The sequence below is a fragment of the Trachemys scripta genome, chromosome 22, assembly GCF_013100865.1.
Source record: "Trachemys scripta elegans isolate TJP31775 chromosome 22, CAS_Tse_1.0, whole genome shotgun sequence".
NCBI lineage: Eukaryota > Metazoa > Chordata > Testudines > Emydidae > Trachemys > Trachemys scripta.
Genome location: NC_048319.1, coordinates 1955694 through 2027782, shown reverse-complemented (window position 1 = coordinate 2027782; position 72089 = coordinate 1955694). Strand labels below are relative to the sequence as shown.

The following is a 72089-nucleotide window of genomic DNA, read 5'->3' as shown; positions in this document are numbered from 1 at the left end:
CATACAGCCTCCAGTCGCCTAATACCCCCACCTCAGGCATGTTCTAATCGCCCAGGAATGCACCTCCCCCGGTTTGCTAGTTAGTGGGCCGCTCTTGAGCGGTGAATGAAATGGAACGTTGCTCTGTGCCATTCCTTCCAAGCCACTTCTGTCCCGTCCCAGCAAGGAAACAAGCAACATTTTGTACGTTGATTGCTGCCTGCTCCCCACTAAGCCACTTTCTGGACTGAGATTTATTTCCAGGGTACTTGGTTTTAGGAGAGCGCAGTTGAGGGAGATGCTCCGTTATTTGCCAGCACAGCTAAAGAATAGAGCAGTAACTGGTTCCACATTTCTGCAGGAAAAGAGATTAGCCAGAGCCTCTGGGACCTACCGTAGAGAATCACATTCATCCACAGCAGTTGTTTTAATAAGTTGCTCATAAAACTGTCTTGAACTTTCTTCCTCTCACTTGATCTCTGTCTTCCCTGCTCATTACTCTGGTTTCCAAAGAGGTTGGGGAAAGATGGATGACTCGGCATTCCTGGGGCTATCCGTCGAGCTGTCAGGGCCTTGAACGAGAGCACTTCATAGCATCACTGCAGCTCTAATCCGTACCTTCAAGGCAGACTGGGTAACAGTCCTCCTACGGGACAACCTTGGAGCTTCAGAAATAGATGCTAATCTTAGATTCCCACCCGGGAGTCATACCAGCCCTCCCTTCTGGGGCCAGTTCGGGACCCTCTGCTACCCAGGGGAGTCTGGGTAATGGGTGTGATGGTTAGGCGTGCAGGATTGAGAAGGAGGTGGATGTCATTAATGTACCAGCTGGGGAGTCAAGATTCCAGGCTGTATTTCCCACTGAGTCTGAGAGGCCTCAGACAAGTAACTTCTTTGTGCCTCAATTTCCCCATCTGCAAAATAGGAACATGACTGTTTTCCCTCCCAGGGTAGTGAGAGATCATTCACTATTTGTAAAGCACTATGAGAAGGCACCAGGTAAGTGTAACATATGCGAGGTGCTGGCTGTGGCAGCTCTGTTCCTAACGTGTTTTCTACTCTCCAGGCATGCACCCAGGGGCAACTGGCCCAGGGATCAGCATAACACGATTTCCCAGATGTTTACCAAACCCTTGTTTCCCTGGAGTTACCTGCACAGAGACTGACTCTGGCTTTCACTGTGGACCCTGCCCCCTGGGCTTCACAGGCAACGGGACCCACTGCACAGATATCAATGAGGTCAGAGACCATCTGCAATGAGTCACTGGACATTACAAAAATCTGTGGTTAACTCCTCTCTGGAGCAGAGTAAGGGTTTCTCACATTAGCCTTGTCATCATCAATGGAGGTCACACAGTTAAATTTCCCTGCCTAATGCAACAAACCAATGCCCGCCGTAATTTAACTGGAGTGGGTGCGTGTCTCATGTATTAAAACTCCCTTCTTCTTGCTCCATCCAAGAAGTCTTTAAAGGCCTGGCGTCTCTTTCTAAAAGTGATGCAATGGCTCAATGAGGCGGCATGGGCCTGATGCAGAAATGATCAGGTGAGGCTCGCTGGCCTGTGATGTGCACGTCAGACTAGATGATCATAATGGACCCCTGAAACCTGCCCAGCGGGCTCCCTCTGAACACGGGAAACCAGTCTTTGTTTCCAATCCGTCTCTGCAGTTTAAGATCAGCTTCTACGAGGCAAATGATTTTTTCCCCCCTGATTCTTTGGCTGGTCACTTACTAAAGACCGGTTTTGCTTCCTTTGTACGGCTAGAATTTTGTTCAGTTGTGGAGGTTTGTTGGATGGCAACAGGTTTCTTTGTTTAATGACACTGGTTGCATCCGAAGAAGTGGGCTATAGCCCATGAAAGCTTATGCTCAAATAAATTTGTTAGTCTCTAAGGTGCCACAAGTACTCCTGTTCTTTTTACAGGGGATATAATGCACAAGGATTAAATTAAAATAGTCGGAAAAAGGATTAAGCAATTTATAATGAAGGAAAGTCTAATCTTTGGGGCTGGATGGGCTGTTGAATGCTAATGCTCTCCTTCTGAGATGGGCAATTACACCACAGTGCTGTGAATAAACCCTGACCCCTCAAAACCAGCATGACAAATTATATGGTACTTTGGCCTCTGAGACGCTGCCAAGAAGAAGTGTAAGTTAGGGCCCTGCCTAGGAAACAGATGGCACCTTGGAAATTAACGGGAAGGAATCTTGTCAGTTGATTTGCTTTCCTTGTCTGCGCCCTATGCAGCTTGGGAGAGCAGAGTACATGGGGAGCTGCACTTTCCACTGGCACAGAAATTCAAAGATCCCCTTCCCTCTTGCCTGCCTCTTGGGGCCTTTCCTCCCTCCTTGCCCCGTCCCGCCAGGGTCAGACTCTAGGAATGGCTGGTTTAGAATTGCAACTAGCAACTCAGCAGGGACTCTCCTTCTTGCCTACAGTGCAGCGCAAACCCCTGCTTCCCAAGAGTCAACTGCATTAACACTGCCCCTGGCTTCCATTGTGACCCCTGTCCCACCGGCTACACTGGACCAGCACCCCAAGGGGTTGGGTTAGCGTTCGCCAGAGCCAACAAACAGGTACATCCATCCCCCTCATCCCATCCCAAAAAGCCACTTTAAGTGAGGCGGCTGCTTTCTACTGAAGTGTGACTCACCCTCCCGCTTTCTCCTTCCCGGACAGGTTTGTACAGACATCAATGAATGTGAGACAGACAGCTCCAGGGCTTGCGTCCCAAACTCCATCTGCATCAACACTCGGGTAACTAGCACCAGCTGGCCTGGGCCGCTGCCCCTAGACCCCCTGCAGCGTCTCCTTTCAGTTGGGACGGAGCAGTCGCCCCCACTGGATGGGGGGTTCAAGCAACGTTTTCCCAGCACCCACGTTACTTCTTGTTGCTCCCCTGGCAGGGATCCTACAAGTGCGGGTCCTGTAAGCCTGGCTTTGTTGGGGACCAGATTGCTGGGTGCAGAAGCCAGGCGGAGAGACGCTGTCCCAACGGGGAACTCAGTCCGTGCCATGAGAGAGCTCGCTGCATCGTTGAACGGGATGGGACCATCTCGTGTGTGGTGAGAACCAAACCGCCCTTCGCTTAGACAGCAGGGCCTTCGGGGGGCCTGTTTTCCCTTCACGTCCGGTCTGCTTTTCTAAGTGCATACAGGTTCCTGTGTCTATCACTGACCCTACTGGCCAGCACGTGCCACCAGCATCAGTTCCTTCTCCCAGTGGAGCTGAGAGAGGAACTTCCCTGTTTGCACACTGCAGAGTGGCCTGTTGCTGCCTACGTGCAGTGAGCCGACGCTTCCAGGTCTCTGTGTGTCCACAGCCCCTGAGCGTTACGCTGGCGCTGAAGGGGGGGTGAGTCCTGTTCAGACTGGGAGCCAAGGTCCAGTGGAACACGCTGGGGCCAGGGGGAGCCCAGGGCTGCTGAGTCTCGCTCTATGCCTCCGTATGCAGCGGAGAGCTCAGACCTGAGCTAATACCACATCACAGCACAGCTGCCTCTTCCAGGGGATAGCCCACCTGTGAATGAGGCATCCAATCCCCCAGGAGTTCTGAGACCAAGTGCAGCCCATGGTATGCAGCCCCGCAGCCTGGATGCATGTACTCAGGAGAGCAGTTCTGCAGTAGACCTCTCCCTGCGCCCTCACTCCCCACATCTGCTGTCTCGCAGTGCATTGTCGGGTGGGCCGGGAACGGCTACGTCTGCGGGAGAGACACAGACATCGATGGATTCCCGGATGAGAAGCTGCGCTGCACAGACCGAAAATGCCGCAAGGTAAGAGATTGAGCAGGACACCAGGGCAATGCAGAGCAAGAGGCCAGCACCAAAGAACTCATAACGCAGGGCAGCTCCGCTTTCCCACCCCTATGGAACCACTGTCCTCTACGCCACGCAGGCGCGTCGCTTGCAGCAGCCCCTGGGACTGGCTCAGGAGTGACCTGCCTCCCAGGGCAGGTGGGTCCAGGCTTTTGTGGTTTGAAAAAAAGGGTGTGTGTGTGTGTGTGTGTGTGTGTGTGTGTGTGTGTGTGTGTTTTTTCCATAATACACCAGCAGCTCAAGGTACTTCACGGCTGCTCTTCTGTCAGGATAACTGCGTGACCGTCCCCAACTCCGGCCAGGAGGATGCGGACAGGGATGGCATCGGCGACGCGTGCGATGACGACGCTGATGGAGATGGGATATTAAATGCAGAGGTTTGGACTCTCTAATGCTTAGTCCCAAGCCGTGCCAGCACATACCCACCGAACCCAGGGAAAAAGAGGTCCCAGCATGCAGTGCTCCATCTCTGCCTACACGCCTGGAGACCTGTAGCCTCCACCCTGGGATGGTGACATTGAGGCTGGCTCTAATCAGGGTGTGCCTCTGCTGGGCAAAGCTTGGGCAGCCCCTAAGGTACCTGAAGCAAAGGGGGCTTTCTGGGGTGAGGGCTTCAGATGTGCCCTAAGGAGCCATTGTTCTGTCCAGTGCTGACCGGAGGCTTTGCTCCTCTCGTGAAACGATCAAGGCAGGGGCTGGTGTGGAGGAAGAGGGGGAGGCTGCGATTGGATGAAATCATGCTTCTCTGAGGGAGTGGCAGGGATGGGTGTGTCCCAGCTTTTCAGCGTTGGTCCTGGGCAAATGCTGGTACCAGCTGAACATACACCTCTCCTGGGCTTTGCGACAATGCCTGGAATGAGGGCATCAGTCCCGGTGCCAAGGCTGGGCTCAGATAGTTCCGAGTAGGTCTGCCCTGTGACCCCTTTTGGTACCTTCCCCACGGCCGGGCATAGCTTCATCGCGGCTCCCTTCCCCCCACCTCACAGGACAACTGCATCCTGGTGCGCAACACAGACCAGCGCAACACGGACAAGGATAGCTTCGGCGACGCCTGCGACAACTGCCGGCACGTGAAGAACAACGACCAGCGGGACAGCGACAGTGATGGGAAGGGAGACGCGTGTGACGATGACATAGATGGAGACAGTAAGAGCGGGGGGCGGGGACGCAGACCCCCAAGAGCTGACAATGGTATTAGTACCACACCCAAACGAGAGTGGCGGTGCCTCGAGCTGGTCCCGGCCCCTTGGCCACAGACCGAGTCACATTGGGCAGAAACCGGATACTGGAGCCAGGTGGCCTAAAGCTCGGCAGGAAAAGCGCTACTATCTGACGGGCTAAAGCACTTCTAATCACTGTCCCCTTGGGCAGAGATTCGCCCCCACCACGGACAGAGGCCACGAGCCTTCACGGCTCACAAGAGGCCACAACACACGCGATCTTCACAGTGGCCCTAGAACCCGAGTCCCCAAATCAGAGCGGCAGCAGCTTCCATGTAGAAATGAAGCCGCTGGGCAAACCAAGCGGCTCCCAGCCTAGGCCGCTCCGTGGATGAAGACCTGCTGAGGGAACACTCAGGGAGTTAAAGCAGCACATGTCAGGGCCAGGTTTGCTGGTCGATACGTCATCACCAGCTAGCTGGGCTGGGGGTAAAGGCAGTTTCTAGAGCCAGAAACCACAACTGCCTCAGGCCTGAGAGAGAGGAAATTCCTTTACAGACTATTCCCCAGAGTCGCTACAACTAAGGAATCTCTCTGGTGCGATTCAGTGGTGGAGGAGCTGATGGCATTGTGATAAGAAGGGAAGTTAGAGAGGTGGCGGAGTATGTTGTCTGGCCGGTCTCAGGCCTCCGGAAGATGCTGTCGGAGTTTTCCAAGTCTAACAGCCAATGCGTAGTAAATAAGCCAAGGCTAATCTATAAAATCTGCTTTAGAGCAGTTTGGGAAAACACTGACAACTTTGGTCTAAACCCTCTGCAGCCGGTTACTCCTGGACAGATAAGATGCTGCCTGTTTGCAGCTCTGTCACTCTGTGAGGAACGCAGGTTTGAGACCGGTTCCTCTCTCAGGCCGGCATGGTACAGACGTGTCGAGGAATAACCTGGGTGAGATTTCTTTGTAATGGGAATCCTGGACACTTGTAGAAGCAGCTGTTACAAGGAGCGCTAACACCCTGTGCCACAGTCTGGGAACTACCAGTCCCGGGGGATTTTCTCATAGTTCTCCCTCCCACTCAACACCCTTCCTTCCCCCCCCCCCTCCAATACCAGCTGGATATTTGGAGGACACTGAAAAGGTTTAGCTCTCACCCAGGTCACAGAGGGGAGATGGGCACTAGGGAGACTCCCGTGTCCTGGGGGAGGCTGCTGTAACTTTTGGATTAGTGTTCATTGCTTGGAAAACTAAAGTTTCTCACCCTTCGAGCTGCAAAGGAGGAAAAAAAATCTAGTGTAGACAAAGCCCAGTTTGGTGAATGCAGCAAACAGCTGTGGGCACCGCTTTGGCCTTTGACAGACATAGCTGCCCTCTGTAGGCAACTGGTGGTATTGCCGGCCAAAACTCAAGTCAAGTACGTTCACACCTCCAGTGCAAAAAGCTCAACAATTCAATGCTCTCCTGTGGCCGCTGGTTCCCGTCAGGCTGTGTTTACTTGACCCAAATCTTCTGTTATCTTTTTGCCTCTTTAGTTAGTAAGGTTATACCGGGCTGAACAAACGAATGTATGTTTACAGGCACGTGCTTCTGCCCCTGAACCATTAAAGGGTTCAAAATAACGTGGCCTCTGGTCTTGTGATTTCAGCCCCAGAGAAGAGCCTTTGGAGGCACTGAACATAAATACATGAACTGCACACGGGGCGGGGCGGGGAGGTGATGAAGAACAAGAAATGGCGACATGAACAACTGGGGCAGCCGCACTTCCTGCCCTCTCTAACCTCCCAAGCTTGCTGCAGATGCCTCTCCTGGCAGTGCTGGTTTAAAGGGCCCTGTGTTTGTGGCTTACAGAGATCAAAAACATGGTGGACAACTGTAAAAACACCCCCAACCCTGATCAGAAAGACAGCGATGGGGACGGCGTGGGGGACGTGTGTGACAGCTGCCCCACCATCAGTAACCCAGACCAGGCAAGTAAAGGCCACTCCTGCTTGAGCTCTCCTCCCCGGGGGTAGGGGCAGGGATGGCACCCACACTGCCCAGCCATGGGCGCCCTTGCTGGTAGTGTGACAAGACTGTCACTTGCAAATAGCAGCCTGTAGAGACCACCGTTCCCAGCATGCAGTGGGCCTGACGGAGCAGCGGCTGTGCAGCCTAGGGTACGACTCTCCACGACTGTTGCAGGGAGAAATCGACCCGTTCACAATGAGCACTGCAGGAGAAATTGCTTCCGCTGTGGGGCTCTCTTCACTTTGGCAGCGCTAAATAGCAATTGAGGCCCAAGCAGTCTCCGTTCTTCCTTGGGATCTAAATCTTCAGTCCCCCTGGGGCACGTTTCAGCTGATGGTTAATGTTTTGTTTTACCAGAAAGATACTGACCACGACCTCGTGGGGGATCTGTGCGACACCAACCAGGACCGGTGAGAACCAGCTGCCCCATGGCTTGTTTAGGCTACACACAATCCAGGAGTGTTGTGGGAACAAGTAACAACTGGTCTTGAGGCAATAGTCTAGACTATTGGCCTATTACAGAGGTGGGCAAACTACAGCCTGTGGGCCACATCCAGCCTGTGGGATGGTCCTGCCTGGCCCTTGAGCTCCCAGGCGGGGAGGCTAGCCCCTGGCCCCTCCCCTGCTGTCCTTCCTCCCCCGCAGCCATGCTGCTGTGCGGACGGCGCTCCTGCAGGGCAGCGCGTCTTGCTCCAGCCGGGCAGCGCGGCTGCCAGACATGCTGCTCTGAGTGGGATGGTAAGGGGGCCGGGGGGTTGGATAAGGGGGACCCGAGGAGCAGTCAGGGGGCAAGGAGCGGGGGGGGGGGGGAATGGGGCAGGGGGGGGGGGGGGGGGGGGGGGGGGGGGGGGGGGGGGGGGGGGGGGGGGGGGGCGGGGGCCAGGTTGTTTGGGGAGGCACAGCCTTCCCTACCCGGCCCTCCATTCAGTTTTGCAACCCCAAGGTGGCCCTTGGGCCAAAAAGTTTGCCCACCCCTGGTCTATTAAGACATGTCCAGCTTGAGTGAATTTAAAACTCATCATGGCTTAAGTCACAGGTTAGATTTTTATGGCTGGTGAAACCACCAGCTGCCACTTGCCTACTGTCAGGCAGGATCCAAGCTCACCTGACAGGTGGGTGCCTTTGTAAAACACACACACACACACACACACACACACACTGCAGGCTTCTTGCTGTTGCATGTGGGGCAGAGTTCATGTGCCCCTATTGTGCCCTTTAGTATCCACTGTTCTTGCCAGATGTTCTGAGCTCGGCTTGTCTGATGTTCTCTCTGCCAGGGACGGGGACGGCCACCAGGACTCCCATGATAACTGCCCCTCGGTGCCCAACAGCTCCCAGCTGGACACAGACCACGATGGGATTGGAGATGAATGTGATGACGACGATGACAATGATGGGATTCCGGATCTAAGGCCTCCCGGCCCTGACAACTGCCGGCTAGTCGCCAACCCCGGCCAAGACGATTCAGACAGTAAGGGGAACACGTGTCGCACCAGCCTGCAGGACCTGCCCCTTCTTGCTTTCAGTCACGTGCTAGCGAGTTTAAAGAACATTTAGGAGACATGACTTCCTGTTCCTGGGCCAGTATCCTGGTCAGTGGGGCCCCATGGATGGGAGCAAGTGTGCTACTGACTGGCCAAGAGGCACTCACAGTTTAGAACATTTAAATGGGGTTAAAAGGTGTGAAATTCCCCACCCCCAGCATTATCAGCATCTGTGACTGGGAGGGGGAACCAGCCCCAGGTGGGGGTTCCTACAGAACCATCTCCAGAGAAGTCCAGCTGTGCTTGGACACTCGGTCCCAGCAGGGCACCTATCTGGGAGGTGGTTGTATTAATTTAGATGGAATACACGGGCTAAAGGCGTTACCAGAACCTAGTCACTAAACAGGTCTGGGGTTTGCTAGAGAGACCTCGGGCTGCTTAGCACCATTACAAATCCTGTTACCCTTTAATAAGACACCGAAAGAGAAGTGGGACTGGTTAAAGCATTGGAAATGTAAAGTATTAAATAAGGCTTTTATGCTAACAACATCCCTTGTTCCCTTCCCTTGGCAAGAGTTTTTCAAAGGACCACCCTCCCTGTTTGACAGTTTCTTAGATCGTACTAAAAGATGGTAATAATTGTCCTTTTAGGGAAAAGAGAGGAAATTAGTTGAGTTGGGCTGGAGCTGCTGTTAGAGTCTGATCCGGTTTCCTAAAAGACAAAACAAGACGACCGCACCCAAAGGAGAGAAAAGAGCAGCAAAGAGAAAAAACAGCTGGCTCTGGGGTTGACTTTCACTTGCAGCCTCAGTGCTGGAAAAACACAGGCCCAGCCCATGGTCTGATCAGCTGCTCCGAGACCTGGCAAACTTGTGCCCGCATCGGACTGTTTAGGGCATGGCTTTTAGTTGCCCTCTGGTCACAGGCGTACAGCAGCGTTGGCCAGCTAAGCTAGACTCTTACCAGACAGAAGAAAGGAGAAGACATAAGACAGGGAAGGAGACAGTGTCACATCCCAGCTGGTGGTCAGGACTCAGCCAGAGCGGGGGCGGGAGGGGAGGTATCTGGGTCCCTCTTTGGTCTAGTCGGGTCAGGCCATGGGGCAGGATGAGGAGGAAGGTGGTCCAAGGTCCCCAGAGACAGCGGGGGTGGCAGCCAGGAGTGAAGCTTGTTCCTTCCCCTTCTTTCAGTCCGCGTAGCAGTAGCCTCCTTCTGTTCATCTGTATTTCCTCCCCCTCCCCCAAATCTTTAAGGACCCCCACCAGGGAGTGACGGCTGGACCAGCCTGTCCTCGCATTATTTTGTCCACCAATAAGGCCCAATTTTTGACACATCCATTTTGATTCATTGACTTTTTTTTTTTTTTCTCTCTCCCCCCAATCTCACACTTGTTTACCAGGAATGATTTTAAGACCATGCTTGAGTTGTATCAGGTGGTCTTTTTGTAGGGACTAATTCAGTCGGTCTCTTTTTTGCACCTTCTCCCCTCAACACTGGTGGTTCTGGGTTATTGTGACAGTTTGACCTTTCACGGGGTAAATTTGTAGGCCTAGTTATCACAGCATAGATACAACTACCCTAAAACCTATGGCGCTGAGAGCCAAGCAGGTGGAAGGAGATGGTGCTATCGGAGAACAGGAGACTTAGTGCGCTTCATCACCCCCCCACCCCCTCTGCAGGTGATGGTGTGGGAGATCTCTGTGAAGATGACTTTGACAGTGACCAGGTGATTGACAGAATCGACGTGTGCCCAGAGAATGCAGAGGTGACTCTGACAGATTTCAGGGCTTTCCAGACAGTTGTGTTGGACCCTGAGGGCGACGCACAGATTGACCCCAACTGGATTGTCCTCAATCAGGTAGGAGACGGCTTCAGATCTAGTGTGAGGGGGCGCTAGGAATTTGTGAGCGATGCAGCTAGATGGCTTAGCCGAATCCACTGACCTAGAGCCGCAAACCCCAAAGTTCTTCTGTTGGCTGGTTGAGTGGGAGGGGAATGACCCGCAAAACTTGAGCCTGGCCCCCGCCCTTTGCCCAGTTGTGTTGTCACTAGGGAGAGCCAGAAGAGGAGAGATGGCTCAGGTTACAGAGACATGGCTGGAGGCCCCTGGGGGGTGGCACCAGCCTGCCCGAGTTTCTCTGCAGTGAGTAGCCGAATCTCTTCCTTACCTCCCAGCCCTTTGGGGTGGGGATTACAGCACTTAAATCAGCACCAGATTTTCACAGATGACTGGAATGAACTCTCTTTGAGTGGCATTTTGCTATCTCCTTGGAGAGGGAAGCACGTTTGCACCTCTTCACCCCAAGTCCAGGTGACAATGATCAAAGCTTTCAACTCCAGATGGTAATGAGTTAACACTTGCATTTCACAGGGCATGGAAATTGTCCAGACCATGAACAGCGATCCTGGCCTGGCTGTGGGTAAGAATCAGCTCTCCAGCCAGATGTAATTCCTCTTCCCAGCACAATTTTCAAAGAGCATTTTGGAGATGGTTTTAGTGGTTCAGCCAAATTCTCTCCTTTGGAGGAAAGAAATTCTTGTCTTGAATGTTCTGGCTCTGTAATAAGCAATCTGGGTGCAATAAAGTAAGGGATTTTTCTTAGCAACACCTAGAACAGGGGAAGTTTCTGGCTAACATGGAAGTTGGACAAACTAGACATTTGGGCAGGAGGCTCTGTTCAACAAGACCAGGGTCTGGTTTTGATCCGCTAGTAGGACCTAACACTAGGGGAGTAGAGGGAGAGACCGGGTTTGAATGGGTCTCTGGATTAAGCCCATGAAAGGAAGGTCTGGATCCCAACAGGATGGTTGAGGCTCTAATGGGGACTGGGCTGTTTTGTTTCTTGGCTCTTGAGTGGTGATTATTTCTCCCCCCTTCCTATCGGTTGAGGTTACACTGCATTCAACGGGGTGGATTTTGAGGGCACCTTCCACGTGAACACTGCCACAGACGACGATTATGCAGGCTTTATCTTCGGTTACCAGGACAGCTCTAGTTTCTATGTGGTGATGTGGAAGCAGATGGAGCAGACATACTGGCAGGCAAACCCCTTCCGAGCAGTAGCAGAGCCCGGAATTCAGCTGAAGGTAAGACCACAAGAGGAACACCCTGGGGGCTTCAGAAATCCCTGCCCCTGTCCTCCCCTCGTCTTACCAGGCGGGTGGGAGGGGGAGCAGTTGGTTTAAGATCAAGCACCTTACCTGCGGGAAGGGGAGGACGCTCTAGCTTTGCTGTCACTCTGGCCAGAGCTGTTCTTTATGAACAGAAGGTATGGACATGTGATGAATGTAGCACTAGCTTCCTCTAGTGTTCCTGCTACACATGACCACAGCCCTTTCTCCTCCCTCAGGCAGTGAAATCCAATACAGGGCCAGGAGAATATCTCCGTAATTCCCTTTGGCACACTGGAGACACAACAGACCAGGTCAAACTGCTATGGAAAGACCCCAGGAATTCCGGCTGGAAGGACAAGACCTCGTACCGTTGGTTCCTACAGCACCGCCCTCAAGTTGGATACATCAGGTAAGGAGCAGGGCTTGCTCTGTTCCCTGTGCAAGGAGAGGGAGTCAACCTAAAAACTGCACTAAGACCATTTAAGAAAGCGGGAACCAACTGCTAAACTCAACTCCTGTTTAAAGTCAAACGCCGTGCCCCTCTCCTTACTCAGCATGTCCAGGAGTTGAAGGGGGAATACTCCCTCCTTTGGGCAAGGAAATCACTTTTAATAGGGCTAGGCCTCTTAAGATACATCATCCCCTTCCAGGGCTCGCTTCTATGAAGGCCCTGAAATGGTGGCAGACAGCGGAGTCGTCCTTGATACAACCATGCGAGGGGGTCGTCTGGGGGTCTTCTGCTTCTCCCAGGAGAATATTATCTGGTCCAACCTGCGTTACCGCTGCAATGGTGAGTTGTCCCCTGTGCTGACTAGCCTCTTGCTCCCATAAGCAGGAGTGTTGCTGCCAGCTGTCCCAGCAGTGCTACCTGCTCTGAGAGATTAAGCAACACAGCTTGCTGCTGTACTTAAGCACCTTTTAGGATAAAATGCCTTTGGGGGAGGGGGGTGGGTGGAATTTGACTCCCTGACATTCCCCCAGGCAATGTATGGCCCCGCTCCTGGTTCCCCCCAAGGGATGGATTGAGATTCAGCTCTCTCAATTAGCGTAACCGAGCTAGTGCAGCATTTATGGGATCCCATGTGAATGAAAGTGGGTTGTTTAGAGAGGGGTTGTCTTGTCCATTACTAAAATGCACCGAGCTCCGGAGAGAAATCTGTCAGCCATTCTTCTCTAGCAGCACTGGCGAAGACAGAAAGCCAAGCATTCATTTCCCATTAAATTTGCAGGGTCCTAAAGGAGACGGACAATCCCCTACACTTGGTCAAGATCTGACCTGGGGTTTCAGACAAAAGACTATTACTATTGAATGTTGATCCCTTGGAATCATGCTTGGCTTTTCTTGAGGGTCCCAGCTCCTCTTACCTGTCTCACCACTCGGGTCTCGTTGGATTCCTGTTTGCACACGAGAGGGGTGTGGGTGTGTTTATTTCATGTTATTGGTTTACTCCGCTTCTCATTTGCAATCTTGATGCTAATCTACACCAACTTCAATTTCTTCCCCTCCAGATACCATTCCTGAAGATTATGAGATATTCCGAACGCAGCTGGACCAGCCCAGGGCTTAAATGTTTGTCCATCAAAATTTGCTTTAAAAAAGTACTCAGCTATCCACTACTGCAGCTCTGATATACTGTATAAAGACCTATGTAATGTACCACTGCACTCTGTACAGCAGCGGGTGTGTCACTGCCTATCGGGCATCTTTTCTACAACAGCAAATCTCTGTAACTGCTATGAAAGTCTATTGGAATTGCAGAGATTTTAGGTGCTGGAAGGAGATTCATAAATGAAGTGTGAATAGAAGCCAAAAATGATGACTGTGCTGTTAACACTAGTCTGCCACACAGCCTGGAAACAGATGTGCTGAGACGCTACCTGCTATGGCTGGAACTATTTGAATAACTGTCCCCTACATAGTGGCTCTGAAGCCTTAAAACATTTTTACACTTCGCCTCCTGTTAGCTCATGTCCCATTACTGGTCAGGCCAGGAAATGTCAATTTGAAAAGCACACGTACATTAGAGATGGGCAGGATGTTTGAATTACTCGTGGAACGCAAAAGGCACTTTAAAAGGGCACCTTAGTTCTGGAATAATTTGGATAATAAACAACACTCTAATAGACTTAAGTACTTCTTCGTGATCATTGACCTGTTTAAATCTCCTTTACGGACTGGCTGCAGCAGGTGGGAGAAGCAGTCAGATTTGCTGTTACGTAGCATCCAAGGATTCCCCAAGAATGTGCTGGGCACTCCAGAGTAAGGCCGTACCCCAAATCTCAGGACAGATTTTTCTTCTGGGTTTAGGTAGGAGGGAAGAAGCTAAATGGAAAGAAGTGAAGAATAGGGATCCTACAGATGAGAAGAGGGTGATGGGGGTCCGGGGGGAGTGAAACTGAGGTGAGGAGACTGCAGGAAGTTCTCACTGTCCAGAGGTCCCTGCTTTGGCTGTTCCTACAGGATGGAGTCTCCGGCTGGTTCCCCGCTGCAGGTTGGCCACATGGTGGTGGTGCCCCTGCCCTGTTCTGGGTTTGTAAAAATAACTCAAGCTGTTCCTCTCTTCTCCATCCCATTTGGTATGATACGTTTACAGCAGCTCCCAGATGATAAAGGGGTTCGGGGTGGCTTCTGCTCTCCACAGGTGGAAGTCAGGCTGAATTGTACTGGAAAGTTCAGCTGAGGGGAGCCTAAAGAGGAACCACTCCAGGCTCCAAGCACTATAAGACTGTCAAAATATTAGCACAGGGCCCCTCCCACCTAGAGCTTTATCATTTAAGAGACTTCTTCCCCTCTTAGAATTTATTTACCACATTCTTCCACTCCACCTGGGGGAGTTGTGGCTATTTGCAGAGGTAGGTAAGCCTGAGCCATGAGAACACTTCCCAAACCCTTGGTTTCCTTGTCACTAGTCTCTACGCCTGAACACTGCAGGACACAACCTTTCCCTCTCAGGCAAATTCATCAGGCTGAATTTGCCAAGAGCATTCATCTTGGACTGGCTTTTCCCTTTCTGAAGGAGGGGATTAGAGCAGAGATTGAATTCTGCAGGAAAAACTATGGATGTAATGTTCGGTCCCCTATTTCTCACCCTACCTTTGGCAGTGGCCCCTACACTGCAGAGACGGCGGTTCTTCGATCAATCAATGCTTCAATACCCAGGTTTGCAGAACCGCATTCTGGGAATGCTGCAGATCGCAGGCCCAGCATTTCTGGACAGGACACATCAGAGCCTGTTTCTGACCATGCTTAATATAGCCATTCCTTGAAAAGGTACATGGGGATCATGTGCAGTTTCTGCTGCTGCTGAGTGTTACCATGTAGCCAAGCACAAGAATTTCAGAGCTGCAAGAACCAGATGCGATCTCTCCCTCAAGTTTATCAGAATGTTCTTCAGCCGTGACTCCAAAAGCTTCAAAACTCACCTAGTGGCGCCCAGGTCTGACACGTTTTTGCATTTGAATATTATACTCAAAATGGGACATCCATTTTGCAGAGCCCTGCAAGAATAATACTGCGGTCGCCAATCACACAACACTATCCTCTTCCTCCTCTCCACAGACAAAGAGCCTAAGGCCTGGTCCACACTAACCCCCCACTTCAGACTAAGGTACGCAAATTCAGCTACGTTAATAACGTAGCTGAATTCGAAGTACCTTAGTCCGAACTTACCGCGGGTCCAGACGCGGCAGGGAGGCTCCCCCGTCGATGCTGCATACTCCTCTCACCGAGCTGGAGTACCGGCGTCGACGGCAAGCACTTCCGGGATCGATTTATCGCGTCTAGACCAGACGCGATAAATCAATCCCAGAATATCGATTGCCTGCTGCCGGACCCGGAGGTAAGTGTAGACGTACCCTAAGGTGATGCTGCTAAGTCTAGTTTCACTGTTCCAGCCAAATGAACAACAGGACGGGGATTTCTCCGGTAAGTTTTCTTGACAGTGTCTCCCTCCCTTTAAGGTTACCATGAAAACACAGAGCCAACCAAGTTGTTGTTCTACCAGAGGACAAAATGCAGATGAGTAATGTTCCAAAACAAAGAATGAAAAGTTTTAAATCATTTTTAAAAATCCCTATGCAAAATGTACTGGGCAGGAAGAGGCATCATAGGACAGGAATTAAAAACACAACAAGAAATGATCCTTTGAGACCTCAGTGACGGGAAAGCCCGTCAATCCATCTGCAGGGTCCAGTGCAGGTTTGTTCAAAAAACATTCTGTGTGCCAAGATTTTGTCCCATCTGATTTCAAACAGTTCAAGACATGTGGATTCCACAACTTCCTTTGGAAAGCTAAATACATTTTCAGTATGGCTGCTGTCACAAAAGAATAAATCACTTTTCATTTACATGTGTTTATTGTACGTGGTCCTTCTGTCACACTGGGGGTAGATTCTCCCACGAGGTAATCTTCCTCTCATGCAAAACAGTCCCACCAGAACTGCATCTCATCACTAGAAGAACAGGAGTGCTGCTACTGCCTCGTCATTCAGAATTCTGGTTAGAGCTAAACCTCCATCAATTTACCTCTCACAAACAGGAATAAATCAAAATGTAACAGAAGCCGAATTCCTTCCAGAGAGGGTTCAGTAATAGCTGTCTCTCAAGAGCTAAATAGTTAGTCACCATATTCCAACTATGGATTACCTCTGTAATACAAACAGAAAACTTGCCCCGTTCATCACTGGTCATACCTGTCTCACATCTCTAACGACCAACTTATGTAGCAGGTTTCACTGCATGTATCATCTGCACCCAGTTTTCAGTATATGGGCGTATGCTTGAAGGGTCAACCAAGCAACTTGCTTGAACTTTTACATGATTTTTTTTAAAAGTCCAGTTATAGCTTAAAAATCACTCTAAAACAGTCCAGTCTTACTTTATAATGCTCTCAAATTATATAGTTTGTTAACATTTAAAAGTGCTAAGTCCCACGACTCCCCTACACATAAGGGATTAGACACACATTAGATGAAGCAGGACCTGGAGGTGAAGTGACTTGGCCAAGGTCAAACAGGAACAATGCAATACCAGGAAAAAAATCCAAGTTATCCAACTCCCACTCATGTTCTATCCACAACCCCTCCCCACCCCAACTCACTTCCTTTGAAACTCCTGCATTTAGCACTGCAGAGTTAATACAGCTGTAGGAGATGAGCTTGGGTGTAATTTTGTGCTATACCTCAGCAATAAGATGGTTTGCTAATTTGTGGCAGTAACTATTTTAGATCCCAGGTGGAGTTTGTGGCACCGCCAGTTGGGAAAACCTCCTGACTGGGCTCAAGTTTATCTACAGATTATTGAAATATAATGTATGGAGCTCACAAAGTAACGGTGTTTTTTAGTACTTTTTCAGACATCTTATAGTCTTTGCCCGGTTATCTTTTAACAGGGTGCTGAGCTGTGAAGCATATGTAGGGATCCATTCTCCCACTAGTGAAATGCATCCACCCCAATGTAACAGCAGCAGCAGCAAGTTAGGTCAGGAAGTGCAGAAGAATACCACCACGTTCCACAAAACTGCCAGGGGCAATTCAGCAAGGTCAACTAGAACTTACCTGATTCAGAATTTGGTCAGGACACCAGCATTAGACACCCGATGTTTACAAACAGCACCACAGGATAGTCAATGATCACAAGTGATCAGAACCTTGGGTTATGTCCCATTGAAAAGATGGCAGGATTGACCACTCTACCCTTACCACTGGTGCTGTGAGGATTTAAGTGTTGAGTGTTAACACAATGCTCTCTCATCTTTCTAGACCTGTTATCTAAAAGCACAAGGCACATCCTGAAACTGGGATTTCATTACTTAGATCATTGTCAGTTTGCATACCCGCAAAAGCATCATCAAGCATAATGTTAGCCAGCCACAGTGATTTGCCTCCACGGTTTCTGGTCAACATGACTAAAAGAGTCTTTTTTAACCACTTGAACATTAAAAAGCTTCAGTAAGAAACTCTTAAGGAAGAAAAGCCGGGCAGCCAGAGACGAAAAAACATTTGAACTTTATTACATTTCATTTACAAAGATACAAAGACAAAAGCCGTCACACGAAAACGGAGTGAAAAGAATATACACTTAGTTGAGCTGCTTTTTCACATCATTTCTCAGATTGCAAACACTTAAAGCCAACTTCAGTTTTCCACTTCACCTATAGAAAAGCACAATCAATTCAACTTCTATGTCGCAGGGACAATTTCTCCAGAGTTCCTGGGTCACCAAAGCTGTAGCTGAATACAGGATTTGCATATATCAGTGAAATAATCCACAAGTTATTTTGATAGAAAAGTTTAGCTTGTAAAGAACAGTATATTATACTGTCTCTGAAAAGACGTAAATCCAACACGTTTTCCCCCAAACTCGGTGAACTACATGAAGTGGTTTTTAGCTGCCAGTCTGTGAGAGAAGCTGCCAGAAGCAGCTGGATTTAACTTGACTGAAATCAAACCTTCCCCTTCGTAAGCACTTTCCTATTGCATTTGACTTGCAGTTCTTTTAAAGGAATCCAATCAAAGATGGGGACCCCACTCAGAGAAAAACAGAAATGACAACTTCCAATTCCCTCCAAAAGAAAACCAAACCCTAATATCTACTGACCTTTGACTTAGAACTGATTGAAATACAATATTTTTAATTGCTATGCTTTATAATGCTGACCAAACAGTATCTGGATGTGTATTAATATATATACACACACACACACATATACCATGTATCATCTAGGCTTGTAAAGGCTCGTGCCATAAATATTTAGGATCCAGTAAGTAAAGACAAAGATTTGTTTAAATGAGTCCTATTTCCCTCAATACTTTGTCCCATAAATACTTTATATTTTATATACACACAATACTTATATTTATCTTCTACTCTGCAAGCAAAGAAAGATTTTTCTACCTGCTTATCTTCCTTATGTTTGTTTAATTTTCTTCCCGATTCCAACAATGAGGCTGGATGACTGACTACCTTTTCCTCTCCAACGGAGACTCTTGTGGCATTATGTAAAGCATAAAGACAACTACGAGTTTTCTTTTTCTTCACTACCAAATACCCAGAACAGATTTGAATAAATAATTTCCCGCATGTCTGGTAAATTTCAAACCAGAGTTAATTTCTGTGGCCAAGTTATAAGCCCCTAAAATGTCTCCTGTGGATACTGACACGCCATTATTACAGTGGCAGGAATGAGTCCTACACTAGATTTATAAATAGAAACACCCTCCATCATTTTTTTCTAAGCCCTAATATAAAAAGATTGGATTGAATAGTCCATAGGACATGTACAAATGACCCTTACACTTCATTTACTGTATAAATACAACAGTTTAGAAGTCAGAGGAAGAGGGAGCATCTGAAAGCAGACACCTTTCTAATGAAAACCAGCAGAAGGTACAACCACCTTTCAGTAAATTGCTTGATACTTTGCTTTCCAAAGGGATCCAAGATAGATCAGACTGCCTTCAAACTGGCCAAAGAGCCTTCCCCTACTTCCCCAGATTTAGCTACGATTCATTACATATATAAAACTCCTGCCATCTGAGGAAACCCATTTCTCTGTCACTTACTCTCAACTGCGACAATTTAAGCTTTTCAGGAAACAACTTGCGTCACAAGTTTAGGAAAAAGAAATAAAGGTCACATGAATCGGCACACATCTCAGGCTAATCTTTTTAAAACGTACATTAGCAAACTTACACATGGCAAAAAATGACACTCTACCAATGGGTAGGATGGAGACTTCCCTTTCATACCACCATCTTCCCCATAAACATCTTTTTCTGTAGCTTTATATGTTGATATTGAAAAATCCTAACTGCAATTATAAAAAAAAGGCGGCTTTGTTTCAAGTTTACTCTATAATTAGGGCTTGCAGAAATGAGTTCCCTTTGACAGAATTCGGTAGCTGTGCTTTTTCTAATATATAATGTTGGGGAATGTTTTTTTAAACACTAAACAGCCACAGGAGTGAGTTTTTTAGAAGGCTCGTAGTCAAGCAGTTTGTATTTGGTTCAACTGGCATGGCCTGGTGCTTTATAGCAGCAGTCTCAAAACAAGATGACCCAAATCAGTGCTCTCCTTTTTCTTGGCTTCAAGAGAATCTCCAAATGGAAGAGGTTAGGGTTAGGGTTATTACATTGCTATGTAGGGTCCCTACATTATGCTATTGACGATCATAATGTAGGGAAGAATCCTGCACTAGCAAAGGGGACTCACTATTAAAAGTTGATAACAGGCGTAGCACCTTACAAGGCACAAAATGAGACATCGGCTGCCCCAAAGAGTTTCGGGTGGAAAACCCCCAGAGGCCTTTACCATTTCTCATCTGCATTTTCTTCAGTATAATCACCAGCTGGTTTTGTTGTCTCATCTGCACATCTGATTTTAGAAGCCCTGAGACACAGAATATCACTCTTGACTCATTAAATGCACGAAGATGAGGCTCAGATACTTTTCTTCAGTTAAAGAATGTAAACTTCCAAGGGGATGGGAGCAGCAGGGGAGAGCTTTGGTTAATATTAGTTGCAACTTAATTTTTGCAAGCCCTAAACCCAATTTAACTTATGGGCTGAGAATTTTTTTCTTACTGTGATTTAATTGGTCTGCCTTAAAATATTCAGTTAAGGATTTTCGAATGATCTGCCCTCCAAAAAAAAAAAAAAGGGGGGGGGGGGGAAGGGAGAGATCACTAGGATTTTTGAGTCACTTGACCGTTTTTAAACAGATATCAGGAACTGTGAAAACATATTTAACAGCCAAACGAAAAAATATGAGTCAGCCTTTGTCACTCACTCTGTAGCACATTAAACATCCAACTTGCTCATACTGATTCTAACACTGAAGGTTCCAACCTCATTCTGACTCATCTGCCACACAAACCTAAGGAAAATACTACAAAAGATGCCAGGCTTGATCCCAATATTAAACAAAAATGCAAACAAAGAGCTGCAAGAACTACAGTAACATGGAGAAAGCACCTCATTCAGCCGAGCTGAACTGAGCTCTATACATCAACATAGGAAAACCACTGCCACGCAGTATCCAGGAGTGGTTATACATCCACACTTCAAAGAATTGATTAATTCTTCACATCTAGCCTTATTTTAAACACACACACACACACAGAGGAGAAATGCTCCTCTCTGCACTGACAAATCTAAAATTGCTAGTTGAGAGCTAAACCATTTCAAACAGATAATTAGCTTTCTGAGTCAGCTGGATTTAGTTTAGATTTCCAAGCACTGCACGCGTTCAAAATCCAGCGCTCATTTAAAACAAAACCTGCAGAATTAGTGACTTATAAAATGCGAACTCATTCTCTCTCCAAAGCAAAGAGTGTAGAACGGGGCTTCCTGCAATTACTGGACTCCAGCTTCCTAATGTTTGAAGGGAGTGTTTTGAGAAGCTCTGACTACCCCTACCCTTGGCACATTCCCATGCACAGCTCCTGCATGTACCATGCTTTGGCCATATAATCTGGTTTGCGATTAGTTTTTGTCCTGAAGCCAGTTCATACAGCTGTCTTCCACTGATTCACACCCCTCACTGTATATTTTAACTACAAAGAAATATGCAACACCCTCAACAAATTTAAAAAGTAAAAATGTGTAAATTATAATCAGTGCGGGAAAGCAAAATTAAGTAGAAAAATAGTTAACACTGTCCTCTTCGCTTCCACCCTGCCACCAGGGTGTGGAAAAGTCGTTTGAGGTCTCCAGGAATTTACTACTGCTTGCAACATGCCTGGGCAGCTGTTGAATACATGACTATAATGGAAAAGAAAAAGAAAAAAAACTGCAGTGAAAAAATGCAGATCCTGTAGTCACCGCTTCCTGATAATTGTTGCTAGCTCCAGAAGAGGTGTTTGGTTCTTGTTCTAATTATTAAAAGTTTTGCCACTATCACATTAGCTACTGCAAGTTCTCATTAACCAGGGCAAGCCAGATCTGTTCACAGTAAAACAGCTTCAGTGTTTTGCTGCGTTCTCCAGCATTCAACTTTCCTTCCAAAAGAGGATGTAAACCGGTCAATTGCCAAGAGCTTTCATAAAATGACCAATATGCAGCTGTGTAACTGGATAAACCAGACATTGAAATAGCAGCGGCAACAGAGATGTTAATTTCCCTCAATCACATTGTTGGGTGAGAGGGACTGTTATATTTTGAAACCTCTCTTCTCTCTTAGCTACCTACCATCTAAGCGTGTCACTACTGAGTGATATAGCAGATCTGTTCAGCAAGTACCCTGGCCCTATCTGGGCATATCTCAGTGCAGATGCCCCACAGTCAGCTGCAGCCAGAACACACAAAAGCCCTTAAGACAATGACTGGGAATTGGATTGGGACTCTGACGACAAATGCAAAACACCCCCAAACAAGGCAATTATTGCCAGCTCAACACAGCTGACACTGCTAACCTGCACACTACTTAACAGGACACGTGGCTTCCCAGCAGATTGCTGGAGACTGGCTAAGAGACGTCAAGGTTTTATGTTTTTGTTTTTACAGAGAAGATCTCACCACAGATGTTTTCTCCGCTGAATCATGATGCTGCATTAATGCTAGGCCATGTACCAGATTAAAATGCATTTAACAGAAAACAGGATCTTCAGAGATACCAGTAAACACTAAGATTACATCATCTGTCTGATTCTCCGGCAGGTGGAAACTAGAAGTCAGAAATTCCAAAGACATAATTTGTCCCATTCTCCTGTAGCTATTTAATATACAATCCAGCGTTCCAGCAAAAAAAAGAGTCAAGCTAAAATTAAATCAAATCTATTTATGCACGTCTCTCTCCCTCATTTACCTGACGTACAATCTGAAAGAAGCAACAGCGTAATTAAGCTAGTATTGAGGAGATGGCCAGCATTCCCTTCAGCAGACGTTGGAACATAAGTAGTAAATGGCATGTACAGGACTGCTCTCTAGGTAAGGGATTTACATTATGAAACTTTGCTATTACACTTTACTTTAAAAACCGCTCTGGTTTTAATTACTAGCACCCAATTACTGTGTCACTATGCATCTAAGAGGAGTTTTACAAATGCAAACGGGACACTCAACTCCCACTGACTTTCAATGGCAGCTGGGTGACTAATACCCTTTTGTGCCTTTAAAAATATCCCCCATAAGAAGTTAGCAATAATATTTGGCTGTAACAGCTTGAGTGAATCAGCAGAGTTGTTACTTGTAATTCATCTCCGCCAAGCTAACTATACGTACCACCTTTCCTGTAGTGCCCGCTAGGTGCCTTTCTTGGAGCCAAAACAAGGGACACTGCTGCAGATATTGTTGTAGCAGTGGGCAGCGTGCTAATTCAATGGCACATTCCTTTCCTGATCCAACACAAGAATAAAGCCATAAACGAACCACAATTATTCCACAGTAACTGGAGTAAAGGCACCGACAGCACGCAGCTGTTCGTCACTCGTGACACATGGCCAGTGCTCACAACTAAGATACGCTCTACCGGAGCAGCACAACTATTCCAGCTCTACGAAGTCTCCTTACAGATTACACTTTGTGCAAATTGGCATTCAGCCTCACACAACGAAGAGACAAACTGTTCAATCCTGGATTTGATTGCACTGACCATATTAGGCTGCAGGACCTGCGACACATACCTCTGAGCTGGTATTACCCAGCCCATCGAGGAGAACATAGGCATCGACTAGGCAGGCTCTTCACTCTACTTGCATCTAGAAAGCATCAGTAAATGCACGTGAACTAATTTTTTGGTATTGAAAATGAGAGGGACACAAAATTAGAAGAAAAACCCACTACTCCATTGCAAAGAAATCTGAAAACATGACTGCGATTATCATAGATTACACCACAACAGTGTGGGCCCCCCAAGCCAAGGTTCTGCTCCTCCTGTTTGCTCATGAATACTCTCTCCAGAGCTTTGCACGTTCCTGCAGTGCTACTTCAAGGGGAAAAGAAACCCAATGGAGTCCAATAGATTCTAGGTGCATTTGAAAGCAGAGGACAGAACAGAGAAATTCTGTGGCTTTAAACATGCCTCCTTATATTTTAGCATAATAGGAAGACATGAATGCAGACTGAAAGGTGTGGGAGAGGTCAAACTGCCAAGTAGGAAGAACACTATTATCAGAAGTCTTGTATTAGGGACAATTTTCTGGTCCAGTTTTTAAATACACAAGCCCCTGGTTAATATGTTGCTCTGTAATCTGTGAATATAGACCACATGCAAACTGAATTACAGCCTCAAACAGGAGTTCTTCCGGTTCTCTCGCTCTTCTTTTAAAATACACCTTTTATGTTCTGTAATAATTCTTATTGCCTGATTTGTCTGCAGCCTTCAGAAACCCACAGCACAATGCACAGCTCCAATGTATCCTTGAGACTCCAAACTCAGAAAACCCAACCACCTCTGGCAAAGGCAGGTAACCGTACCGTCTGTCAAGTTCCTGCAACCAATAGGCTGCAGGAGAAGAGATTTCTTAGGGTGTGTCCAAATCAAAACTTTTACTGGATTGAGCTTCTTCAAACAACTGTAGAATGTACATTCGGTGTGCTGGAACAGGTTAGAATGGGTTTTGATAATACTCACTACAAAATGATTGGCATAATATAAAAACTTTTAATTGCTCACGGGACTTTAAGCCTCCTCGCTATTTGCAGTCAATAATACATAGCTGGATTTCCTGTCCTGTAAAGATTTATATACTATATATTTGCTTCCCATTCTCTGCTTGTACAATATACTTTTCTGCAGCTACCTCTGTGGCAGCCCCACATTGTATTACTGAATAAAACAGTAAGCATATTTACCCCTTTATGCCTTTATTTTGATAAAGTCGGTCAAGCCCACATATAAGGCAATATACACCACAGTTAAAACCACCCCCTCCCACCCACAAAAAAAATAAATAACACAAATGAATATAGTACTTAATGTAGTGTTTTGCAGTATAGAAATTCCACACAATGATTCTGTTTAAAAAGGTAAAAATGATTTATAATACACAGTTATCGTAATGTCGTCATGGTGCCCGCATAGAAAACTGACATGCAATCCATGCCTACACTGCGCAGTATAAATAGTAAGCAACTAAAAATACAAATAACAGGAACACTACAAAGTTTTTCCTTTTTTAAAAAGAGAACATATACATATAATAAATGCTAATTGCTCTTTCACATTGCCATCACAGTGACAGGGGGTCCGTTTGTCAAAGTAATAAATGCTTTCATCCTTAAAGCACAGAGTACATTTTAACCAACTGTATGATGAGGGGGGTTTCCTCTTCCATATTATACACGGAGGTGATTTCCAAATTGAGTAATATCCTAATAAGGGAAGGGCAAGTCTTAAATATAATTCCTACAGAAATAGAGCTTTTAAAAAACAACAGTTCATATCTTACTTTGAAGTGGAATTTAATAAAAAAGAATCCTGTACCAGTTATTACAAACTTCGGGTGGCTCTATTTACCTAGAAGGAAGTTTTAAGCAACCATCTTTGTTAAGAGGGTTTGCACCAGTATTCTCAGGCATAATTTTTTGTTTTAAAGGAAAGCAAAAAATGGTACATAAATTACCAATAGTTTCTTCCATAATTAAAAGTCAACATCTTTCTTTCCACTTTTTTTTTTTTTTTTTTTTTTTTAAAGCAACGGTTCTCTCTGTACAGGAAAGGTTTTTGCACAGTTAAAGAATGCTGGCGAAGTGTTCACTAACATGCAGAAGCAGTAGTGAGACAGACATGTTTGATGCTGCCTGCGGTCAACCATGCATGCAGCATACAGAACTACCATAACTTGGCCTGTGCTGATCCATTGTTAAAGAGAATGCAGAAATCAGTACTATATACAATGCAAAAGAGTTCTCCCATCCCCCCCACCACTTAAGCTGCAATAAATAGCAAAAATCCACTTTTCTTTTTAAATCACAGTACTTTATACATTGAGAGTTTATTCCTATTACTTCCCCAAAGTATTGGCAAATGCAACAGTCTGTCGTGGGAAATTCTTACAAAAACATAGCTCTACAGAAATCAATCAGCAGGTATATGTTTGGACATTAACCCTTTGAGACATGAGACTGTTTAAAAAACAATTAAATCTAATTTAATACTTAGAATTTTTTCATCTTATTTTTCCCCAAGCAATGCCCTTTCTTCCCCTCCTCCCACAAGTATCTCTGTACGCATCAGTTCCTTTATTCTAATGGCCAATGCTTTTCCACATCTACCACCCTCATAAGCGGAGTAGAAAATGCAAAAGGTACTACTTAACTTTAAAATGAAATAGAAATCTACTTACGTTCTGAAAGCATTGGGGATCCACCCTGTGTTTGAACTCGAAAACTTTAAACATTTATTGTTTAAAATAATGTAAACTCATACACAACTGTTAAAAAAAATCAGATGTAAAGGGTATGGGAAAATATTCTTCTACTAGAATAGGGCACACATGCTGCTGTCAACGGGCCACTCTCCCAGGGAGCAAAGTGCAGAAACTATTGAAATGTTACTGACACTGTACTAAAATAACCGCTCTGACTCTCAAAGGGTTAAAAATGAAAGCAGCTAGCCTGCCCCCTACAAGGGCTAGAGAGATGAATCACTTCTTTCATATACATCCATCATCTCCTTCTCCCATGACCTCCTCTTCTCTTACCCCTTCCAGAAAGGAAACACAAAGATATTTCTCCTAACTAGATGGTCCCTAATCTCCCCCCCCCACCCTCCACACACACATTTTGTTTTTGACAATTGCATCTAAATGGGTTTTATTTATTTATTTTTAAATTAAGGCCATTTTAAATGTCTACTTACAAGTCTAATAAACAAGCTCTCCTATATACACGTGTAGTTTAAAAAAAAATAGAAGGTAGCATTTAGCGATATCTCCCTGTAAAACTATCCAGTCAGGAGTCTGTGAATTCCTAACTGGACGCTTCACTCTTAAGTGACTCTGGTTTTAAAAAAATAGATCATCACAGACAAGGATTTACATGCATAAGAGACATCTGAACAAGAGGTTGATATAGACAGAGATCCAATCAATGAACTAACAGTACTGTCAAGGAGATTAAGTAAACTGCACAAAGTGTACTCAATTCACACTGTACCTTTGGCTGTTTTGAAGCAAATAACTTCATATCTGTGCCCAAATTACTCACGTTCTTTTAGGGTATCCTCCTGTTTAAAGCTACCTTTTTTTTTTTAAATTGAAAAAGCATTCACAATCTGACATAAGCAGACTTTGGGAGTAACACGTAACATCTGGCTTAAATGTTGATGAACATTATAAATGGAGATGCAGGATAGCCTTGCAATTATGTGGGGAGGAACCAAAGAAAACCATCCTTTAACAAGAAGCTTACACAAAAGCTATTAGACAGAAAAAATAAAAATCCCACATCACTTTTAGTGCAAATGGTCAACTAATGGCACAAATATGTGAGCAAACACGCACCCCCATTATATAAGATCCCAGCAATAATTCTGCTTAGCAGTGTCTCTGTGCATCTCAGGACAGCACCTCATGGATTTCTGGAAGCACACAGAAACCTAGCTATAATTCATTAGAAGTAGCCCACTTTTGCCATGGACATTTACGTTCCTTGCTAGAAAAAAGAAAGGGAAAGACTTTTGGGGAGTAGGGTGATTGGGTTGGGGGATGCTTTTTGATAAAAAATTTCAAAACAGGAAAAAAAAATAAAACCTAATTGATGCATTTTTTGACCAAATGCAAAACAGGAAAATGCAGACTCAGTCAATAGGAGAACAGGATTTGGAGAGGCTGGATAATAAATACCATTCCTGGAAGGGGAAAAACAAACAAACAAATGATGTCTTTAAATATAAGTTAAGAAGGCTTTTTTATTTGAAATTGTATTTATCAAAAATATATTTGGCTGTTCGCCCCTGCTGCAGGGAAATATTCTCTTTTTGCAGTAATTCCTTCATTAACACATTCAACATGCTATTTGGAATAAAAAAAAATTTTTAGTTAGTACAAGTCAAATAATGGAGATTTTAACTTCTGCTGAGGAGAAGGGTCGTGTATGTGGGTTCTCTTACTGGGAGGACTAGTGTAATGAGCACAACATTTTAACAGCTATCCTTCAGCCAATTACCATAAGAGCACTGGGCTCTTGGTAAACAGCAACTCATATTTCTCAGATTTGTAAAAGAGTGACCTAGTGTCAGGAATCTAGGACTCATTGTATGTCAATTTCAGCCATTACATTTACGTGAAATCACCATTTTAGACTCAATGGATGGGTTGTTTTTTGAAATTATTCACCATTCTGTTATGCTATACCAGAGAATATTAGCGGTGACTAACAGAAGTAGTCTATTATGAATGTAAGAGCCTCAGCATGCTAGGATACAGTACATTTCACTATTAGCAAGTGATTTTCCCCAGGATTACAGAAGGAATATCACAGACTCATAGAAATGTAGAGCTGGAAGAGACCTTGAGAAGTCATCAAGTCCAGCCCCCTGTGCTGAGACAGGACCAAGTAAACCTAGAACATCCCTGACAGGTGTTTGTCCAACCTGCTCCTAAAAATCTCCAATGATGGGGAGTCCACAACCTCCCTTGTAAGCCTGTTCCAGAGCTTAATTACCCTCATAGCTAGAAAGTTTTTCCTACTATCTAACCTAAATCTCCCTTGCTGAAGATTAAGCCCATTATTTCTTGTCTTACCTGCAGAGGACATGGAGAACAACTGATCAGCTTCCTCTTTATAGCAGCCCTTAACATATTTGAAGACTATCAGATCTCCCAAGTCATCTTTTCTCAAGAATGAACATGCCCAGTTTTTTTACCCTTTCCTCATAGGTCAGATTTTCTAAACCTTATAATTTTTGTCCTCCTTTGGACTCTCCATTTTAGCCACATCCTTTCTAACTGAGGCCTCACCAGTCCCAAGTAAAGTGTGACAATTACCTACCATGTCTTATTTATGACACTCCAGTTAATAAACCACAGGATATTAGCTTTTTTCCCCACACCTGCATCACACTTAACTCATACTCAATTTGTGATCCACTATAACCCTCCAGATCCTTTTCAGCAGTGCTACCGCCTAGCCAATGATTCCCCATTTTGTAGTTGTGCAATTGATTTTTTCCTTTCTAAGTGTAATATTTTGCATTTGTCTTTACTGAATTTAATCTTGTTGATTTCAGACCAATTCTCTAATTTGTCAAGGTCATTTTGAATTCTAATCCTGTCCCCCAAAGTGCTTATAACCCCTCCCAGCTTGGTGTCACCCACAAATTATATAAGCATACTTTCCACTCCATTATCCAACCCATTAATGAAATATTGAATAGTACCAGACCCAGGACTGGCTACCTCAGAACCCCACTAGATATGCCCTTCCAGCTGGACAGTGAACTGTTAATAACTATGTTTTGAGTATGGTTTTTCCACCAGTTGTGCACCCACCTTTTAGTAACTTCATCTAGGCCACATTTCACTAATTTGCTTATGAGAACATCATGTGGGAATCTGTCAAGAAACTTTAGTGAAATCAAGATCCATCATGTCTACATCTTCTTCCCACTATACAGTAGGCCAATAACCCTGCCAAAGAATATGTATGTTCCTGTTACCGTAATGTGAATATATAAAATGGCAAACACTTGACAGACTTGCCCTGGGTTTGCTTACTTCTGGTCAGCATCTGGCTTCAAATTCCAGTTAGTTAAACTATCATATATATATTATATTTCTAGAATAAAAATCACAAAAGGATGTACTGTGTAAGTATTATGCAGAGTGCTTCAATTGGCCTTATGTAGTTTGGCTACTTTTCTAATATCCAAATACTTAAATAAAAAAATGCATAAATAACAGTAACAGAATATTCAATAGGCAACAAACAAGAATAAAAAAAAAATCATAAAAATAGCCCCGACTTGGGCTAGGTATTGCTACACAACGGCCCTTCCTGTTGCCTATATGAATTTCACACAAGAAGTAGAATTTAAAAATAAAATTCTCTGCAATTTAGCCACCACTATACTTTTAGTGGTTTCAAAATGCTCCACTCACTCCTTCACACTCACCAGGTAATGAATTATAGTACTTTTTTGTGTGCTCAGAAATTTTAAACAAGAAAAAGGCTCTGGAAATAGTGTTTACAGTTGTTTTTTTGGATAACCGGCTACCGAGAGCCCACTGGGCTGCCAGGCCGCTTTCCTGCTTTGCCAAGTACACGAGTTTGCTCAGGGCATACGAACAGGCAGTGGGTGCTGGACAACAGTCAAGGAAACAAACCTGAAAACAAATATGGCATATCAATCAAGGGAGAAGCATTTTACTCTACAAAGCAACTGTCACAAAGTAGTCTGGGAGAGTCACAATTAGCAGCCTCCCCCCTTTCCCAGAGGGTGGCCATACAGGCATTTTGCTTTAGAGTTAGTGAGAGGGCAGTAGTCTGAGTTTCCCCTCTCAGTCTCGCAAGGAGATGGCTGTTGATCAATTACAGAAACAGCCAATGATCAAATACTAATGATGTGGTATTTTACAAAGAGAATCTCTTTACCCTTGACTCTGAACCTTCATCACCTGCCCAGAAACTCCCCCTTCAAGTGCAAAGGATAAATTGAGAACCTTACGCTGGGCCTTCGCTGGTGGGGGTTTGGAGGGGAGAAGGCTGATGCAAACTCCTTACTCATTTAATAGCAATGAGTAGATAAGGGATCAAATATGGCGCGACGGGGAATGGGGGTTCTGCAGCACTGCAAGCTTAGAACAACAAGCTTTACTCATTGTACACGTTGTACATGACAGAGCTACTGCTCTCGGTAACTCTTTAATCTGACCCATTGGACTCTTCAGTTCAGCTGGGCTCCAGGAACTAATTTTATTCCCAGGCTCATGGTGTCCTCAGTCTACAGCCGGTCCATCCTGAAAGTGTCCTCTGTGGCAGGATCGGTGAGGACCATATCTGGGTCATTAAGCATGTGCAGTCCATCCAAGGTTAAAGGGTCAATTTTGAGTTCATCCAGAGGGAATTGGGAATCCGAATCAAAGCTGACATCTCCGACACCTGCCAAAGAGCTGGTCAGTTCCTTTGATAAGCTGGGAGGAGATTCTCCTGTCACTAGAGTGAAGAGGAGGGGAGACAGGCCTGAGTATTGCTGCTCATTTACCAAAACACCCATTTCTTTGCACAATCTTCTGGCTAAAGATAAAGTGATGAAACAGCTTGCACACTGATCAGAGGAGTTTACTGGATTAGCAAGAATACATTTGAAAAAGAAAAACAGATCCTAACCTGCATTGCAGGTCTGTCAAAACGCATCACAAAGCCTAAATTAAAGGGCTCTACATCATCATGGGCAGCCTAATACAAAGCATAACTCAAGCGAAGCCCTGTGGGAATGGAACTGAAAGGGACAGACCACACAGTCACATGACTATCACACCAACACTTGATTATTAAAAAACAAATGTAGAAAGCTTTGCAGAGGCACCTTTAGGAGTAAAATGGTCTTGACTTCCAAATGAGGAGTGCAGTGAGACCAAAGCCACCCTCCACTCCTCCCCTCCCAAAGGTTCAAAAAGAATTAAGCTCTCTCCATAACTTAACATACATGATGCCAAGGACTAGACACCAGAAGGATCCTAAAATGAAATTTGGACTAAGCTACTGACTTGTTTAGTGACCCGGGGGGAAATCACTTCACTTTCAAGTGCTTCATACCCACCTCAATTAATACATTTGGCACTAGGGTCTCTCTTGTTGCCAAGTCTCAGCAGAGAAGCTGAAGATAAAATGGGCCATGAAGGCTGAATTCTTCTCACACCATGACAGATGGTCCTAGAAGGTCAGGGGTGAAGTAGCTAGCACTGTCACTGCAAGTACAGTTTATGTTGTGACTAAATGAAGGATGTCCGCCTGGGACCTTTCATCAGCACAAAATCCACCAACATTTGTATAGTCTAGAACACAGCCTTCACAGGCTCCAACACTCCCTCCCAGGTCCACTCACCAAGAAGAGCACACAGTGAAAATGACCCAGTACCATGAAGGAAAGTTTTACTCGTACCTGTTCAGTTAGGACAGCAAGTGCCTTACCTGTGAGGATGATGTTGGGGATGTTTCCATGGCTGGAGTAGTTCAGCTGTTGCGAGTCCTGCAAGTTGCCATGGCTCCCAGTAAGTCCCATCATGGCTGCCTGGGAGTAGTTAAGGGTGGAGCAGGGGCTGTACAGGCTGTTGGAACTAATGGCGTTTTCTATCATATTAAACTGTTCAAGCTGAAGACCAAGGCACAAAGGAATAGTTACTTCTAGCCATCAGGAAATACAGTGAAGCAATTTACAAACCACTAGTTAGGGAGATAACATTTCAGAAGGGCAGGCAAACAAATTCATCTTTAAGTTTTGTAGACCAGAATATGGTCTATTTCCACCTAGCTTTGCAAACTAGTTTACTGCCAAATTCAGCTCTTGTGCCAAATCAAATTGCTGCCTACAATATCCTACCAGGCAGTCAAACCTTTGAAATAAAGAAAACAACACTTAAAAAAAAATGAAAAAACAGCAAAAAAATTAAAGCGATATGATTGATGCTATTAAAGCCAACTATATGCCTGCCTCAAGTGCAATCCCATTCTGAAGCCATTCCACTTTCTCAACTAAACCGGCACATTTAACAGCTAAAGTAGGGACTATAGTGGGTGGCTGGTCTGACAAAGGCATGGAAGTCTGCTTGTTAAATTTTGGGATCCCACACATCTTGGTTGCAAATTATAGATATATGTATTTGTTGCCACCCACAAAGCGAGATCTTCCAAATGGGGTCACTGTCAAGGAAGGTTGTGTTTTTTTTTTTAAATCTAATAGTTTTGGCAGAGTCCTTTTAAAAGCCACCTGCTATAACGCTTATGGGGAACAGCAAATAAAATGAAATACCAGTGCAATTACAAACTAAAACAGAAGTAGTAAGATATGGACAGAAATGTGATCTTTAGAATAGCCATAAATTGAATTCTATGTGTTTATTTTAATCTCAGAATGGCCAAAATATAGTCAAAATCGGAGATGAATTTGCTCACCTGATGGGATAGGGCATTAGCCTGCCTAGCTGTCATCTGCTGATCATAATAGGAGTCACCAAATACACTCCCCAGAATGGAAGAATGCTGAAAACAAAACAGAGTCCGGATGTCGTGAAAGTCACACAAACAGTTGGGCTTAGCCAAGGTGTGTGAGTGACTGAACCCTTCCAACTGAATGGGATCAAATCTGGTCAGAAATACCATTAATTATTTATTAAGGAAAACCAATAAAGAACAGATAAAATATTGGATTTTCTCTTCAAACACAAGAGTCCTCCTGTATAGCACTTTTCATTAAAGCACAAGAAATAGAGGCTCTAGGAAACCATAAGCTTCCTCCCATACGGGACATACATAAGCTTCTGCTTTGTAACAGAAGTTATGCAAATATACTAAAACAAAAAAACCACTGCAATTTTTGCAAGAAAGAAACATTTTTCCATGAAAAGAATAAAAACCACAAATGCAGCTAAGGCAGCAAAGTGCACGATGCAACTGATAGGTAACATGATAACCGTTTTCAAGTACGTAAAAGGTTGTTAGGAGGAGGAGGGAAGTAAATTGTTCCCGATAACCTCTGAGGATAGGACAAGAAGCAATGGGCTTAAATTGCAGCAAGGGAGGTTTAGGTTGGATATTAGGAGAAACTTCCTAACTGTCAGAGTGGTTAGGCACTGGAATAAATAGCCTAGGGAGGCTGTGGAATCTCCACATTGGAGATTTTTAAGAGCAGGTTAAACAAACACCTGTCAGGAACGGTCTAGATAATACTTAATCCTACCATGAGTGCAGGGGACTGGACGACCTCTCAAGGTCCCTTTCAGTCCTATGATTCTATGATAATGCAGTAAGTACTTCTGTCATCAATATGCCTATGATGGCTGGTTACCCATCTCCCTCACCTAGTATTTACAAAATTAGCAGTTTAACTAAATCAATAAGGTGTCACAGTGAATCTCAATTTACAGTATCAAGAGTTCTGCATCAAGAGCAGATCAGAGAAGTTATTTATTAAAATGCCTGGGTATGAAATGTGCTTTCAGCAGTACCAAGAGAAGGTAAATTTGCAGAGGGAATTCTATAACCATGCTAATTTCCTTCTTTTCCTTTTACTGAAATGTCCATTTATCAGTCATTCTGAAGGTGACCAATAGCTTTGAGTTGCTGTGTTATTTTATTTTTAAACACCATCCAACTTTCAACTTCTATTTACTCAAAAGGCTACTGGCTATAATAGAAATCACAAATAGAATTTAAAGAAGGAATTATATCTAACTTTGCAGATTCTAGCTGAAAATCTATTGTCTCCAACACAACTAGTGTACTTATAGAGAACTTACTTGGAAAGTTTGTCTCATGTTTAGAGATGTATTTGTTTTTGTATTTTAAATGTCTTGCACAGTATTTTCAAGCAGTTTTAATTTAATGAAATTCAACCACAAGGCTAAGAGACAAATCATTTTCCCCACAAAGCTGAATGACATAAGAAATTTTAAGCAAAAACCTAATTGGCAACTATACAGTTACACCAACTAATACAACTAAGGACATTAACATGGCAAAGTTGCAAAATACTCAAAAGCACAAGATGAAGTCCACAACAGTGAACATAAAACCAATTTAGCAGACAACAGTTAAGATAACTAATAGTAAAATCTCAGATGAAACACTTTTCCGAATGGCACCAGTAATTTGTGTGTGTGTTTGTGCATGCATCTATATAAAATATTTCAATCAGTATGAAAGAGGAGAAGGGATGGTTGTTTTTTTCAGCAAGCCTTCCAATAGTCTTTTGTAAAAAGGAGCCATTATGAAGCATGATGATAATGCCTTTTCAAAGCAAAAGTAAGGAACTTTCTACCTTGAGGCAGAATCTTCCAGTGTCGTCATGCTGTTGGGAGACTCTTGAGCTACTGTGGCATCAGTGGATTCATAGTCTGATTACTAAAAGCCTTGAGGAAAGCCGAGAAGGGATTCAGCGTGGTGCACATATTCAATCCATTTGCTAAACAGATCCTATATGCACCAGGCCTGTTCTTAATAATACTGTGAACCCCGTTCCATTGTGTGTGGGAGGGCAGAGGGCATAGTTTGAATGCACTCAGATAATAGAAAACTGTTGAACTCCCGAGTAGTGAGCATTCTGTATGAACCCAGCACAATGCTGGAACATGGTGGATATTTGCAACCCAGCCTTAAAGCGTTGCTCCAGGCAGCTAGAAGCCTCCCAGCCCAGGTAGACAGACCAGCACTAGCAGGACTCAGGCTAGTGAACTAAAAACAGCAGTTTGGATGTTGTGGCTTGGGCTCTCAAGCCTAGAGGGTCAGGTGGGCTTGAAGGCCCAAGCCATAACCTTCACGCTGTTATTTTTACTCTGCTAGCGGGAGTCCATCTACCCAGGCTGCAGGACTCTCTGCCAACTGCACTGAATATATGCCCAAAGGTTCTATGTTCCAAACTCTGAGGTGTAAAATCAGAAAATATCATGATGCTCGGCAAATCTTGTCTGGCAGGAAAGATCATGGTCTCTGGTCACTCTCAGAAAGGGCTTGGCTATTAAATGAAGGGAGGAATCTTTTCCTTAACACTGATTCATGAAAAAGAACAGGATTTTACAGCAAAAACAAGGTTTCCTTCACAGAATATTCCCACTCTTATTGTTTTACATTTGAAAGGGATGATTCAAACACTTTCTCATGAATTCTTAAACTAAATTATAATTAATTGCATCAAAAAGTGGAAAATAAAAGCACTTTTTCCTTCTAAGTACTGTAACAAGATGTTTTTGCCAGAATTATATCCTGCATGTGAAATAAGGAGCTTCTGTCTCAGTACCATTTAGAAGACATGACTGCCCCGCCCCCAATACAAACCCTAACTTCAACAGTGCCTCCTCATATCTCAATATGAGCAACTAACACCAACCTGGAACTGTCATTAGAAATGCAGCTGACATGCCGCCGCCCCAAACAGAACCTACCCAAGACACTTCTCCTTTAACTTCTGCCATTTTTATGCAAGCTTTTCAAAGATACAGCAAAAAGGAAGAAAGAGAAAAAGAAAGAAAAAGTCCTTGCCAAAGTATGGTTATCATGACTCCTGTTCTAGAAGAAGCCTGAAGTAGAACATGAAAAGCAGTGAACTGGACAAAATTCTTGTGTGTTAGCCCCTGTTCCTCACCAGGCGCTCTGAACAAATCACAGAAACTCAAGCTACATTAATTTTTTCTTGAGACTCCTAAATGCACTATTTAATAATTTTATTAGTGGTAAAGCTCCCTAAGGAAATCAATCAGAAAGTTCATTACTTCAACACTTTAGGTCCAAAAATAATTTATCAACTGGTCTGATATACATCTTGTTGACCCATCTCCTACAGAAATACTATACAAGGTCTGTTTTGTCAACAGTACATCTTCCTTGGTTAATGACGTGGTGACTGCAAAAAACTAGCTTAAATCATTGTCTAAAAATATATACCATATTTTCCAAGTATTTAGCTGTTCTACTAAAAAAGCAACTTTATATCTAACTGAATCGAGTAGTAATAAACAAAGCCAGTGTTAATGAAGAGCCATGCAACAAGCTGAGAACCACAAGCAGAGCTTTTCAATTCATGTTTTAATGGAAAGTCCCTTACAGATCAGAAATGAGCATTTGGAAACTCAAGAGAATAGCAAATAGATTTGGGGCGGGAAGTTGAGGAATAATTCCTGTTGCAGGAACTAGATGTGATTAAACAAGTTATATTCTAAATGTTTACATAGAGAGAGCTGGGTTCTACTATTACTATAAATAGGGATTTACCTAAAATTAATAAAAAAAAACAGAAGTTGGAGATGGTAGAGGCTCACAAAACCACATCTAGCCCATCCATCCATCCTCAATGAGAGCAAGATTGTTCCCCTACACTACATCTTCCAGTTTCTTGACAAGTCTATTTTTTAAAACGTCTCAACCGATGAGGGTTCCACCTCTTCCCTTGAGAGACTATTTATGCTGGAGTCTAACAGACCTCACCATTAACAAGTTCTCCCCACCACCCCAACCAGTCAGCCTACATCTTCCTTTTCTTATCATCCTTTTTCTCCTAGTTATACCCTTTCCTATCACTTCTCTCCATCCTTAAAAATACGTAGCTAGTTATGTCACCCCCACTTGTTGGCTTACAGATGTGGGAAGGAGGATAGGTTTTCTAATTTAACAAGGTATCAAGAATTATTTTCCAATCTTTCCCATTAGGCTTTTGTTAGACGCCAAACCGTATCTCAGCATCCTATTTAGAAGTAGAGTACTTCAAATCAAGTTCTGCTAGTATCGAAACTAAGCCCCAACATTTAATTAACTCTTCCTTGTAAATTGGTCTGACATGTATCCCTTTGTCAACATACCAAATATGAAATGAATTTTTTTTAAGAGGCCAAATAGTAAAACAGGCAATGTAATTAAACTCCACCTCCTTCCACATATCTGCTAGAGGAAGAACCACACATCTGTTAGGCTAACTAATGAAAGTTAGGCACATCACAGTGACTTGGTTTAAATACGAAGGGAAGACCAATAGGGAAAACTGCTCTCAACTCCATTCCACCATTTTAGACTGCCCCATGATAATAAGGTAACTGGTCTGAGGGCACAGGCAGACAGGGAGGAGTTACTGACCAGTCAATGGACAATCAGTAGAAGCCTCCATTTGGGTGCACTACCCAAATGGGGGTTTCAGGGCTGAGAATCAGTAACCGTGTCTGGTAGCAGCATTAACCTCATGGCAGCTTAGAGCAAAGGGAGGACGTTTTCCTGCCTACTCTGAGCCATACAAAGAAGGCAGCAGGGCTAGAAGAGGCAGGTAGAAGGATCAGGGACAGTGGCAGTGAAGTGAAGGTTGCAAAGTCCGACTGACAGCCCTAACCCTCAAATCTATTACTGAGTTCACTACGTTGTGACTGAAACCACTGAGTGAAGTCTCTGCCTAATGGCCAGGAGAGACTAATCTCCAACTTTGAGGAATAATTTTATTTATTTTAATTATGCTTCTCCTTATAAATATCCTTTAAAAGTTAAAGTACCAGAAAACAGGAAATACAATTTCATGGTGTCCAAGGAGCGCTCCCTTCTGGATCCCATCACCATTTTTGGGATGTAGGAAAGGGCAACAACTTTGACTTATTTCAGCAGCACTAGGAGGAGATTCTAAACTATCTCAGCACTGCCTGATTAGCAGCTCCCCCTCAAAACTGGTTCACTATTTCTTTAGTTGCCCTGCAGCTGGTGGATTAAATTCCTGTTGCTCTGTTTAAATACAGGCACAATGATTTGTGGGACTCTTGCACATATAAATTAATATTTACACAGACAGGGAAGATAGCCACCCTGCAAGACTAATGTTTAATGTTTTTCTAACCTGTTTCTTTCAAGCCGTGAAGTGGAGTTGCTGCCTTTTCAAGAGTTCACTTTCTACAGAGGTTTCTTTAGAAGTGCCCATTGTTTCCTGCTTTAATTGCACCTGAGGATGCGAGCTGTATTCAGAGGTGCACAAATCACCGGAACAGACCTCCCCATCCCCTCACTTCCTTTCACATCCCCACACCCTTCCAGCCACTCCAACAAACACTGCTATAGACTCACACGTCCCATGAGGCATCATTCCCTTTATTGAAAAGGAACTTTCTGGATGCATTTTCCGTGGAGCTCTCATGAAGGAGTAATTGAGTGTAAAAAAGTTTAACAGTAGTTTCTATTAAAGTTTGAATTCACCAACTTTTGGAAAACTCTGTATCTGAATGAAGCTGCAAACATGATGAGACATCAGTGATGCATGAAGCACATAAAGTTACAGTGAGACAACCATGGGTCAGTAATGGAAAGACTCAACTAAAAAACAAACACAAGAAGCAAGGCCTGTGGAAGCACAGAGTCCCTTACTTGAGGGGAGCTGCCAGGAGAGAAGCCTTGATTGGAGACAGGAGAGGTGGGAGACTGGTTGGCTGGGGATCCAGCATTACTGCGGTACTGCTGGAGTGAAGCCTACAGAACAACACAGAATTAAAGACCATGGGATTGATGGAAGGTTGAAAAATTATATACTTATTGGTTTACAGCTGGGGAAGCCAGATGAGACCATCTTCAAGAACTCCCGGAGATCAGCAATTATGCTATGACTGTGAATAATGCCCCAAACATCATGAAAAAGGTCAAGATACCAACACGGCATGGTCTGGTGTCTAACTATGCACACCTAAAAACAGGGACGTGCTGTTATTCAAGGACAACTGAAGTATTTCTGGTTTATGTTTTGTTTTTGGTTTAAAAAATGGTCAGCCAACACATAAAAGAGACGTGTGGAAAGAGGCCTCCCAATCTGGGAATAATTTGAAAATATTGGCACTGACACCTTCAAACTCAATTGCAGCCCCCCTTCTTAATTTGATGCCTATGGCCTTTAGAAGAGTGATATGAATATTGTTCTTCCTACTCTTAGGATTTAGTCTTGGTATATTAATTAGGTTAAAGTATATAATTGCAAAGACAAACCCTTTTCATAACTACATACTTTCCCACCGCATGAACTAGATACCATCTGATACATACGCTGTCTGTAGGCTAATGCTAGCTATGCCCATATGGCTTTTAGCCTTAGTGAGATAAGATGTTCACAAAATTACCTTTTCACTGTCACATAATGTCCCCTGGATTAAGGTAAGAGAATCACAAACTCAAAACAGATACAGAGCAGCTGTTGAAATAATAAACACAGCTCTTTCTATAATGTTGTCTTTGGGAGCCAAGATTATTATGAGGAAGAACTCAATATTGCTGAGCAAGGAGTAATTTAATCAGACAGTTTTATAGAGTGAGGAGTGGTGTATTAATAACACTTTCTGACACTGTTTAAAATGCATAAAGAATAACTCAAGGTTAGTAAACTTTCTTGACAAAGGTTTTTTTGTTTGTTTGTTTGTTTGTTAAGATCCCTAGAATTCAGGTATTATATTGAGATACTGCAGACTGGACTTCAGTGGGACTATGAGGATTAATGGAAAACCTTTCAATGAAGCTGCACTGTAGCTTAGAATACTTTTTTACCCATGTTTAAAATGTAGTGTACTTGTATACAATTTCAAGCTCTAAAGAGAAATCTAACATTCTGAATGTTAAGGGCTTAGAGAAGTTTAGGATGAGGAAAGCAATGTGAAAAGCAGAGAAGGAAAATCAGAATATCTGTATTAGTTATTGCATAAACATCAGAATGAAAACATTCAAACATGTTTTGAGTGGCTGTCATGTCAAAACCAATATCCCTTCAAACTACTGATTTCTCTTTCACCTTTATCTTCTCCTACTCCCTCACAATCCTGGAATAGAAGCCACATCTTCACCAGCACAACCTGGTTTAAACCTAATCCCCAGATTGAAACCCACAATCATGTCTTAGCCCTCCATAGTGAAATGGCTGCTCTTGTTATCTAAACAGTTGCTAGTATTGCCCCACTGCCAGGAAGAGAAGATGTTTTAATGAAATCAGAGAGAGCAATTCACTGGCCTTCGGAGCAGAAACAGCAGAGAATGTGCCAAGTACCTCTTCCTAGCAATGGGACATCATCTCAGGGCTGGCCTATTCTATTGAACCACCTTCTGAATTCTGGATTCCAGTTTGTAGGAAGAGACTGGACAATTTACAATAGAAAATTTTTGCCTTCTTAGTTTAACTCTGCCCTTCAACCACCATACACATAGATGTGCATACTCAGTTCTTTAGAGAGACTTGAAAGCAACTATAACCAACTCTCCAAGAAATAATGTTAGCCAAAAAAATTCCTCTTGAACAAACTATTGTGCTTTAAAAAACAGTATCTGTGGTTTTCTGTATCTTGGGTGGAAAATGCAAATTTGCACAACTTTATCAAACTTCAGTTAAATGTCTTATCTGGACTGTGCAGCACTCAACTTGTGGATACCAGATTCACCTGGGGCAAAAAATAAGTACATCTGATGGCTGGGAAGGTAGCAGTACACAAGCACTAAAGTCCAAGTGCTGCTGTCTGAAAATTAAACTAATCTGACCAAACTCCATTTTGGCAGACACCTGAACATAGTTAATATGAATAAATATTTTTCAGTTTTACGAAATTGGTCTTTCAGAACTTAAAACTAGCCAAATTTCAAAAGATGCTTTTCACTTTACAGATAGAGATTGTTTATAAAATGGTACTTTTGAATTCAGTCTCTCCATACTTAGCTGATGGAAAGCAGCAATGAAGTGACTAACACCTTGTAAACTGCAATGCTAACACAGATGCTTATCTACATCTTCCCTTCTAAAGGCGTAGGGCACTCAGAACTCTCAGTTGTGTCATTTAAAATGACAATTTTCCCCCCAACCACTTCCTTTATTAAAAACCCTACTGACATATCACCTTGACCTCTGACTTGGCAGTTTATAAATTATTTTATATATCATTCACCCAAAGAATAAGGGCATCATCTTCATTACCCACCCGTTTATTTTTTTGCTGGCCTGAAATTATATCTCTGAAGACGCATCTCCACTGCTTCAAACTTGAGTTTGTTAAACTGATTTTTTTTAAAATCTATTTAAACAATTTCAAGTGGGCCTGAATTTAGACAGGGTTAGCCAGAGTTATGGAGCCATTCCCATTTTACCAAGTGTTTAAGAAATCACATTCAGTAGTTTAAATAGTTTGGCCTGGTTCATATGGGTTGGTCATATTATGTTTAAAACATTTTTTATAATATGTCTAAAACATGTTAAAAACTGGTTGAACCAAACTGTTTGAATCCAGTGTATACAGTGCCTGGATGTGGAACGGCTACAAGGGCTAGCTAATGAGAACTCTGACAATGCAGGCCAACACTACTGTTGAATTCTACACGGTCATGTTCTCTGGAAGAAAGCTGTTTCCACTTATATCATCTTCAGTCATTGCCCAAACTTACCGAGTTGATGTCTATGCCCATGGAAGGTTGGGTCTGGCTGCCTGGAGGTGACTGTGGGATGGTAGATGGTACCGTGACTGAGAGGGGGGGAAGCTGTGCTCCTCGCTGTAAGCCAGAAGTCTGCATTAAAGGGGTATTCTGAGGCAGACTACTTGCCACTTGGGTCTGTTGCTGTTGCTGGGAACTAGCCTGGGTAAAAAACTGATATGGTGGAAGCTGCTGTTCCAAAGACAATGCATCCATAGCCACAGCCTTAAAGAGAAAACAGGAAAATGTACTATGCAGAGCTCTGTTCAACTCGGAGACTCCTAACATTTGACACCAAGTGAATATTCATATCGATCTAAGCATTATATATCACATAAGCAATCTGGAAAGTTAGCTGAGGTCTTGCATTTAAAAAAAACAACTTGCATTTAAACCTTCAAGGATGTGGTTTAAAGGGACTAATTTGACATTTTATTTGTTGTAAATAAATAAAAAGTGTGTTTGCAAACCTAGTTTGATGTTTGATTTGAGAGCTGACAATGGACCAAACTAGAGCATGCCAGGTATGGCAGAGGCAGCCTACAGGTGCATCAAAGGGTCAAAAATCCTAAGAGCCAAAGGAGTTTATAACATGATTCACATGGAAGCATGAAACACAAGAGAATCTTGTGATGGTATCTTTAAAGAAAGATGTTTTCCTCAGTGCTTCCAAGGCCTTGGAAGACAAAGTGAAATTTGTTTCCTTAAACTGTCTTCTCCACTGTTTGACAGCATACATGAATTTATCTCGGTAGAATTGCTCAGATCTGGCTGCTGGCTTTGATTTAAAAACAGCCCCAAAGCATTTATTTATAAAAAGGAACATAATGACACTAACTTTACCCAAAAGGAGAAAATTATGGAATTAATGATGCGACTACAGGTTTATCAACCTTGCAGCGAACATTTCCCTATGTGAATGAAGTTAGAAACAGACAGCTATGATCTAAAACTTTACAAAGTGGAACAAGGTTTGTTGTTCTTACAAATGTGCTTCTCCAGATCTCCAAGCAGCTTCCTACCTGAGTAATTGGTGACAGAGGTGAGAGTGTAGGAGACATCTGTTGGGACTGTGGTCGTCTGGAGTCTGCATTCAGTGAGAGGGGACTGACAGCTGGCTGCCGGGATGAGGCTTGCGTCGTTGTCATTCCTGCCATTAAAGGAAGAAACCAGTTTACGCAGGAACTGTGGTGATACTTATTTACATTTAACAATTCGTTTATATGAATTAAAATTATGATGAATAAATGGCTGAATTTTACAAAACTTTATAGTAAAGTGTTCAATATGGCTAGGCCAGTATTCAATGCTGAACGCAGCATCAGGCTGAAATTCTTAGTAAATCTGTAATGTATTTTGTGACAGTGAAAATGCCATGATGGAGAGAAGATTGTTGCAAGCATCTCTGCTGATCACTCCTGTTAATGTATAACTAGATACTGCCATTCAATTAGCCCAGTGGTTGTCAAACTGGCACGCAGAGCCTTTCTTGATGCTTCATAGACTGAAACATTTTAAGAACTGGGCAGTGCAGTTTGTGATAAAAGGGAACAGGAAGGGGGTCTGCAAGAAGATCCCTTTCTAACAAAGTGGCCCACAGACTGAAAATCAGAACCACCAACCTATCCCAAAGCCCATGAGGTCCACTGGAAACTTCCATGGGCAAATAAAGTCAGGTCATTTTATAAAAAAATAATACGAGCAGGGTCATAATTCCGTTTCCTGGAATGATGGGGAAGGCTGTTATCTGTGTTCATCTCATAGTCCTGAGCCACTGCTTATTTCCCCTACTAATATCAGACACTTTCAAGACCCTGCATTGTGGATACCATTGTTCCATGCCAAATGGACTCCCTGTGGCTGCAGGCAATCCTATTTATGAATGCTTACCGTGCTGTGACACCTTTCATTCACAGATCTCAAGTGCTGTACCAACATTTGTTAAGCCTTACGCAGACTCTGGGAACCATGTAGGGGGCCCACATCCATAAACAATCTCAGGCGTTCATATACTACACTGAGGAGAGCCATACAAAGCACCTAGGCAGAAAGTACCTGTTTGATGAATCGGTGATGAATGGTTGCATTTTTTGTGGGGGAGTTTTTCTTTTGTTACTGGGATAAGAGGTCAGATTTATAGATGAGGGAGGTTTCAATGGTCAGCACAGAACACTCTACAAACAGTTACTAAGGATATTCCTACCCCTACATAGTTTGCATGGCATCAGCACTTTTCATCAGGGGCACTTCGTTAACTAACCCTCACAACATGCCTCTGGCACAGATATTCATATGCCCACTTTACAGTTGAGTAAGTTGAACGCACAGAGATTAAACGACTTTCCCAAAGTCAGTGAGCAAGAAAATGGCAGCGCTGAAAATAGAAACTGGCAATCCCAACCCTGCCATCTCCTGCTCCCTTCCACCCCCAAGAAATGCTGTTATTAAATGAGATACTTTCTTATTCTTGAAGCTCTCATGACTGAAGATAAAGCAAGCAACCTTATGATGAAAGACTGCCAAGTTGCTGTAATTTACCAACTCTTTCTGCAGTGAAGGAGCAAGCCCATGTTTCTGTGAGTAGTCATGACTGAGGGATCAGTGAGAGACAAGGACAACACAGAATCTGACACCAAAACTCTTGCCACAGTTTGATTGGTGCTTATGGCTCTCATTCATGTGACAAGATTGAACAACCCAACAGCTCCAGATGGTGTATCCGAGTTGCAGAAACTTGGAGCAGAAAGACAAGGAAACAAGTTACTCAGGCCTGGTTTACACTAGAAAATTAGGTCACTTTAACTACATCCATCAGGAGATATGAAAAATCCACACTCCTGAGGGGTTTTGTTAAGCCGACCCAAGTCCCCTCGTAGACAGCGCTACATCTACGGAAGAATTCTAGCTACCGTCTCACGGAGAGGTGGATCTCTGTGTTGTAGGTAGTGTCTACACTGAAGCGCTACAGCGGTGCATCTGTGCTGCTGAAGTGTTAAGCGTAGACAAGCCCTGAGTCGTGTGCTCTAGTTCTGCCCTTCCCCCATCCCAGTGTTCTATACAACAGGATAGTACATTTAACAGATATTTTTCCTCGCCTCGTTGTCCTTATGCCACTGAATCCTGAACAATGCTTCTGCCCACTGTATTCACCAGCCCTATTCCAGCTGCATTTGAAAGGAGATAAATGGTTTACTGGCAAGCAAAGCAAGACCAGATTCATTTTAAGTGTAACAGATTTGTTCACATGTGTAGATGAACAGGACATACAAGTAGTTTTCATTACAATAAATTTAACTGCATTAAATATGAATTCCCCACAAAAGCAACCAATCTCAACAGGTAACATCCGTCAAGGTTCTGCATTCACTCTGACTAGTATTGCCTATTAGCTTCAGCTCATCCTTGAAAAGCTGGGATAAAGGCAGCACTCATAGAAACACTATGTAGCTAATGCAAAAGGTGATTTCAATTCTTAATTATGACAAAGTGCTCTCTGTACCCACTGGAGGCTGATGCAAGAAGCAACACTACAGAGATTGCCAGAGCCTTTCATGCACAGTTTCCATCTTCACGCCAAAGCAACTGAACTTAATTTTAGCTATTATGTTATGGAACAAGGACAGGACAATCCATTCAATACAGCTCTGAGTCTGCTTCCTGAACAACATGTTAGTTTTTGTGCATTTCAACATCAGCGAGCTACTGACAAGCTGGAGGGAATTTAGAGGAGCAGCGAAAACAAGCATCTGGAGACACTGACTTTCAAGAAAGCCATGAGAACCAGAGCTGGGCAGAGAATGGCAATTCCATTTCACTGAGGATTTAGAAATTTGGTTTCATAGCAATTTGAAACAAAACATCAAAAATGTCAAAATCCTCCATGAAACAGAATTACTGTTCTCTGGGAATCTCAACCCTTAAGCAGTCAGCCTGGTGGGTTGTCCTGGAGTAAGAGACCCTGGAAGGCTGGGCTGCTTGACATGTGAGAACCCCAAATCCCCGGGCTCCCAGCACCCTGTCAGCCGCTAGGGGGGGCTGCTGAGGAGCTGGGCAGGTGAGCTGGCAGGAGGTTTCCAGTGGAAACTAATTGATATCAACACAGCCCCGCAAAATGCTTAGATTTTGATGAATCATCAAGTTCTGATGAAAATGTTGTGTGTAAATATTTCCAACTAGCTCTTATAAGAAATCCAAAAAGGTGCTCTCTCTCCCCTTACCCTTGTACTTTGGAGGAGGTGTAAGTGTTCAGAAAAAGCATATCTCAACATATACAATGGGAAATAGCTCCTGGGAAAGGCTTGATTAAAAAAAGAGTGTTTTATATTTTCATTTGGAAAATTGTAACTAAAAATAAGTGGATGAAATTAATAAAAAAGGACTGTTCGGCACATCAGTGAATAAAAATATTTCTAACGGTATTCTTGTGACATTCTTTAAATTACCGTCATTGGTTATGTGTCCACCTGATTAGAATCATTCTAGCTCTGCAGTGAGTACTTTTTAAAAAAGCTTGCTGGGGTGCTTTGCCGAAGGAAGTACACTTCTCTTGCAAGATACAATGGCACGACTCCATTTGACTAGCAAACAAAAGTTGCTTGTAATTATTTGATGGTCAGACAAACTATTAACCCCACTCATATCTATCCCCCTAATAAGTATAACCTCAGAAGAAAAAGAGAGCGCCTTTATGGTAACACTTAGAAACCCTCTTCCGAGGGGTCCTCGGATCCTATAACTTCAAGGTCTTGTGATCTAAGCAGGCTGAACTAGCAGGCTCCTCTTCTGCAGGTTTTTCTGCTACAATGCCCAGTCCTGGTCTGCAGCAGCCTGAAGAGCCACGTTCTGTGCTGATCACTGATGGCTACCATACAAGAAGAATGTTTATCCCAACTCCCATGCCACATGCCCCAACACCACCTTCTTTCTTCTCCTCCCTTCTGTCCTTCGTCTCAGTCTGCTGTCAGTCTCTCTCCCTTCCCATTATCTTTCCCGTTTCTTTGCTTCTTTTGCACCCCTGATGTACAGTGTATACAAAGTAATCGGGCCCAGCAACAGAGGCAAGCTACACAAGAAAGGGAAGGAAGAGTGCAGTATAACCAAGACAGCTTCTATAAGGAAATGAATACTGGCAGCACTCATTCAGTGGCCCTCTGGGCTGGTGCTTTATAAAATGCAGTTTCTTTGCTAATGGTGTTTTCAGTGATATAAGGCGCCTGCTTGCTCAGGCAACGTGAGTTATTTCTAAATAAAATAAAATAACCCAAGTCAGAGATTGATTCTTTTTTCTTTCTGATCACTGGCTCAGGCTATTTGTCTGCAAAAGCTTACTGGTCCTGAAAATACAGTATTTGTGCTGGTCTACTGACAGTTTTCTAGCAGGGTTGATAATGTGATTTTTAATTATGTATTATTTGTATTGCAGCAAGCCCTGAGGCTCCAACCAGCATCAAGGCCTATTGTGCTAAGAGGTGTACAAACACAAGAGTCCTTGCCCTGAAGAGCTTACAATCCAAGACGACAACAAAACAAAGAGCGAGTAGGATACAACATTAAGGCAATGTGGTCCAGATGGTTGTAAGTTTATTCCTGAAAGTCTTACGTAGGTGGGTGTATTTAGGATCTCTTCAAAAATGCAGTTTGTGCTATGAAACAGGCAGGCTTACAAATAATCCTGACTAGAACATATTTTAGGGGGCTTATATACTAATTCAGTTGCCTAACAGTCCACATTAGGTTCAGGTAAAGGAACGATACAATCTCTCAAGAGAGTCACCACAACAAAAAGAGGACAGAAGGAATGGAAACAAGAAATCAAGAAGTTTGCTGCAGTGGTTTCCCTATGTGGGTGCACTCTGGCTGGTGCTCCATAAAATGAGTTGATTTACTGCCAAGATGCGGACACTGCATCTTACCCTGGGAAGACTCATACAAAATAAAACCAGAATAATGCATGTGTGCCAAGAATGAAAGATGGAAGAATATCACAGTATGTATACGCAAAATATAGTTAATTATGATGATTTACATTTCTGTATCCCAAAAAAAATTTATACAAGTTGCATACACAGAAATCATTTCAACCACCAATGAAGCCGACTTTGAGATGAAATACAGCAGCTGTTTAGTAATGTTCACCAATGCTACACAACTGTTGAGGGATAGAAAGTGACTTTTTACTGACAGAATCTATAAATTATCCCTTTGACTATGTTCTTACCCTGACTGGCAGTGCTGATGCCCAAGTGAGTCAAGTTGGCTGCAAGATTTCCAGTGCTATTGGAGCTACTCAGGGATGGGAACGTGGATTCCTCAGGATCTAGTGGTGTTGGGAGAGGAGAAGGGAAATGGATGTTTGTCAGGTCTGGCAGAGAGCCACCTGTGTTATGTGCAGCCGGAATCAGTGTTGTAGTGTTTTCCTGGTCAGCTGATGGAAAGATGCTAAATTAAAAAAAAAAAAAAAAATACAGTAATAAAAGTCAGTTGAGATTTTAGTCTACATACACACTTCCCACATGATATACAAAAAGAAAGTTCCTCTGAAGCTGTCATGCACAAAGCTATGTAAAAAATATACATATAAAATATTTAGACTGGTCACCGTTATAAAGTTTCAACATTTACCTATGGTTGTCACACGGCAATATTTTCAGTGGGGTTGCAGTTGTTTTCATATTACACCTCTACCTCGATATAACGCTGTCCTCGGGAGCCAAAAAAAATCTTACCGTGTTATAGGTGAAACCGCGTTATATCGAACTTGCTTTGATCTGCCCAAGCGGGCAGCCCGCCCACCTGGAGCACTGCTTTACCGCGTTATATCCGAATTTGTGTTATATCGGGTCGCATTATATCGGGGTAGAGGTGTATTTAGAAGAGGGAACTACACTTTGTGCATTTCAGGGTGATTATGATCCCTTGGGTGCTTATAAAGCCTACGTCTCAGTGACTAACTCTACTTGAGGTATGCATAAGGTATCTCACAGAAACATGCAGTCTCCTGTGTCTTAGTCATTTAGAAACATTTTTTGTACACTCACATGCTTCTGCATCTGATAAAAGTTTGCTGACAAAGACACACATCAAAGATAACTGCAAAGTTGTATCAGTTTTGAGTTATGCCTAGATTTGTGCACTGAATCCACTTTGTAGGGAGGTTCTGAGAAGTATTTAGCCAATAATGTGTCCTTAAAAAAAAAGTCCCCTCTGTGAAAGAGTTCATTTGTCAGGATTTGCTAGAGGCACCCCAAAAATGCATCACTTAAGGAAATCAACAGGAGACTCAGGCAACCTCTCTGGCTCTTCGTGTATCTACTCCAGAATTATGCATTCTAGAGCATATCTAGAGAACTCAAAAAAGCCAGCGGACTTTCACAGTGTGTAATGTGCTTTCCTGATTATCTCAATGCTTTTTACAAAACATTAATTGACAATAGCCTCCAGTTTTACAGATTGTGAATCAGGCACAGAGAGGTAAAATGATTTGTCCAAGTTCACACAAAACATGCCAAACTGGGAATAAAACTCAGAATTCTTGACTCTCAGTCTCCTGTTTTAATCACATGTACTCTGTATAATTAGTTAGAGACTGAATCTAGAACAATTTTTTTAAATGGTTTCATCATCTGGGTTATCATGGCCAAGCAAACCATTTTTCAAGGAACGTTAGCATTCACCATGTTTTCAGGGTTTAAAGGTAGCCTGGCTAACATTGTTTCATTGTCAGTATAGAGGGAACCTTAATCAATAGAGCTTGTGGAACAGGAAGCTTAGGTACAGGCAGTGAACTTTCTACATGCAGCCCTACAAAACCATATACCCCACTCCCAAACTTACTTGATTCCTGGAACTTCACATGATTTAGGCCTCGATGACCCTGTCTAAAATAGAACAGAAAGACACTGTGAAAGGCAGACATGTGCAAAACAACATTTAGGAAATAATTTGTTTAAAAAGATAGGAAACGTACTAAATGAAACAACCTAAGGAGAGCAGTTTCTCATATGCTCTTAAAAGCCTCTTCTTGCTCAAAATGGGTGTTTGGTGCCACACCAAAAACTGATCTCAGCATGGACTTAAAACCAGCTAAGCTTCAAAGTTCCAATGATAAACTAAACAAAATGAAGATGGAGCAAGGGTAAAACATCTCCTGCTTCAGTCAGCATGCAAACATCGGCCACGTCATTTTTCTTACTAAATCTAAACCTCTCGCTCTACGTGGGGGGTGTCGATGTTAAATAAATGGAAATCTACAAACCATCACAAAGATGCTAATTGAGTGACAGAAAAGCAAGTAGAGCTTTAGAAAAAACCTTGGAAAGTACAAGACAGGTATATTAATAAAACTTTAATAGGTTATCTAAGCCCTTATGATTTCCCACCTCATAGTGCCACACACCAAAAGCTCCACGGCATAGCAACTTTCATACCAATGGAGGGGAAAAACGCAAAGCTCTCTAACACGGCTCCATGAGGCTGCAAGAGGGCTACACAGAAGTACTTGCTCCCCATATCTCCCAGCTCAGGATATAAACTCTGATCCCCAATGTTTGTTACATCAAGTATTTTCATTTTGATATTTCTGACTTCTCCTGGTCCATGTCACATTTTGTTTTCCTGAAAAGCTGCCTGAACAATTGCAGGGTACATTCTACCAAAACAGGATTGCAGCCTTCCCGATAAGACATCATAGTATGAAATGTTTTAATTACTGCCTTTGCTAGCAAATCTTTGTGCTAAAAGAACAGTTGTTAGAAAGTAAAAGCTCTCAGATGATGTATAAGACTATGCATCCAACTGTCATAAACCAGACAGTCTGGCATCCATAGTACATCCAGAATACAAGTCCTACTTCTATCTTAGTGAGTTCCACTAGCTCAGAGAAAACTGCCTCCTAGACACTTTATGGACATGAATAATACAGTGGTAATCCACAGAAAGAGAACCTTACAGTCCTCCCAACAATGTCACTTTCATATGAAAAGGCTTCCCATATGAAAATCCCATCGAATGGCAGCAGTCACTTTGTATGATCATAAAGCAGAATTAGCCACTCATATAAATAAAAATCTGCATGTAATACAGGGAACTTGATTAACAAATGCACACCTTTTTATAAAATATGCATACCTTTTTTTTAAAAAGGTTACATTTGCTAGGGGCTGACTGTTAAAACACGTAATTGCCAAGGTGAGCAGGAAGACCGTAGAAAAGGGAAAGCTGCCATGCTGAGAAGTCACAGTTAGACTTTGAAAATACTTTTAACACAGAGAACAGCTCAAGAAAATCATTAATTCAGCCTTGGTTTTGAAGAACTTCATGAACCAAACATCCTTTCCCAATTGGTTCTTTAATATATTTTTTAAAAATCAAAAGTTTATTAATATTCAATAATCGGACCTGTTTAAACATCCAGATTTATGTAAGTATTAAAAAGATATTCAGATCCCAAAAGCAAATGCTACCATTGCTACTTCTATCTAGTAACCAAGATAACGGGAGAAAATATGAAGACAATAGCAGCTCTATAGGAGCAAAATAACTAAAGTCCTGAATATTTACCATTTGTTTTACAAACAACAAAAATCTGATAACTGTTTTGGGTGCTGAAGTTGCCTTGAGAAATGCCAATGAGACAAATTCACAGAAAAAATGTAAACTAGGAGAGAGAGAAGAGGCAGAATGGTGAGTGGTAGAAATAAAAGCAGAGATACAAGTAGGGGTAGAGTGCATTTTATTTCATTAAAGTGACATTCTGCATTTGAAAAGTCTTCCAAGACTCAAGTTTAGCATACAGTTTCCCCCGAGATAGTTGATAGCAATAGGCACAGAGATAGATATACTGCTCCCTGATCTCACTTTAGGTGGTTTGTTGCAGAATACAGAACTTCAACTCAAGTCTGAGCAAGCAAAGTTCATTTCAATTCAACATTATTCAAAATCAGCAAAGAGTCCTGTGGCACCTTATAGACTAACAGATGTATAGGAGCATGAGCTTTCGTGGGTGAATACCCACTTCGTCGGATGCATGCCACATGGGTATTCACCCACGAAAGCTCATGCTCCTATACGACTGTTAGTCTATAAGGTGCCACAGGACTCTCTGCTGATTTTACAGATCCAGACTAACACGGCTACCTCTTTGATATTATTCAAAATGTTTACCTAAACATATTTACAAAATAAATTGTCTGGACTAGAACTTTTGAACCTTACAAAGATTTGGCATTTCTACCTTTTTAGTGTCCCATGCTTGTTTAGAGAGGGCTTTGTCTGTTTCAGATGTGCTTTCCTCCATTCCAGGGACAGTCAATAATAAGACTAGAAAACAGAATAAAAGTTAGCACATCCCAATATTATAAATCTGCTAAATCCTGCAAAAACAATATTTTTCAGTCAGGAAAAATTGTGGTAATTCTTAACCCTAAATAACAATTCCTATTCTCAACTGATAAATAAGATGTCTATTTCAGAATAAAACTATATCCAGATCAATTTAAAAAAAGCATTTCACCCCAAGTGTAGCTCATCAGCTTTCTAAGCAGCGATTTGTTTTTCCATTGAGGACCAAGAAAACTTTCAAAAGCATGTAAGTGACTTTTAGCCTAAGTCCCACTGACTTTTAGTAAGGCTTGGATAAGTACCTAAGTCGTTTTTGAAATGTGTTCACTGCAGAGTTAACTTGGGTGATTAGCAGACTAGCCCTGGTGTGAGCAGCCCTATGGCAAAGCCCTGACCAAGTTACTGTACCTCATTGGTGCTGCATTCACGTGTGTATCATTTGGACTTCTGGGGGCATATCCCATGGCTCTTGGTGCTGCAGTAAGCTAAAGCACTCTATGGCTATGTCTACACAGGGATAAAAAAAACCATGGCTGGCCTGGGTCAGTGGACTCAGGCTTGAAAAATTGCTGTGTAGACATTCAGGCAATGGGCTGGAGCCCAAGCTTGGGGACCCTCCAACCTTGCAAGTGGAGCCCCATGACCGCGAGTCAGCTGACCAACCCCAGCTGTGGTGACATAGTGGGGTTTTTCCCAGTGATTCTTTCCCAATTAATTGTGAGAGAACTTGTGTGACCTTCGTGACACACAGGAGGAACTGTGGGAAGGTACTAGAAGACTATCAGCACTTGAATGATTTAGCGGGTGTCCTTATTGTACAGAGGGCAAATTACCAGTCTGAGTGAAAGCTGTACCCAGGCTCTAGAACCCCAGTTGGGCCAGCTAGGCAAGAGTTTAAAAGCATCAAGCCTGGGCGAGCGAGTTGTTGTATGTGGAGGGGAGAGGGATGTTAGGGGCAAGACCTAAGTAAGAGCCCAGTGAAGACGTACCCTATATGCCTTTGAAAGGGTTACTCCAAATCTGATTTAGACTGCTCAAATCTAGATGGAGCACTGCATGCTGGGACCTGTAGTTTCCCCTTTGAGACTATCCTATTTTTCTATCTGCTCTATTTTAAGTAAGTGATATGCAAGACTTAAATGCTTCTAGAGAGTTACCAATGTTGCCCCATTGGGGCAACACCTAGACATTTCCACTGGGATATGAGAAACTGAATTGATACTATTTCTGTGGTCCAGGACATTTATGGGTTCAAAGTTGGGAACAATTTCATCGTGCAAGCAACAAGGCTGCATAGCGACATAGACAGAACATCCATACACAGCAGATTTCCATCTGCAGAAGCCTTTCTAGGCTATGACATATTACACTATGGCCCCAATCCAATAAATGCATCCATGCAGACTTTACAACCCAATTAGGTTCCATGCGGGCACAAAGGCCCACATGCATGCCTCTGATTGCGGGACCAGAGCCTACGTTTGGAAATCACTGTATAAGTTTGCAGTACTATATAAAAGGTTATTTATATTGCATGTTTTACTGCTCACTAACAGTGGTGTAAAGAATAAATAATAGGAGTTACCATGGAGAATGTGTGTACTTCACTGTTCTATATTTCAGTATTACTGTGTATTTCTTCAAGGACTAAAACAGTCATTTTAGATGCATCTGTAAATCTCACTGCATAGATTAAAGGGCCTTCAATATATTTGAGAACTGATAATAGAAGGAATAACCAGTAGAGGGCACCAAAAATCATCAGTGATGCTTAATGGTTACTGTTACCGATCAGTAGTGACATTAAGAACACCAACCCATTATTTCTAAACATTGGTCCTGAGGTATAAGACATTGATTATTTGTTACCCATAAGAACGGGAGAAGATCCCTCTATGGTGCCATATTTGAATTGCATCTCCATCATAGCTATTTGATAAATTTTGCACAAGTAGCTTACAATGGCTAATTTTAAAAATGGAAAGTGAAAGTTATCAAAGCCACCTCTAAATATTTAACAAAAGGCCTGGGTAGTTTTACTATTCTCCTGATCCCCAACACATGCCCAAAGGGAGAATCAGACTATCTGAACCTAGGTAATATTTAGAGTTGAGAGCTTGCACATTAAACAATCAGTGTTAATTGTCATGTGTTTTTCAATCTGAATGCTGGAAGTTTTATATTTTGACATAAGGTTGGTCTCTGGAGGAAAGTCCTTGAGAGCTGTTGGATTAATTTACTGGAAAGGAAATGTAGCAATCCTAAGATTCTGAAACCAGAATTCATTTCAAGAATTTGATTTTGTTTTGCCACTTGTTTTAATATTTTATGAGACTGCCAACTTGGAATGTTTGTCACAAGCCAGTCATCATCAACAAGTAACAAGCTAAACAAAATGCCCAAAAGAAATCTTGCCAATTACAACAATTTTCCCCAACAGAGTTACCAGTACTATTGATACCAGGGGCTATTAAATCTTGGTTAAAATCATCTGGAATATATTCTCTTTGTGAAAAGAGCTCTCGCTGTGACCTCTCGTACCCAAAAACTTGTTGCCACCAAATGATTGATCAATGTGAAATAACATTGTGATCTCAGTCCAGTTCTAAAACATGTCCATAATGCAAACCAACACTACAAACTGGAACTAGCTAGAAGCCCCGAAAGTAGTGCCAGCATAGAAATCATGGACTGCATGGACCAGGAAATCTAAACTACCTTCTTACTCTTGAAGATGGGCCATGCCAAACAAGGCTGAAGTAAAATGGCAGGATAGAGTGTATGAGAAGCCTGCTCTATCGCTGATAATACTCTACTTATTTTGGACGTCAGTCTCCAGAACTGTCATTGAGGCTCTTTTCTCCAGCACCAACCACATGTCGATAACTCCTACAGTCCCATTTATATGGGGAAAACATTTTTTAACGATTTCAAGTTCTGAAATGAATTTTCAATTTCCCCCTCCCCCATCCCACCCGCCCCCAAAGAGTTTACCTCTTTTTTGCTGCATGTCTTGTGACCCTCCTGAAAAGGACTCTTGTTGAGTTGGGGTCATTGTACTTTGATGCAAGGCAGAATCTGAATTGGTCCTGGCAAGAAAGCAAAGAAACCTGTTAGCTTTTTAAACTAAGAATGCTTATGAGGATAATAATCCCATTAGTCACATGGGAAATTCAGTAAATTAAAAGAAACCTGAAATACCACTTCATAATTGTAAAATATTACACTGGGATTATGCTGGGCAAGATTTCGCTGTGAAATGATCAGATAACTTTAGAGAAATTAATTTATTACAGGCTTATAGAGCAATTGTTTCAACAACACAACAGAGGAGGAACATCAAAGACGAACAAATGAATCACTATAGATAGAAAACCATCTGGGGTGTACTCTCGCTGGTATCGTTGGGCCAGTGTATGGTCTCATCAAATAATAAGCAGCAGCACTTTTGTAGTTTAGAGCCATTTATAAACATTGCTTAAGCTTCACAGCATCTCTGTGAGGAAGATATTACCCACATTTTGCAGCAATGGAAACTGACGGAAGTAGCCTGTCTTAGAGCCAGCATTAAACTGTGGGAGTCCCAGGATCCCAGTCCTCTACTCAAACCACGCCACTCTTGCATGATGTAGTGTCCTCAAACTGGTAAGCACAACACACCACATAAGCACTTCAGCTGTCAGATGCAATGGGCATGATGGTAGGGACAGATGACTACACATTCCTTGCTCACTGACTGCTTGTGAAGAAAGACCAGCCCCACTTCCAGTGTAGTGGTAAAAAACTAAGATTTTCTAACTCAGTAATTCTGAGCATCTTACCCCTCTATAGACGCAAGCCTGGGCAACTTTACATCTCAAAATCTAAGTATGCAGTGGCATACTTTACTTTAAAATATAGTCTCTTAAAAGAATCCATAAAGAGTTGAAAAAACATTAAGTTCTAGATTCAGTAAAAAAAACAAACAAACATGGCAATCCAGATTACCCTGAGTACTGTAAACTGCCATAGGGAAAAACAAATGTTTCTTGCATTTCTAAGGGTTGTCACAGGATCTAAGACCTCAGACCAGAGACTAACGCACACGGAATTATGCCACTAACCTTCTCCAGCTTGTATCCGATGGAGGCGACAGATACACAGTGCCATACGGACAACTGTCCACGTGATTCAATTAGTTAAGGGGGAGAAAACCAGGAGCTTCTTGTTTAGATAACAGGCCCATTTGAAAGCTTTGAACAAGGAATAATTTAAGTTACTTTGGTCAGAGCCAATACACTCTAGTGAGAAGAGCATTTCTTGTGGAGGTCATGCTGATTTTGGCATGATATTTCAAACAAAATATGCATGTTAATGGTGGCTTTGTATGTGCTGTAGGAAAGAGCATTCCTACTTAAAAATTCAAATCTGACAATACAGAAACAAAAAATGCTTATACCTACTAGAGTGGAGTGATATAGAGGGAGTCATTCTGAACAGTCAAATGAAGGGGTAATCACTCTCCATCTCCTTCTCAAACGTTTTTCTTGACCTCCTCCCATATAATCCTATGTTTTCCCTAGCCACACACAAAATGACCCCCTCTCCCTGCTCCCCACCACCACACACACACAGGCTGAAGTCTTCTCAGACAAGTAGGGATGGGTCATGAAATATGGCACCTTGCTAGGAGGACACAATTCATCCTACTGCTTCAGACACAGTTTATTCCACCTACACATCTCTTCCGCCACCAGGCATATATTAATACTACTCCCTCCGTGTATATAGGTCGTATCACAACTTTCCTCTGAAGAGAGAGAGAGACCACAAGACCACAAGTGACAGCAGTTGTCGCTTTTGAGTAACAGCAGGATCACCCTCATTTCCAATAACCACTCCGGCACTGGCATTTTTAAAGCTAGTCAACAGCAATAAGCTAATTCTGTTTTATGAAAGTCAGCAAGAAATAGTGCTTGGCAGATGCTGAACTCACATGAGCCAGCTTGTATTAGAAACGGAAAGAAATCACCTGCAAAAAATTCAGTCCTGGTTCTGCTCAGTTTTGAAACAAGATTCAGACCCACCAACACTGCCATTTTGCCCTTCTGTTGTATTTTTCACTAAAGGATCTCAAGGCGCTACCTAAGCCTCTCAACAGCTCTGGGAGGTAAGTATGTATTATTGTCCCCTTGTTACAGCTGGGGAATCTGAGATACTTCACTTCTTTGTATTAGGATTTGTGAAAGATCGGACAGCCATATAGCACTAAGGAGACTATCCAGTTACATTACACTGGATAATGCTTTAGAACAGGCGATATTAACTGTCCAGATTTCAGAGAAACATCCCCTGCAAGCAAGACAGTTGTCCATTATGGGTTTTTGTGCACCTTCCTTTGACACAATTCACTGTCAGAGACAGGATACAAGACTGTGTGGACTTCTAATCTGAGTCGGCATGTTCTTATGTCCAAAATCACAAAATGAATCAGTGGCAAAACCAGAATGGAACTCAGGCGTCTCCCATTATAATCCACACTCAAGCTCTACAATGCTTGGGATTTATCTGCTTGTTTATTTAAAGTAATTTGTAAACCAAACTTTAAATACAAAGTGCTGACGAAGGCAACATTTTAATGCCATGCTATAAACCAAAGGATATCTGCCTTCCGTGTTTATCTACGGACAGCGGACGCCGGTGCGGTGACCCAAGGCGGTTTCTGTCACGATACACTCTGTCCACCAGACCATGATGCCGAGTTGTCCTACTTGTATCCAGTCCAGATGACTGAAAAGGAGTCTAAGGGAGATAAAAAGTTAACAGAAAAATACATGTAGAAACCACCAGGCCAGAATCAAAATGTCTCAGCTAGGCCTGATTCTGTATGCACTAAAAATAAACCTAACCACTACGGATACACCAGCCAATCATCATTTGGGCAATGTCGTTTTTTCCTTAAATGCAATTTTCATACACTAGACAAAACACAGTATATCTGGAATGGAGAAGCACTGGAAACTACCTCCCAAAAGAGAGGCTAGTAATAGGGGGAGGCAGACAGCAGCAGATCTCCTAAATCTGCACTATTTTTCCAACCTTTAAGTTCTACCCCATCTTTGAAACACCAGGAATGATAGAAATGAACAGAGTAACCTATGAACCTACTGCTAAACAGTGCATAAGTTACTCCTGGTGTATCATGCAGCATGGAACATGCTCACAAATAGAGCTTAAACTTCACTATGAAGGGAAAAGATGCAAGAAGGGGATTCATCCAGTACACTGAATTATTTCAGATTCCTAACATTCACTTGAAGCTCTGTAGGAAATGTCTCTCTCAAGGCATTTTTTTCACCCCCTCTTATCAGCATCCTAATTTTCTTAAGACAATGACAAAAAAAAAATATAAAAACAAGAAATTTTTGCTAACCAAGATGATTAAAGCCTCGAACATTTTAAAATTGAATTTACTTTCTAAAAGTTTTGTTTAGATTGGGCCGGCAACGAGTCTGGTCAATTCCACTCTATGTATCTTATGCTTTAGAACAATGTATATGCCACTAGAATTTTTACTACTTGGCAACAGGTTTCCCAGAACCTGAAGCTGCTGCAGACAAGACTTCCAAGCCATCTCACTCTAAATCTTCTACATTATCGCAGTGCAAAGCTGCAGGAAAGCAGAACGCTCAGCCTCCACTCATACATCAAGGGCTGTCCATGAACCACGTGGGAAAAACTGGTCACTCCTCAACTCCTTGCCAACCGTAACAGCTTTGCTGAATCCCTTTGCTCCATCTGTTTGGAAATCCTAAATTTGCTCCTTCATTCAGGTCCTGCAAATACAGTATACTGTCCTGTCTGCCAAACCACAGAGCCATCTTACCAGTACACCGCCGGGCATAAGGGCTTTGGGGTGCAGGCTACCCCGGGGCTGTGGTGGGGAGAGAGGACTCCCCCCAGCCCTCTCTTGCGGCAGCAGCTCGGGGACAGGGGAGAGGCGCCTCTCCCCTGGCCCCAGCAGCTCCGGCGGGGCTGGGCTCGGCCGAGGAAGGGGCTCCTCTCCCCAGCTGGCCGTGGCAAGTCCGGGGCAGGTCCGCGCTGGGGCTGGCGTGCCCTGCCCCACCGCAGCCCTGAGCCCCTGCATGGGGCTTAATAAGCAGTTGAGCAGCTTAGAGGAACTTAGCCAGGCCTGCATGGGGAAGACCCTGGGAGGCAGCCTTGTGATATAGTGAGAAGGAATTCTGCGGAGCCTGAGCAGTGAAAAGTGGGCAGAGGATTCATTCTGGGGAGGATGGAAGAATTTTTGTTCCTTTGAGTTGGGACATTACCACCCTAGTCTAGGGACAGAGCACTTAGAAACTGTAGCAATTGGCATTATGTAAAACTTTTAAATACACAGAACACAAGCAACCTAAACAGAGAAAATTAAATGAGATTTTAAAAGTTTTCAAGTTTTAGTAATATGGGATATTAATCAGTAACAAGGGCAAAAAAATGCATAACTAGGACTGTCCTGACAGTATCTTTTAATACAGGAGCAAGCTAAGTAGATTTAGTATATAAACCACAAATAATAAAATGAAACAAGCCATCAGTTTCAGGCATAATGAGAAAAATAATCTCGATAAAGGAGTCATTTCAAAAATTAGCCAGAGTATAACAAAACCTCAGTATTAGCCATATTGAAGAATGGAGCCTACTCAGAAGCGGACGTTTAGTCACAGGACATTTGATTAAAGGATTTTACCCCCTCAAAAAAAAGTTGCCAACAATATACACCCAATTCCACAAAATATTCATTCTGTAATAGACTCACCTCCCACCCACATCTTATTCTGTGGCCAGGATTATTTTATCCAGTGGGTGTTTCCACTTTTGCCTTTAGACTGTCACCCCTTTGGAGACGGGTCCCATGATAAGTCCAATACTGGTCACACTATCAATAAGGTCCTTTGTTTTTCTTTTTTTTACTAAAAACTTTTACAAAAGCTATTACATGGTTTTTACCAATTTTGACCAAAATTATGGACCACTCAAGTATGTAAAAATACTTGTTATGTTAAGAAAAATCTAATATATTAAGTAGATGCACTTTAGTTTATGTATAGAGGCAAGGCTGTCTTTTAAAGTAAGGCAATGTCATGGTAAATATATATACGCATGCGCATGTACAGTTGATGTACAGTCCATGAAATAAACCACAGCATTAAACTGCTTATACTTTCAATATGCTTACTTTTCTTTATTTGTTGCTCTTTTCCTTTCCTCCTATCCCCCAATATTTACCCAGGAAACTGTGAAGTTAATTTTTTGAACTGTTTTTTAAATTTTTGTAATAAACACCAGTAAATTCCCAGAAAATTTTAAACAAAATAAAAACTGAAAATGAAGGGCCTTGCCTATGAACAGTCCTATGCAGATGCACATGGGCACTATAACCATTAATAACGCAGAGTTACCGTTTGGTAGCGTGCACTTATATGTGGCACCAATTGTGAAAGATGTCCACAACCAGAACGCAGCAGAACTATATAAACCAACTTCTTGGTAACATGCATATTTTTCCATAGAGCACTATGTGCTTTTTATACTTTAAAAATTACATTGTTTAGGACTGAAATCTTAATACAGTTATGCTGATTGGTAGAGGTTATGATTCTGTGCTCTGGGCCTGTTATTAGCCTTTATTGTACAGTCTCCAGTTGAAGAAAGTCACAGCACTGATTTAAAATGTATAAACAGCAGCTGAAGCTCACCTGGAAAGGCAGGTCCATGGTACTGTTCCCAATCTGATTCACATTTGGCAGTGACCCTCCATAGTACTGGCCACGACTCTGTCCCAACTGCAAATACTGTGTTTTCTGTAACTGTAACTAAAGAAAAAAAAAAAAAAAAAAAAAAAAAAAAGGATGATTGCAACTAGGAGAGGTACTTAAACAACATTCATTGCATTCTATTGTGCTTAATTTCAGACATCACCAAGAACAGCTTCCATCCCAAACAGTGTGAAAGGAAAATTGACACCAGCTCACAAATAAGTTTAACTATGAAGAGTAAGATTGAAGACGACAGCTTGCCAATTTTGCTTGACAAATGATAGAAAGTCAACTTTGTAATCAGTATTCACATGCAAGTTTATATCAATAAATTATGTGAAACCATAAGGTATTTATCTCACCCACTACACTAAAGAGCTAGAATTTAAAAAACTTGCATTAATCTGATGTTTGACCATGTTAATGCCAAAATTAGATACGAGTTCAAAGAGCTCAGATATATATGCAACAAAATCATTCTCATTTAAAATACACCTCTACCTTGATAAAACGCTGTCCTCAGGAGCCAAACATCTTACCACGTTATAGGTGAAACCGCATTATATCGAACTTGCTTTGATCCACCAGAGTGCGCAGCCCCACCCCCCCGGAGCACTGCTTTACCGCATTATATCCGAATACGTGGTATATGAGGTCGCGTTATATCGGGGTAGAGATGTATATGTATTTCTTTAACCAAACTTGCAAAGTTTTCGGCATTTGTATTTGAACAGAATTAGTCAGTCTAAATTGTAATCTTACGCTGCGTAGGAAATCCTCTTATTGTCAGGGCACCAGTTTCTTAACACTGGAAAAGGCTCTTTAGACAAGATGCAGATAGCTCTTAGATTGAAATTTTACATTCTGGACATAAGAGGAATTCCTAACTATAACAGACTTATAGGAGTGTAAACAATGTAACGCAAATAGCAGTTTTAAAGAATGCAGGAAACATCTTATTTTCAAATGTTAAATGACAACACATTAGATGAAAAACATTTTAGCACGTTCTACATGTTCATCTAACCAACGACAGTTTTTGTGAAGAGATAAAGGAAGCTTTGCACATGGAATTAAGTAATCTTATTTTCACTGTTATTCCTTCTCTTTTCAGAGAACTGTCTGTCCTTAACCACTTTTGATTAACAGAACCTGCCTTTTAACAAAGTTTTAAGTGACTGGCTCTTTTTTCAAGATCAGAAAATCTTGCATCCAAATCATATTTACCAAGTTACTAACTCCGTTTTCAGTCATTTCTCCTCGACCGCTGTACTGCTTTTGCATAGCAAACTCAGATCTGATGTCACAGTGCCACCATGTCCTTCTGATAGACTGACCAAGTGGGGGCTGGGATCATTTAAATGCGACAGCTTTGATGTTTTACTTTCCGAAAAGTAAGAAAGGCATTCCTAGATTGGCAGTGATCATTTGTTTAAAGAATGTTTGATCCTTGGACTAGAAGCACTGTGGCATGTACATCAACAGATTTCTCATTTTCACTCACAAACAGATCCTTAAGCCATTCTCTTGGAATCCTGGGATTTCAGAGAATGAGGTTTGGAAATGCCACTAAAAATCTGGCATCCCAAAGCTCAGTTGTTTACATGTTTGTTTTTCTTTTCTTTTGAAATGATAAAATGGGACCTATGATCCTGCCTTTAAAGGCTATAACAAAGACTATGGGGTTGAACAAAGACATTTATGTTATGGCAAGGAATTTGTTTCCTCCTAAAAAGTTGAAAAATGTTACTATCAAGAATTACTCAGATAAAACAGTAATAATGTGACCAGGCCTCCTGAACAGTTCTGAATATGCGCAAATTCACCAGAGGATAATCATAACTGAGGGAGAAAAAGACACAGATTTGCTTGTATTATGTCTGGCTCTAGACAGTGTTCTCAGGTCGCTCAATTTCACAAAACAGTGAATTCACTCTCAATAGACAAAAGTGCACACGGATATGATAAAATCCAAATCTTAGAGTACAAATCTACTTGTCCGTTAATAGTGGGCACTCTACGAGAGCCAGCAATTTTCCACAACCCAGTTAACCCAGATCTCTGAACTGTTTTATTTGAGGCACTAGATTAATCTGACAATGTATCAGACAATTCGCAGATCTAAGCTCAATCATAGAAATCTGATTGTCAAAAAGGCACAAAAACTATGCTAGCTGTTTAGAGCAAGAATAAAGAATTGATGTGTTGACTGTGATTGAGGCCTATTGTTTCCTCTTCAGTTGAGGAGCATACACACCAAGCAATTTTTTACAAATGGCTTCTTTTGTGGTCACACCAGCTCAGGGGTGTACAAAATAACAAAAGCTCCAAACCTACCCCAAGGAACAGACTTAAGTGAATTCACATATTTGGAAGGAAAAGCTATCCTCTGACAGTCTTCAAATGAAAATGTCTAATTATCAAACACTCCTCTCCAAAAGCTTTGCTGGCAAAGGGTCATGGACTTCCTTAATGAAGTACCACAAGAGTCCAGAGAATAATTAAAATCTTTAATCACACTTAGCGGCTAATACCTCACTACCAGTGGCAGTAGACTGGATACTGCACACATTCAGTGACAATTGCAATAACAATGAGGTGTGTGTCCTGGTTACAATCTTCCAGTATCCCATGTGAGGTTTAAAATGCTACTAACAATCCACCTTTGGAAGGGTCAGAACTATTTAGTTCAAAGGATGACACTTTGCACACTCTTGATAGGACGGATTGTGGCCAGAGTTTAACTGAGCTGATCCCTAAAGACCATCATTAACTGGCATCACCAGTCTTTCTGGCAGAGATGTATGTAATTTAGAGAGAAGTTTGAGATTTTTCACTCACAGCCTCCACTGGAATGTCGAGTGTTTCAGCTAAACTTTTAAGAAGTCCTGAAGTGATCTGTAGTCTGCAGCTGCTGAAGTGGACGGAGTTACGATCTCACCAGGTGAAAATAACAATACTTCAGCTGGAGGAAGATCATTCTGATGAAGTTGTTCCTCTTCAGAAGTGTGGAACTGCTACGGGTCTCCTGTGCACCATAAGGCTGCTGTTCGGTGAGAGTTCTGATGGGTTCTATTTGCTCTGGTCTCCATATAGACACATCTTCTGAGCTATTGAAGGTCCTGGGAGCCCAACAGGGGCAAGAGTGTGCACTATAAGCAAACAGTGTAGTGGGCCAGAGAAGGGAGGGGGACACCAGGCTGAGTGCCTCCCCTTGTGTGCTCTGCTATCCTGAGATACAGAATCTTTATCAGATGTGAAGTGGGCTGGAGAATCAGAAGGTGAACACACCTTACTCTGATTTGAGAGGAATATTCCTTTTCCTCATTCCCCTTGCACAGGGAAACCTATCTAACAGGAGTTCATGGGCGGTCTTTCCCTGAAACCCTAACCAACATAGAAGCACATACCAGTACTGATAAAGGGGCTCTCACTGATTGTGTCAGTAATTGGGACTCTGGAAAATTTGACACTCCTAAATCCCCTCAAGCCATAAAGCTCAGTGCCAATATGATCAGTACCATCAACACCAACTCAGAGGGCTTCAGTACTGGAACAGGGGTTATTGAAGCGAGTGCTGACACAGACCTGAAGCTGGTGCCAAGACCCCTAAGGGTGGTAATGCCAGTCTAGTATGGTTAACCACAAGGGGCTGCTCTTTGTACAGTACCAAAGAATACAGACATGCTTTAGGATGTCAAAGGAACTACATTTATGCCGTAAACTACCCTTAGAGACTGGGTGAGATGATTTCTGTCCTTTCTTTGAGGCTCCATGAAAAGGTGATCTTGCGTTCCCTACAGGAATGATGGTGTCTCCTACCCTTTTTTGATGAAGATTTTGGAGCCAGAACCCTTGCCAAAGGAATAAAAGAGGCAGACACATCCATGGCATGGTAGCTGCTGGTGCACTTTTTGAAGAAGACAGTTCCAAAGCTGGGGGATCCAGCATACCCAGATCCTATGCTGGTCTCATATTTAACTAGCAAGAACAGCTTCAACTTCAATTTTGAAATAAACAAATAGAGCATTTGTTCATGATGTGTCCCTCACCTACACAAAAGGCACTTAGAAAGGCCATCATTAAGGGAAATGGTTGTGTCACATGAGAGATTTGAAATTAGGAGATTTCTGATCAGCCATAAGGACTGAAGACCCAGTATTGGGTAATTAAAGCAATATAAAAAGATTCCCAAATGAAATTCAACACTAATCCTAATACTAACTACAAATAACACTTACAGTAGGAAAAAAATGAGGAAAAAATAGCTAGAGTATAGACACCACTAACCATATCTCAGCCAAAGATGGTGAGAAGGAACTGAGAGGCAGCTGGCCCTATTCAACTCTTATGTCCTCTGAAGAGGGGCACAAAGGCAGTTGGTGGCAGGCCAATGGGCACTGCTGGTCCTAAGGTTCCAATCTTTGGCACATGGAGCATATATACACCAAGAGTGGAATACATAACGACAGCCACTCGAAGAAGGAGGAGGAAGAAGAACAAGGAAAGATACCCTCATCTGGCCACTTCCTGAAGTCACTCTGTATGATCAGATGACGCTGTCAGCTGACTGATACTTTAAAAGTTTGAGGAACATTTTTATGCTCCAAATATTTGCCTGAAATCAAGAAAATGCAGTTCAAGTCTTCTGTGTGTGTATAAACCAGACAAAAAGCAATGCAAATTTCCCTGTTATGATTTGTTAGTGCTCTAAACCTGTGACTCGTTTTAAGAGGGATTGCTTAGCCTCTATGATAAGAAGCAAGTTAGATCGGAATAGATACTGGATGCCACCAGAGCAAATTCTTCCTCCTTTTTCTAATCAAAATAACACCATCAGGGCATAAACTTTTCAACCATATGCACAAAATGTAAATTAAAGATGCAATCCCAGAAACAAAAGAGAGGTTGGACCCTTTGAAATACTCTGATCATCATTCTTGAAAATAAAAGGTTGCTTTAAACAGAGTGAGATTATTCTCAAATCCTTTCATAGTTCCCATGGTAACTCTAGTTTGGTCTACTGAGATTAAATTAATGGAAGTTTTCTATTTTGAACTCTTGGGACTTCATCAAGATATTTTACTGTCTTGGTCCAAGATAACAGAATCAACGTATACTGTATGTTTCCCATACCTATACTGTGTCTGAATGCTAGCTGATGGCAGTTTGGGCCCAAGACTGACAAAGGATAGTTGACTATACTGCTGCATATTCCAGCTACTTCTTTGGAATACTCTTCATGGTAAGAAAAGCTTTTGCTCGTTATATTTGAAGGGGGAGAGGACTTGGCATTCTTGTTTGGGAGAATTACATTTTGCCCAATGGCACATCCTAATTGAATCTGTAATTTTCCCTCCCAATAGCACTTATTTCTCTAACTAAATTAGGAAGATGTATTTTAAATTAAAAGATCAATTTAGAAATGACATCATTAAAAACAATGGTTTTGCATTAAGCAGTTGTGTACTGTAAACGAAATGCTGCGCAAATGAAAATTTCTTGCTACTAATTTGCTATTTTATATTTGTGAAAGGAGCTATATTTAAAAAAAAAAAAAACATAATTGCCAAAAAGCTACAAAAGTGATACAGCCAATAACATCCCATGTGCTGACTGCACCACCTCTACAATGGAACAGCAATTTGTCATGTAACAATTTGATACCTTAACTGCCTGCACATTCCAAACAACTAGATTCCTAATTCAGTTACATCAACAGGAAGCTAGAACAATCTTGCTGAAGTTAGTGGAGTTTCTCTGGCTTTACAATAGTAGAACCTAGATCAGAATCTGGACCAGAATCCAGCACCATCAGATTTAACAATTATTGGCTTGTCCTAACAGCCAGCAGTATCTTATATCTGCTTTATGACTTGCATGCAAGAACTAGAGTCACATTCACTTCACTTACCTCCAAGAGTCCCATTTAAATTGGGCTAAAACTTTCTAAAAATATAAGAGTTTGGACAGTGGGATTCAGAATGTAGGGGAGGGGGGAGTAGTGAGACAAGAGAAACATATCTCTGAAAGTGAAAAGTGTGTTATTTTTACATGGGGGTTTTCTGCACAAATTTAAGAAGTATCAAAATATGCAGGTGGAAGCCAAACGAAGTGCTAACCACTGGGAATATAACAGCATTGATGCAAACGGAACACTGGCTGTTCTAAACTCTTCCCAAAAAAATTCTCAGCAAGTTACAAGTGTGTACACAGAACTCAGCTGCAGTAAGATAACAAATTTTGTGATCACCCTTCTTAAAACATCCCTTTATACACAGTCAGAATGCTTGGCTCCCACAAGTCTGATATCATAATAAGGGTGGAGTGTCCTTTTGATGAGAACAGAGATAATCTCTTGTGAATCTCATGAACACAGGAAGTAATAGCTCAAGAAAATTGCCAGTTTGCAGTTTCCATCCTAAATTTTATATACAAATTCTAACTTAGCCATTCCAGAATCAGCCAGTATTTTCAAGTTAAATATACAGTGAATTAAACAAAGATTTAATCTAATTTATAATTTAAAATAAAACAGTGATATTAAACTCCTCTGATTAAAGGGCTAACAGGAATGCTCTTCAATACACGACGTTACGCTACAGAAGAGTCTTCAGTACAAATCTGTCTCAACGGAAATGAGATTGCATGGAGCAGCACTCCCAGCAGTCTCCAAATAAGGCACATTTAAAAGAGCTCAGGAACTGCCCCTCCTAAATGACCATCTGTGAGACAGAAACAACACCCCAGAAGTACTTACAGTTGCCTGGAAGTTTTTGGGCTGGCACCCACACTTACTATTCAATAGCTAATCTGGGGTCTTCTATGTGAAATGTGGTGGTGGTCCCAGTCCAGCTCCCTCTTTGCACATCCACATCAACGAAAAGCCACCACACCATAATCAAGTATCAGAGGGGTAGCCGTGTTAGTCTGAATCTGTAAAAAGCAACAGAGGGTCCTGTGGCACCTTTGAGACTAACAGAAGTACTGGGAGCATAAGCTTGCATCTGAAGAAGTGAGGTTCTTACCCACGAAAGCTTATGCTCCCAGTACTTCTGTTAGTCTCAAAGGTGCCACAGGACCCTCTGTTGCTTTTCACACCATAATCGTTACCCTGGTTAGTCATCTGAGCAGAGGCAATGGACCACATGGGTAGTTGAGACCAAACTCCCCTCTCATTCCTAAAGATGGACCCTGTAGATCAGGAGTAAGGCACACCAGCAGGGCAATAAGAAAGCTTGCCAATCCAAATGCCCAGGTTCCGACTGACCTGTGGATGTCACAGTCTCCAAGGCTGTCAGTCTGGCACCTTTCTCCAGCCCTAAATTAAACCCAAAATTTCATAACCTCGAGATTGGCCAGTTTGTTTCCACAAGGAATTTGAGACTTTCTCCCAAAGTAAACAAGACTTCTCACTGTCCACTACTCCCACAAAGATAAGCAAAGCAAATAAAATCTTAAAAGGAAAAATAAGTGAATAGTGTATAAGGAGATTCACATATATGGATTTGGACTTGACAGCATAGCCTTCGGCTAAAAACTTCATAAGCCAACCAAGCACTACATAAAGCAAAATCTATTTAAGCCATCAAAAACTTAAACTACATTGTTTTTTCTGCCTATGTTGAGAAGCTGCCCAAAACTATACAATAGTTTAACTCTGAACATAAAATCATTTTTAACTATCCAAGAATAGCCCTCTTGTTCAGACTTTTGAAATTCACTTTGCATTTTTAACTCTAGAAATCTTAAGAACAAGATAATCACTCTTTGATTAAATCTATTTAATAAGATTCCAGGATTGTCATTGTCTCTTTCTCTCTGAAGCTTAAAATGTCTGTTGAATCAGTGTGAACCAATGGAAACAGCTAAAAGCATGGTTGAGAGCTCTTTTTGTTTAGAATATTACCAGGTTTCGCCGTCTGTTACCATTCAAATTTTAAGTTCTCAGCCGTTTTAGGCTTTTTACAAATTACACCCGTACGACAGCACAGACCCTCACCCAGGATTATTTAAGACAACTACACCCCCTCCAGCCACAGAACCTCTAATTTACTAACATCACCCTATAACATCACCCTACCCACAAGTGATCTAGAATTTCTATCTGATTTGTAAATCTGTTTTTCTTTTTAACTGTGATCACAGAAGTAGTTGCACAATGATGAAAAAAAGAAAATTTCTACCCATATATCCCCTCCTAAGAAGAAAAATTTAAAACCAGTACTCCCATTTGTACAAACTCTGGCAAGTATCCTGCAATCAGATACTTGCAGGCAGACCAACATATACCCACATAGAGACCCTTTAAAAATCAGAAGCACAATAATAATGAAAGGGTACCATCCTACTACATAAGAGCACCCATCCTGGGCCAGATCATTATGTCAAGTATCCTGTGTTCCAACAGTGGCCAATGTCAGGTGCTTGAGGGAATGAACAGAACATGCAATCATTCAGTGATCCATCCCCTGTTGTCCACTCCCAGCTTCTGGCAGTCAGAGGCTAGGGACACCCAGAGCACGGGGTTGCATCCCTGACCATCCTGGCTAATACTTTTAGCCGCAAGGCATTTTACACCTTATTGGCTAAATATCCAGCGCATCCTTAGGCAAGTTAGTCACTCACTCAGCATAATAGTTGGGAGAACTGGTTAACATTTGTCATTAAACTCCTTAGATGGTTTTTGGCCTTGAAATGACTGCCTGATGAAGTGTATTATTTGTTTGCTTTTTCTTTTTTAATTTTTCTGGTCCACAACAACAAAGATTATGGTGAACATACGGCCACTTGGGATCCCTTATGTTCAAGGATACCAGATTATATATGAAGTGAAACAAATAACATGGTGAAACCCTATTAAACACTACAAAAGACAAAGTCCACATTCAAGGTAGCAGATTTTTTTCCCCCGCCTGCTGGGCATGGCTTACTGTACAGCAAGACAATATGGGTAAGCACACTTACTGCACTAAAGAGGATGAGTGACAAGAGTTTGCCTTCAGCACAACACTTCACAAAAACTGCAAAAGGGAGGCCGATTTTCAAAGCTATCATTGCTTTGTAAACTAATAAAATGTCTGACAATCAATGAACACGATTTAAAAAATAAAATAAAATAAAGGCAGCAAACCTTTTAGGCCCACAGGGACAACTCACAAATAAGTGGACAGCTGCTTGAATACAGATGACAGCCAGGAAGTGGCATCTTGTATTATGCTGGAAACAGTGACGGGTGAGTTACAGTGGCTATTACATCGTTCATTACATATCTTGAAGTATCTGCCCTGAATGTTTGGAAGAAACTCCCTGCACACATAAAAGAAGCAATCTCGTTATTCTCTTTCAAATCCCTCCTTAAAAAACTCTTCCTCATGATGCTTACAAAATACTTGACAACAGTTAGGCTGCTGGTGTGCGGAGACCACTGCCTATTACGCAGACTGTTTCCTCGTATTCCCCCATCTGTCTGTCTATCAGCCTCTAGTCTTATACTTGAGCTTTTTGGGGCAGTGACTGTTTTTTGAGGTGTTTGCACAGAGTCTAGTACAATGGAGTCCTGGTCCATGACTAGTGGACAGTTTCTTTTTACTTCAGAAAACAGCAAGTTGTATGTTCTGCAAATAAACCTGAATAACTAGATCAGAATTATTAAAGGCTGTGTAGGTGCGTGCGTGCGTGTGTGTGTGAGTGACACTGCTATTTCAAGGTGTCAAAGAGGCACTAACAAGTTAAAAATGATTTTTAATACAAAAATTTCCTTATCCAAGGCCACGATCCTGAAAACTGTTACACACAGGCAGACTTTTGCACCCATTCAGAACCCACTCTAGTCAATGGGGATCCACGCAGGCACAGGGGGTCCAAGTGCATGGAGAATTATTGCTTATGTTAACACCTTATTTTATTTTAAAAAGGTAAAGAATTTTAAGTAGCTACACTGGTTTTCACAATTTACACATTACTTACTCTAATCAACTTGAACATTAAGAGGAGACCAATTTCTCTTCATGATTCATATTCACTAGCACCAAGGCTTCAACCTCTAGATTGCAAACCCACCAAGAGAATGTTTACACCCAGACAGAAGCTGTTAAAACATTTGAAGTGTTATAATTTTTATTTTTTAGCAAACCTAAATTTCAGGCCATACTACTCAGTAGTCAGATTAATTGTGGAAAATGTTAAATGCTCATGACAATAGATCGGTTTTATCTGTAAAGCCGCTAGTGTGTTAATTCATCAGAAGACACTGTTAACTATATATTGCGCTAGAATGGAAACAGCACAGCCAGCTTTTTCACAATTCTACTAGGACAGTGCAGACAGACCGCACAGCAGAGTCTGTATCAAAGAGAAAAAAAACAAAAAACAAGTCCCTTCTCCTCTCCCTGTTTCTCTGCTGTCACAATTGGGAAGCAACTCCAGCAAGCCAAGCTTTCTAAAGACACTGATTGCCTGCAATTCCTAATGCTGATCAGACAGCAGTGTCTGGATCCAGACTGACAGATGTTCTTCCAACAGGACTGGTACAGGAAGTGAAAGCTTGAAGTTTGAGCAAAGTTGTAACCTACAGTGATAGCACCTGTTCTTTCCAGGGCACTCAAGGGACATAACGTATTCCACCACCACCTTTACTGTGAAATGTTTTGTAAGTTTTATTTTCTTACACAATTTTTTTTTTTTTTTTTTTTTTGGTTACTCGTGGAATAGAACAGCAATAACACTGGCTACAACCAGACAGTGTAGATAGGACTGTGTGAAAGTTTCCCTACTTGCATCTGCCAATGTCTTCAAACTTGAGCTGTGATGCCATTAATATTCAGGTGCTGTAGGTTCTACAGCACAGACAACCAAGCCAAAACAGGAAGCCAAATGACTACTACAAACCAAGTGAAAATTACTAAAAAATCCTCAAAAAAACAACAGATTCAGACTAACACGGCTACCCCTCTGATACTTAAAAAAATCCTCTTACCTATAACATGTTAGAAGTTATCAGCCAGTGACAAAAGCAATGAAAACTGTTTTTGCTACATAACTATATTTCATTGGAGCTTTTTTTAAAAATCCCACACCTCTTCAATATCAGAGCAGTAAAGTAAGTACCCACCCGTTGGTGGGCTCACAATTTCCAACAAAAGGTCCCACTCCTTCAATTAACTACACATGGGTGGACTGCTGCACCTGTGCGTAGCTCCACTGACATCAGCAGTCCATCCACATGCTATCAAATGCAATACTCAAGCCCAAGAGCCTTCCCAATGCACTAAAAAGTCATCTATACAACTTCTCAAACCCTCTGAAAACATCTTTGTCCTAAGCGTGCTGCAACTTCAGTTACTCTCTGCTAACCA

General features: G+C 42.5%; 2 protein-coding genes across 3 annotated transcripts in view; one reads left to right on the top strand and one right to left on the bottom strand.

The window, feature by feature from the left end:
* COMP (cartilage oligomeric matrix protein) overlaps positions 1 to 13677 on the top strand; it is a 20788-nt gene extending 7111 nt beyond the window's left edge. For both annotated transcript variants that reach the window (XM_034755540.1, XM_034755539.1), the window contains exons 4-19: positions 1046 to 1218; positions 2420 to 2557; positions 2661 to 2738; positions 2888 to 3046; positions 3652 to 3756; positions 4068 to 4175; positions 4785 to 4944; positions 6801 to 6919; positions 7317 to 7369; positions 8237 to 8430; positions 10123 to 10301; positions 10815 to 10863; positions 11334 to 11530; positions 11794 to 11966; positions 12208 to 12347; positions 13067 to 13677. In XM_034755540.1, the coding sequence (XP_034611431.1) occupies positions 1046 to 1218; positions 2420 to 2557; positions 2661 to 2738; positions 2888 to 3046; positions 3652 to 3756; positions 4068 to 4175; positions 4785 to 4944; positions 6801 to 6919; positions 7317 to 7369; positions 8237 to 8430; positions 10123 to 10301; positions 10815 to 10863; positions 11334 to 11530; positions 11794 to 11966; positions 12208 to 12347; positions 13067 to 13125 (2084 nt within the window). In that variant the 3' untranslated portion in view covers positions 13126 to 13677. The remainder of the gene's footprint in view (positions 1 to 1045; positions 1219 to 2419; positions 2558 to 2660; positions 2739 to 2887; positions 3047 to 3651; positions 3757 to 4067; positions 4176 to 4784; positions 4945 to 6800; positions 6920 to 7316; positions 7370 to 8236; positions 8431 to 10122; positions 10302 to 10814; positions 10864 to 11333; positions 11531 to 11793; positions 11967 to 12207; positions 12348 to 13066) is intronic.
* A 15128-nt stretch (positions 13678 to 28805) lies between these two features.
* CRTC1 (CREB regulated transcription coactivator 1) lies at positions 28806 to 60784 on the bottom strand. Its single transcript, XM_034755364.1, has 14 exons — positions 60673 to 60784; positions 57578 to 57715; positions 56038 to 56099; positions 54929 to 55023; positions 51828 to 51913; positions 49430 to 49473; positions 47814 to 48034; positions 42619 to 42746; positions 41570 to 41821; positions 38537 to 38638; positions 32612 to 32698; positions 31631 to 31811; positions 30372 to 30652; positions 28806 to 29823 (listed from the first exon to the last, which is right to left on the bottom strand). Exons 1-13 carry the CDS (start codon positions 60688 to 60690, stop codon positions 30441 to 30443), a joined length of 1626 nt encoding a protein of 541 aa, XP_034611255.1. The 5' UTR covers positions 60691 to 60784; the 3' UTR covers positions 28806 to 29823; positions 30372 to 30440.
* Between the last annotated feature and the right edge of the window lie 11305 nt (positions 60785 to 72089).

Bases quoted from the DNA above. Each gene is read 5' to 3' on its own strand.
- CRTC1 (XM_034755364.1), bottom strand. The intron at 56,100-57,577 runs ATATCCTTTGGT...TAATTGAATCAC, and splicing joins TAGATAAACACGGAAGGCAG to GTGGACAGTTGTCCGTATGG. The intron at 55,024-56,037 runs GTTAGTGGCATA...CTTTCTTGCCAG, and splicing joins TCGGATACAAGCTGGAGAAG to GACCAATTCAGATTCTGCCT.